The 72,089-nt window shown below is 38.9% G+C and overlaps 1 protein-coding gene across 1 annotated transcript; it reads right to left on the reverse strand.

The window, feature by feature from the left end:
* Positions 1 to 14,194: 14,194 nt before the first annotated feature.
* ISOC1 (isochorismatase domain containing 1) lies at positions 14,195 to 32,084 on the reverse strand. The gene is made up of 5 exons (XM_004420244.3): positions 31,717 to 32,084; positions 22,165 to 22,284; positions 21,847 to 22,050; positions 20,111 to 20,227; positions 14,195 to 15,341 (listed from the first exon to the last, which is right to left on the reverse strand). Exons 1-5 carry the CDS (start codon positions 32,023 to 32,025, stop codon positions 15,195 to 15,197), a joined length of 897 nt encoding a protein of 298 aa, XP_004420301.1. The 5' UTR covers positions 32,026 to 32,084; the 3' UTR covers positions 14,195 to 15,194.
* Between the last annotated feature and the right edge of the window lie 40,005 nt (positions 32,085 to 72,089).

Below are 72,089 nucleotides of genomic sequence, written 5' to 3' on the forward strand. Positions count from 1 at the left end.
TTAACCAGTTCTGTAATAGAAATAACATCAGTTTTTTTCTAAAAAATTTTACGTAAATTTTATCATCTCTTATACCTTTAAGCATAGTTATCATTAAGATTTTTATCAATAGGTCTTGGTCTTCTAATTTTGGACAAGGGAAGCATTCCCAGTCAGACATTTGAAAACACACTCAGGCAAAGTTGATGTAACCTCTTTATATAAAATTAGCTCAAACATTCCAACCTTTATGATCTTATCAACACTTACAGTTTTACATGTTCTCAATTCAATTGTAACCTGAGTCAAGGTCTTAAGGCTAGTTAAATTTTTCCCTTTCTTTTTCTGGCCTTTTTTTAGGTACCATTAAACAATTGTGTGAGAGCCCTCAAAACACTTTTTTCCCCCAATTTAGAAGTTTTTCCAATTGAAAGGATCCGTCGTCTGGCCATTGACGAGTAGGATCTTCATTTGTATATTTATTCCAATAGTGACTCGAACCAATAAGCCTTCTTAAGGAAAGACCCGGAGGTAACTTTCCACGCTTAGAATAAATCTTTACCGTGGATGCAAGAGGCGTCCCTGGTGAGGGCGCAGATGATGTAGCCCCCATGATCTACAGAATTCACTCCCAAAGATATTCAGAGAAAGTAAAGACCTTTGTTGCACAGGCGGTAAGGATGGTGTCTCTGGTCTCCCACAATAGTGTGGGACACCTCCAGTCACAGATCTGCTAATCTGTGACACCGGGCAGGCGATACTGGAATGGGATTTTTCCAGCACTAACAAGCAACAAAGGTTAAGACGACAAAAGCCCTTATGGACTGGGCCCTTTATGACAAACTCCCCTGAGAGCTTGGCACAGCCGGACAAAGAGACAGTTCGGAACCCCAGTCTACTCGACTGGCCACCAAGGTGCACTCCGGTAAATGCACCTTCCGTATGGTGGAGACCAAGGAGAAGATTCTCACTGGTCACAAAGCCAAGTTTTCTCAGGACACAGAACAAGACAGAGACTACTCTGGGAGGAAAAGGGATCAAGATCAAAACCAAGAGTACTCTACCAAATTTAAACCAAGAGTCACTAAAAGCACAAGAAACTAGTTTCCCAAATATTTTCTCCTGCCAATCTAAATTTAGAAAGAGAAAAAATTCTCACCACTTCCTTCCACTGGACTCCGCAGATAGAGATTCCGGGAGGCTGACGTGGTAAGAAGTCTTACCTTTTGCCGGCTTTCGTCAGGCGTTCCCGTATCTCATCATCTGCAGTAGTCCAGGGAGAAGGCAGGTCTTCCAGCCAGAGAAGGCAACTTGCCAGCCAGTGTAGCTCCTGGCGACTACGCCAAAACTGTGGGGAGAGAGAGAGAATCTCCCTCTGCCCTTTTCCTTAAGGTTCTTCTGGCTGGCCAAATAATTAACAAGACAGGTTAGCAGGAGAAAATAATACCAAGTTTAATAACATGTATACATGGGAGAAACTCAGAAATGAGCAACTCGTCCCTCTGTCTAAGCTGCTTGCTTAAGTATTGCAGCTAAAGGCGAGGAGCGTGTTGGGGGTTGGTAGTGGCCTGGGACTTCAGAGGGCAGGAAGACAATTCTTTTCAGGGTCGTCTATAGATATTGTGGTCTGGGAGAGACAGAGTTTTTGATAAAAGAGGCTTGGTGCCTTTCCTATTGTAATCTCTATTCTACATTATCTTTACAGCCATCATGATAGAAGATCTGTTCCAAGAAGGAGCCACCATGTCAATTCTTTAGGCAGTTAGTGGGGGAGGTCAAATGTCCCTCAGAGAAAACAATCAAGGTAAAGAGATATATTTCAGGGTGGCCAAATCTTGATCTCCCACAACTTGCAGTATTAAATAAATTATGGATAAATGAATAAAGTTCTGCCATAACTTCAAAATTATGAGAAATGTGTGAAAAAATAGTTGATCATGTAGTGAGTTAATACATTTGATGAAAGAAACACAAGTTATAGGCATGAATATTTAGAATACTTTCTTTACAATGTGGCCCTTGAATATCTAACATTTTATTATCATTCATTCTTCCTTAAGATTGAATAAGGTAGGCTTAGAAAATGACCATTCATCCTCTGGTCTTAGTGGTCATCTTTTCAAATTTACCTTGTTGAACAATATTCCCAGTCTCCTACTTCTGTCCTTCTGCCACTGTGGATAAACTTTAAATCTAAGCCCGGTCTATTTTGTCAATTAACTTCTGAGTGTGGTTCCTTGAGAGAACACAAACACTATATTTAGAGGCTATAAATATAAGCTATGTTTCCCTGAACTTACCAGCTCACCCCTGTCTGTCCTCATTTTAGAATTGACAGTAAAATCAGCTATCAGGAGAATGCAACTGAATTTAGTTAATTTATTTTTAAAAGGACAAAAGGAAACAGTGTCTTCTTGTTTTTAAGATGGCTTAGAAAGTAGGTCTAACTCAGGATGGTGAAAATTTGCTTTGGTTTTAATATTTAGCTAAAATAATACATACAAACTTTGTTATAAAATTTATAGAATTCTCTCAGAATATTACTTCTAAATTTTATATAAAGAGAGTTTCTGTTTCTTTAATAATCTGAGATCATAGAACTACACTAGAATTCACTGGAGAAAAAATGTCGTGTCATCTTATGTTTTTGCCAAAAGTCTTTATCTCATTAAATTTGTTTCCCAGCACTCCCTATGCTGATGCAGTCTGTAACTCCATTTAAGGAAAAAAAAAAATTGGTAACATATTTCTGAATGCCTAAAGCTAAAAAAAATTTGGTTTCACTAGTTTTTGAGTGAAATACTAAGTTTTTATTACATATGATATCATTGATTATTAGCAGGAATTATGAATGTTTCACTTTTGAGTTCTTAGATGGATTAGAATTTCCCTCGAGAGTAGATAAGCGCCTTCAGGTAAGACCATTCCTTATTATACCTTTGTAGCCTCAGAATTCATCTGACACGTAGAAAACACAAAAGCTGAGGTAAACTAGACTTATTTGATGATTATTTCCCAATGTATACAAATAGTGAATCATTTTGTACACCTGAAACTAATATGCCAATTACATCTCAATAAAAAAATTTAAAGATCGATGTTGAAAGAATGAATCTGCAGAGATAATGATGGTTGGAGACAGAACACAGCCAGTAGAAAGAAAATTGCTCTAATTTGATTTTAGTCAGATTTCTGACTAGTTATTTATAAGAAAGGGAAGTAAACCATCAGGTTGGTAAGCACCACCAAATACAGAATTAGGTCTGATTAGCAAAACTCTCAGCAGAGCAATGGAGTTTTATTGCAGTTGCTTGTTTACTGTAAGTTCCTTATTCAGGTTTCACTGCATTCACAGTGCAGAGGAGGCACTCAATACAAATGTCTAAATTTATGCGCTCATGAAGAACACAAATGAGTAGTTGACAATCCTCTCAGGAATTTGTATCCAATAGTGTATGTTTATTAGCTGAAAACAGTAGACACGCCAATTTAAAAATAACTTTCTGATTTATAATTCACATTTTTATAAGCCATAAGTAATGATTTCTCATTTTTCATATCTTGGTTCAGCTTTTCTATATTTGAGGTTGCCAGGCCTTAAAGCTCTAGTTACCAAATAAACAACAACACTCAAAGCTATGAGGGAATCTGAAAGGCCTTGATGGGGCCTGGTGAAGAAGACACTGAAGCCCACTGAACAGATCACTGGCTGAGAAGGTAAGTCTGCATTCTCACCACCTCATCCATAAAGGAAATTTGATGAGATAACTTCTAAGGTTGCATTTACTGGAAAATTCTTAGATTTCTAATTAAGCATTCACAATCTCTCAAGGTATTTTACCGTCTAGTTTATTACAATTAACACAAAAGATATATGCCTTTTCACAAACAGTAAAAGAACAAAAAAAAAATAGGGAAAAAAATTACAGAAGAACCTGTTATTAAAAGACTTCAAAAGGACTGTTGGAAATACCTCAGTGAGAGGAGATCCAGTATTTTCATTTTCTTCAAATGGTTTCTAAGTTACCTGATCCATTTTTATAAAATGAAAGCTGAGATACCACCAGAATGTAAGCTCCACAAAGGTAGGGACTTTCTTTACTTTTCCGTAAATAAAGACTTATGTGGAAGATAAATAATAATACACGAGCTGAGCTACTCTGGATGAAGCCGAGTTGAGAGCCTTATTCCCATAGTGTGCCCCAAGGGGGCGCCATAGAGCTTCAAGTGCAGGTGTTCTGTGACTAGAATACAAGTATCTTGTACTGAGATATGGATCTTTCCAGCCCTCTGAGCAGCCAGAGCATTTGAGCATGTTGCCTCTCTTGGACAAGCTTTATGTGTTTACCCAAAAGTGCCCTAGAGACATTAGCTTTTCTTTTTTACTTCTGCTATGATAGGAAGATTGAAAGCTACTATAGCACGACACAAATAAATTAGCCTGTTAAACTTGAGTAACAGGTGTGACCTGTTGTCCACTGTGACCAAGAAGCACTGTGACTAAGAACCGCAGTATGAATCTTAAAGTTATTTGATTGCAGGCTCATCCCCATGAATTAGCTTTCCAGCATGACCCACAAAGCTGAATAAACGGAATTGCTTAATTGAATTGCTTAGTTTGGGGGGGAAAAAAGAGAATTAAATTTTCACATTAATGAGGATCATTTGGCTTATTGGAGATATTTCTGGTTCTTTATGGTAAGCCATGCCATCTGCTTATGAAAAAGTAGTTGTTTTTCTGTCAGAAGACATGCCCTATTGGATTAGGCTTTGAGAAGTATCAAAAGTTGACATTGTGCAAAGTGCTTTATAAACATTATATGAAGTTTTCTCATAAGTAACACAAGAATGTTACCTTTTTTTTACAGCTGAAGAAACTGGAGTTCATAGGCATAAATGACAATATAATTTGATTTATTCCAGGCAATCTCTAAATCCCCTCAGGTAACACACCTAATTGATTCAGCCATACCTCTAGCTTATTATGGGCCTGTGTTTGGGGGACTGGAGTACTGATTCTGCCCTTCACCCCGTCAGAATTATCTCTTTGAGCTCTGTGAAAGCACAGTAAATATGGAAGCATCCAGGCATCCTAAGTTTTTGAAAAGGTCTCCAGATGATTTTGCTGTGTAGACAGATTGAAAACCAGAGTGAAGTGCTGCCTGTTTACAAACTAGGGTAGACTAACTCTTAAGTCCACATTCAAGAGCGGCAGCTGAAGAGTTAATTGGTATAAATAAAAACAGAAAACATTCAGATCTAGATATAACAGCTAACAGTTTTGGTAGCAGGCAACATTCTTCCAGTGCCTTTTCAATATGAAGTAATTATCAGATGACTAAAATAGAAAGATTTATTGAGTAAAGACAAGTTGATAGAACTACAAAATAACGAAAATTGAACTAAAGCAGTTAGTTGTTTTCAACCGTAGTGGCATATTAGACTCACTTTGGGACAGGTTTTTAAAATACTGATGCCTGGGACTCATCACAGATTAAATCAGAATCTCCCAAGACAGGCCTACATGTGGGTACATTTTTTAAACTCCTTGGTGATTTTAATGCATAGCCGTGGTTAAGAAGAACCACTATCCTAAGGCTTAAAAGTGAGGTTCAACCTGTCACTTGATAATTATTAGGCAATGCTTCTCAAACTTTAACCTACACAGGAATCACCTGGGAATTTTGTTAAACTACAGATCCTGTCTCAGTAGTATTGGAGTGGGCCTTGAGATTCTGCACTTGCCACAGGCATGATGGTGATGATTTGAAGGGTACATGGAACAGCAAGGTCTTAGAGCACTGGCTCTCCTAGTGGAATCACCCAGGGAGTTAAAAAACCCAACAATGTCCTGGTCTCACCATGGAGATGCTGGTTTCATTGGTGTGGGCATGCTCCGGACTTTTAAAGTATTGGACTTTTAAAAGCTCTCCAGGTGATTCTAACTGGTAACAAAATTTCAGACCACTGCCTTAGAGAGCTTATATAGAAATAGCAAAGACTAACCAGTAAACCACAAATGGGAAGGAATTAGAAAAGCACCAGTGCAGGTGATGAGCTGCCTCTACAGACAGGTCTCATGGTCTCCAGACCAAGATCTAAAAAGTCAGGCTTTGCATTTTCTCTAGAAGATTCAGAAGCTCTGCTGCCACTGGGTCCGCATTCTTCTGTGGTAGCAACCAGGTAGAACTAAGTAGGGTCTGCTCCTTTAGAAGGTACGTGCAGGGCCGGCCCCGTGGCTTAGCGGTTAAGTGTGCGCGCTCCGCTACTGGCGGCCCAGGTTCGGAGCCCGGGCGCACACCGACACACCGCTTCTCCGGCCATGCTGAGGCCGCGTCCCACATACAGCAGCTGGAAGGATGTGCAACTATGACATACAGCTATCTGCTGGGGCTTTGGGGAAGAAAAAAAGGAGGAGGATTGGCAATAGATATTAGCTCAGAGCCGGTCTTCTTCAGCAAAAAGAGGAGGATTAGCACGGATGTTAGCTCAGAGCTGATCTCCCTCACCAAAAAAAAAAAAAAAAAAAGGTACGTGCACTTTCCCAGGGCACATAGGTGTGCCAGGCCTACCTGTCACGTTTTGTTTATTCCTATTACTTAACTCGCCCCATGGGCAATCAAGTTGGAGAGTTCTGGGTTATGCAATGCCTACTGCACACTGACTCCAGGTCACTTGGCCAGACTAGCAACTCCCCAGCAGAGCTATGTTTAATCAAGAGTGACTGGACATAAAATGGATAATTGGCCTTCTCAATAGAATTTTTAGACATTGCCCTGGTATATGTACTAATGAGCTGTCCTTTCACATGGCTGATGTTTAGGAATATTCAAGGCCACACAGTTAGTGAGCGAGCCCATAAAACAGTTCACGCATTCCAACTCCCACCTCCAGGTACTCAACATCTGAGTGTGAGGATAATAGGAACAACCTGACAAGGTTATGAGACTTAGATAATAGACATAGAGCACCTATCAAAGTGCCTGGTTCATGGTAAGTACTCAACGTCAGGCTGCTATTACTACCCACTTTGTACCTCTGTCCCTCACCTGTGTTGGGTATGCCCAGTGCGGCTCTTTTTAGACAACAATACTGTGCAGCTCTTTTTAGACAATACTGTAAGCTCTTTCAAGAGACTATAACTTAAGGCCTATTAAAGAAAAGGCCAGGAAATGTTTTGTATATTAAACCAAACCAACCCAACCACCAGCCAAACAAATCCTACCAGAAAGAATTAAAATGAAGAGGCTCTGGACTTCAAAAGCCCTAACTCACCTGGGGAGAATTTGTCCTCCAGCATTCCCTAATGGTGTCCAGCACCTCGTCTTTGTACTAACTATCCTGTGTGGACTTCGTTCAGTCTCTCAGTAGACTGAGTTCCTTCAGAAACAATAGCTCTCTTCCCTAGACTCTCCCCAGTGGGGAGGCTTTCACAAGGTACATAGTCGATAAAGCAGTACTGAAAGAAGGAACAAATAAACCCATATATTCCAGAAAACTCTTGGTAGCTAAAGTTTGCTTCCATTACATTTCTTATGTGTTAAAGTACTTCAAAACCTATGCTGCCAGTCTATCAGTGACAGAATAGCTTTTGTTGGATATTAATAAATCCCTGTGCACCTATAATTAAATCTTTCCACGTTCCAATTAGCCAAAATAGAGTTTGTCTACAATCCAAACTTTAGCAATGATAGCAGGACTGATTTTTCCAGAACTGTGCTTTGTTATTTTGCAAGTTAGTGTGGACTGAAATCATTTAACACTTTCCCTTCCCAAGTATCTTTCATTTACATCTTTATTAGGTCTTTCAACAGACTAGACATCTTCAAGGAGTAAAGAGGAGATGCTAAACCTATTTTGAGAAGTTTTGACCAACCAAGCTGATCTAAACAGAGTACTACTTAAAATCTGTGTATTCTCAGGATTTATTCCAATATCTAAAAATCTATAAAATGTGTTTCAAAAGACTAAGCAATGAGCTTTCCTTCATTTGTTCTTGAAATATTTATCTCCAACAATGCAGTCAATCTAAAATATCTCTAAGCTAGTCCAGATAATCCATAGATGTTTATTTTTCAACTGTTCACAACAGCTCTCAGCCTTCAGCAATTATTGGATTTTTTTATGGTTATCAAAGATAATGAGGTAAACTTTCTTAGTCATGCATTTGTAATGGTGTTTGTATTTTCTAAGATATAGTTCTCCTAAGATTATAAAAGGCATCCTTGATTGAACAATTACAATGATTCATTTTCTCTTCTCAGAATCCATTTAACACTGAGGGCAGTCAGCCATATTGTGTTTGTGTTGCTTGGTTATGTGCAAATTCTCTAAGACTCAACTTTTAGCCTTAGGCAACCTGTAAGTCTTATTTTAAATAAAGATTTTCAGAAAAGTATAACACCTAGTATTTAGATGAAGGAGTAGATACTTGTGATCTCATCCAACTCTATTTCCTGTATGAAAGAACCCAGAAATCTCTAAGGAAGGCTTGTTGAAGGCTGCTATAGAGGGCTTGGACAAGAATCAGGAGCCTGCCAGACTCTGCCCTTTCCACTACAGTACACTGCACCTATCCATTGTGAGATACAGTCCTCTTTGGGCTTCTTGCCTTCCTCCATGTCTTGCTGAGTGTGCCGTGTTTTCGAGGCCCTGAACACTTCCATCTAGGCCATTATGCAGGTGGTAACCTTGAGAGATGCGGTATCAGCTCCTTTTGGACAAAGAGCAGGCTTGCTTACTGCTTGCTATAAAAGCTCAGTGTAAAGCCACTGAGTGCATGGCATCCATCTGGCACACATTGCATCACCGCTCTGGGACTTGAGGGCAAACAGAATCAATGCAAATATGCTACTACTCACCTGCTGTCAATAATAAGGTCCTTTGTCTCTGATCCAGGAATTTCATCTCTTCTGTCAGCATCCATGAAACAACAGGCTAATTTATTAGCTTGTAAGAAGAGTAAAACCAAATCCCAAGCTGACACCAATTTTAGCTTGAAATTCATGTTTACAGGTTATTGTAGCAACTGATTTTATTAGAACTACTCAGAACATATGAGATTGGTCAATATGCAAAGAAAGCAAGGGCTATAGTATATGTGTTTTCCATTACTCTTAATTCTAATAAGCTCTTAGGCTAATTTTGGTCCTAATCATTCAAGTCATTGAAGACTTGATATCTCACTGATCTTAAAGCTAACTAAAATATTCAGGTATTTAAAAGAGAGGTTTTTAGTTTTAGATAAGTATAGTTATTTTGTAATTAAAATATGCAGAAAGTGATTTGTCAAAGTCAACAAATATTCACCATAGTAAAATAAGCTTCTATTTATCTCTGAAAGATTTGAATACAGAGAGTGGGTGAGTTGACAAAATTTCTGACCAAGAAAATTGCATTTTTTAATGCAAATCTAAAGCAATTTAATGAAGGTTTAAAGAAAGCAAGATAGTTGGCATTTAGTGGAACTTGTATGTTTCTCAATGAGCTCTTTAAAAGAAATCAAGAAAAAAAACATAAAAGAAATCAAGGATTTAAAGTAAAATGTTAAGTCTTCAAAAAATCCAGCTATTTATAGCAAATCTGACTAAAGAGAAGGTTGTCTATATAAATAAAGAAAAAACTTGGGAATAAAGAATTCTCATTTGCCACTCAAGCTTCATGCATCGTTATGACTTGTTCCGTTTCCCTAGCATGGTGTCTGGCTCACAAGACGGCAAGAGAGAGTGCAACATAACAGTTACAGCACAGTTTCTAAACTCCAGGTTAAAACCTGCAGTTAAAATCTCAGCCTCTCCACTTCCAATCAGGTGGATGACCTTGAGCAAGTTACTTATTCACTCAGTTCTTCAGTTACATCATAGGGTTGTTATGAGAATTGAGTTAATAGACATAAGCACTTAGGTGCCTGGTACATTTCCTAATATGATGGGTATTCAAAAAAATGTTCAATTTAATTAGAAAATTGAAGCATAGCATTTAGACCTGCAATGAACCTTACACATGATGCAGTTCAGTCCAATCTCTTCACCATGCAGATGAAAAATCAGCTCCAGGTATCAAAGCTGTTAAGAATGAAGCCAGGTCTACCATTTTAATGCTTTCAATTATACAATGCATCTCATAACTAGTGGTTCTTTCTCCAGTATGAAAAGGATCCCCCCATTCTTCTCTTCCTTCCTGCCAACTCCCTTTACCAACAACTCCAACCATTGTTTTAATTCCAAAAGGTATGTAATAGACACACACACAATGTTATATCTAAATTATGCAGTCTACCTGCAGGAATAAATTGCTGAAAACCAATACTGACATCATAGGACACACAGTATTTAAGTTGTGCCAAATTCTCCAGAAGAATAAAATACTTATTGGCATGTAAATAACACAACCAAAAAGATGGTAACATTTGGGTAGTCGTTAACAATTTACACCTCCGTTCTTCATATGTCTCATGTTTTCTTTCTAGAGTCTTATTTCTTGGAAAAATCTCCACATTTCCAACATTTTAATCTACAAAGCATTCCACATTTTTAGTTGGGGCTGCCAAACAGACTATTTTGAAAGCACAATATGCATTTTCCAGAAGCCCAATTCAAAGCTGCATGTATTCAATGCATGTTGACAACGAGTACTTGTGTATTAACATAAGGTCTGAGACACATCACCTTCCGTTTCTTGCACTTACTGTCTGAAGTGGGAGGAACAATTTAACAAGGAAGCAGCTGCGAGAACAATGAATGAGTCTGGAAGCCAAGTGACTTTTAGAGTTGAATAGAAAAATATACTGTGCAACTAACAATTATATCAAGAAATAAAGCCTCATATATGACAGGTGTGCTCTAAGTTAACTATTTTCTGCAATGAAAAATACAAAAAGCTAACCTTACAATGAAAAACGCTGTATTATTAACATGATGGACTACAGGACATACATTTTCCTTCCCCGCCCCACTTTTCTGGAAACAAATCAATAATCGCTAATTGGAATGTAAAATACGAGACAAATTTTATTCTCTTGATGGCGCCCGCTTAGTTCCTTCCCCCTTTTCTTCATGTAAACATGATTGCAAATTAAAAAAACACAACCAAAAAAGCAAGTATATTAAGTTTTCTATTGCTGGATAACAAATTATCACAAACTTTGTGGCTTAAAACGAGAGAAATTTATTACTGCACAGTTCTGTAGGTCAGAAGTCTGGCCACAGCATAGCTGCGTTCTTTGCTCAGGGTCTCACAAGGAGGAAATGGAGTCAGCCAGATGGCTTTCTTTCCCAGGGGCTCTGGGAAATCTGCCTGCCCTCAGGTTGTTTGCTGAATTCAGTTGCTTATGGTTGCACAACTTAGGCCCCTGTTTCCTTGCGGGCCGCCCGCATTCTTAGCCTTGTAGTTTCCTCCATCTTCAAAGGCAGCAGGGGAGAACCTCTCTCCTGTGGAAGCCTTCTCACACTCTCAATCTCTTTTACCAGGAAGAACCCAGTCCCTTTTAACAGCTCATCTGATTAGATCGGGATCACAAAGGCATCTCCCTATCTTAAGGTGAACTGATTTGAGACCTTAATTACCTGAGCAAAACCCCACACTGAGATTAGTGTTTGATTGCCTAACTGGGAGAAGGTGTGTGTACACCACAGTGGGAACCTTGGGGGCCATTTCAGAATTGTGTTTTCTACAGTAAGAAAATCAGGATTAAAATCTCTCCAATAGGAACTAATACGTTATTTTACTTGACCACCATTTTGGATTTGAATCTCTTCTAAAAATAGACTTTGTTGATTAAATGGTCTGCTGTTTAGGCTTAAAAGATAAAGAAAAGCAACATGGAAATATATAAGACTTCTAAAAGTCAATTGGGGGCCAGCCCCGTGGCCTAGTGGTCAAGTTCAGCATACTCTGTTTTGGCAGCCCGGGTTCAGCTCCTGGGCACAGACATACACCTCTTGTCAGCAGCCATGCTGTGGCGGTGACCCACATACAAAATAGAGGAAAACTGGCACAGATGTTAGCTCAAGGCAAATCTTCCTCAAAAAACAAAAAATAAGGAAGATTGGCAACAGATGTTAGCTCAAGGCAAATCTTCCTCAGCAAGAAAAAAAATAAAAAAAAATAAAAGCCAACTGCAATTACTTAAAAAATCCATTTCAATCATATCTAAGTAATTGATATATTTCATTATGGTACCTTAGTGATTTTTAAAATCTTTCTAATCAAGGGTTAAACAGTGACAGTAATGCTCCATGGAGGATTAAGGAAGCATCAGTGATGTTGGAATATTGTTTTGTAGTTATTTGACATGAAAATGATAATTTTCATATTATCAGCCATTCTCCCAAATTAGTTAGGAAATGTGATTTTGAGAAAACGACCTGGAAAGAAATAAGACTAGATTGAAGACTGTGGCCCAGGGAAAGCTATCAGCACTGGAAGTATGTAATGGTAGCTTTGCTGATGTGAAACGGCTGTACTGTTTTATAAATTGTAAAATGTATCCTTTTATTGTTCTTCCTCCTGATATTTTTTAGCATTAACAACTAATGTAAGGAAGTACAGGACAATGTGTTAAGTAAGCTGGTTTTCATCCTGCTGTGCCTTTAACCACCTGTGCAACTTTAGAAAAGGCATTTCTCTTTGCCTCACAAGCTGCATTTGTAAAATAAAACCATTTTAGAATTTTAGAGTTGAAATGGACCTTTGAGATCATTATCTTTAAAGTTCCACCCAGCTCTAAAGTCATATTTACCCAAATATCAACTTTTAAAAAGGGGAAATATTCCACCTAATTAAAGAAATGTGGTATTTGAATGGATGTAACAGGGCCTTTGGTTTCCTGGTTGAAATAAGTTATCACTTTTATTACTTTAAATCTCAGATTAAATTTCTACAATGTTTTACCATTTCAATAAATGAAGCATCTTGATCCTGCTCCTAACTCCCTTGCAATTCAATACACTGGACTATTCTTTTGCTTATGTTCTAAGTTCTTTATTTACATCAGTTAAAAGAATTTTGTTATCCTACAAAATTATAAACACTTCCAAATTCAAAGCCTAATGTATTAAAATCAATTCAGTTTTCCTATAATAATAAGGCCTTTTCACCTTGACTGCATGATCTGCAAAAAAGAAGGGAGAAGGCAGAATTCACAATTATATTACTTTGAACTTAAGTGTTATATTGACATTCCCAAACCTTTGACATAACTTAATTCAATTCACATTTACTGAGAGGTTATGATCTATCTGATTTTGTACCAGAACCATAGGGGCATCGTTTTATCCCCAATACATAGCACGATGTTTAGAACTTAGTAGGTTCTCAAAATATGTTTACAGAATGAGTATAGAAAATGCACAGGTCCTGCTTTCAAGGGGCTTACAATCTAGTGGGAAAGACGGATTTTAGCCCAGGGAGACCCATTTCAGACTTCTAACCTACAGAACTGTAAGAATAAATTTGTGTTGTTTTAAGCCACTAAGTCTGGGGTAATTTATTATGGTAGCCATAGGAAACTAATTCAGGGTCACAGAATTGGTTTCGGCTGTGAAAATGCTTCACCGCAGTGGTATTTCCCGAGAAATGAAGGGCCTGGGTGCAGTGAGGGAAACAGGTGTTGTTAAATCCTTGCTACTCAAAGTGCAGTCCCTTCTGAGCAGCACTGGTGGAAACCGGCCTTTTTTGGGAAATGCAAAATGTCAGGCCCTACCCCAGACCTCCTGAACCAGAGTCAGCTTTTAACAAGATCCCCAGGTGATCTGCATTCATACTAAAATTTGAGAAGCACTAGGTTAAATTTATTAAAAACTATTTTAAATTGTGGAAGAATCTTTGCTTCTTTTTTGACACACAAGTTTGCTGGAAAAGAAAATATCTAAATGCACCCACAAGAAGAATGCTATGTTGTTGTTTGTTACCACTGACAAAAGAAACAAACATTTCTACTGCTCTTAAATAATGAAGGCGGCCCTTCAGTAAAATCCATTTGCCACCACCTGCAAAGGATTTCCCTTCTTTGAAAATTCCCATGAGTTGAAAGATTATTAATGTCAAAATCTGATACCTCTAAATAAATATCAGAATCCCTGGATTAGTATTCAGAGCCATGTTGTGGAGGACAGAATAATTTCATTCACATAACACATTTTCTTTAATTACTTTAATATAAAAGACAGCAATGTTCCATATTTCACATTAAAATAAAAGTTTTAAAACCCTCTAATAAGTGTTTAATGAAAATAAATTTATTGAAAGGTAGCAAAGACTACAAAATTAACACTACCAAATCATTACTGATGCCTTTTGCATTAACTATAATATTTGGAGGGTAGGTGGAGAAAATATCAAACAAGAATATGGACACTTTAAAACTACATTTTATCAGCCTTATCTTTTTGCTAAATCTTGTGCACATGAGAAGATGCATTCAAGATGACTGTAACGATATTCGGCTCAAGTCATACTTCAAAGATTTTAAAACAGCCCTCCACTAATCTTATGACATAGCAAATCATCCCATCTGTTTACAAAATTAAAACAAGCAATGACCCAATGAGTCTTTCTAGGCAAAGGATTCAGCTAAAAAAAAGAGAACATTAACAGAGAATTAGTGATGTTGACTAGAATAAGAAAATTAGCATAATCAAGAAAGATACATAACTATTTCACATAATTTCACCTGGTTAGATCAACACAACTTGCTCAACAAGTAAGCTGACTTTATTGTGAGGGAAAGGGGTAACATGATCCAGAATCCTGTTTTTAAATTCTCATATAATAATCCTATTTCAATCAACCTGAAAGTAAAAGCACTGAATCCACATTAACATTATAACACACATCTTACAATAATACAAAAGTCAAACCACTATCACTACATTTTTTTCTTTAAAGCGCACAATTTAAGAAAACTTCACAAGAGTGTGCACTTTTAAAAGTTACGATCAGCGTATATAGTATAGACAAAACAGGCACCTCCGTTATAATTTTTTTTAATAAATAAAAGCACATTAACAAAAAAAGAAGGTAAGCAGCACCTGAAGCCTTTGACATCTGTAACTAAACGCTGGTACCCAAATGTTCTAACTGTTAAGTTTTACTAAGAGGCGCAAAAAAGGAGCCAATTTTTGACTTAACATTTTAATTCTAGTAGAGACAAGAGCTTGTCTAGGCTTACAGTCCTGTCACCTGATGGTGAGCAGTATTCCAGTCCTTCAAATGTCCTATACTTTGGAGAGCAGACCCGACTCTGGAGCACTTGCCTTAATTAGATTCTGTATTTCCTTGAATTTTGGATGGTCTTTATCAGCCACCAGCTGTAGCAGAACAGCCTCACTCGTGGTCACTATAATCCCAGTTCGAGCAAGACGCTTTTTACAAGAAGATAAACACAAATAAGAAGTAAGCATGGGAATGGACACTACTTTAAAACAGCAACAAGTATACCGGGACACAAGAATTTAGTGTCTCCCACTAAAACCATGGTCCTTAGTCATACCATCAAATTCAATGACGGGGACAGATTCCAAACTGGCCACACTACAAACCCATTAGGATTCTTCTCAGTATTAATAATACGGACTAGAAACGAGTAAAAGAAAACAGGTAGCCAGTATTATGGTTTATATATGACAAGGACAGGAGGGAAATCAAGGCTAACGACTGTAAAACGTGAGAGACGAGAGAGAAGCGAATGGCATATGCTATATCCCCATCACTGAACCTTTGGACACTTGGAATTGCTGCTACTTCCTAAACACTATCTGCAAGTTTACATTTCATCTTTCACTCATTCACTAACTCAGCGAAAGGCTACTTCTGACTTACTCCTAAATGTATTAAACTCTTTTATTTCTATTTCTACTATCAAGATAAAAAGGGTGCCTTCATCCATATTTTCCACTCTACAGTTTAACTGAGATAATGTATTAGGTCATGATGTGTATGAATACTTATGCCTGGCATTCAGTAGCTATTTATTAAATAAAAAAAAGCATAGGAGTATACTTCTAAAGCTCCATTAGCTATGCTATGAATATAGTTGTAGCTGTCCAGAATACTTCTATTCATTCCTAATTTATTATCCAATTTCATATAACTACAGTTTTTAATCACATTATAACTACTGTAGGAATTAAAATGATGATTCTTAACTTCTTTTTTGTCTCCAATCATCTGACATATAGCATGTGAACTCTTCCCAGAAGTAAGAGTTCCTCTGTCTAGAAATGATCAGTGGTAGAAGAAAAGAGCCTCATGTAAGGTTTAAGAACGTGCCCCTGGATGATAATAGAACCAACACCACTGCCACCATCATAAACTTTTTAGAATCACTAAACAAGAGTATAAAATGTAAGCCTGTCTAAAGTTTCACTGAGAGGTCAAAAATGTCCTTGCCAAATTGCTCCAGGGGAATCATAACAAAGAACTAAGGACAGAAATCTCAAGGAAGGGGAGGAGAGAGAGGGTACACAGCAGGGAGGAAGAAAAAAGAGGAAGGGAGGGAGGAGGGCAAAGAAAAGAAACTGGAGACAAAGGGAGGAGGGGAGGAGCGGGACGAGAAGAGAATTCTAGGGCAGAGATTCTCTGGATGTATTTGTTATCAGAAACCCTAGGGGGAAAATGGGTCAACTGTTATCCCAAGAAACATCCACTGCAAGAACCATGGAAGATGAGGCGACTAGAAACAACTCGTAGGTAAAACAGAGGGAAAGACTCAGATCAGCCCCTCGTCATAAAGAAGGAATCACTTGAACAGCCAGGACATCCCAGTGGAGTGAAAGTAATCCTCCCTCAGATGGCTATAGATCCGCAGGCCCAACCTTCCCACTGGCAGACTCTTCCTTTTTGTCCCCAAAGACATAGAAGGGAGTATAAGCCGTAGTTTACTTATCAGAAAGCAAGCTTGGACCTCAACAACTTGTACAGAACAGGGTGCAGAGCAGCTGACCAGAACTCTCTAGAAATGAAAAATCAGCAGAGTTATGTAGGAAAGAGGGAAAAAAAACCAAGGCTGCCAGTGCTCTTATGTTGGGACAAATATCAGAGAGTGAGTTATCTCTGAGTGTTTTAAAGACTTCTGGAAACTATTTCCTCCTCCTTGCTTTTCAGTCAACTCCTGGCTATCATAGCAAAACCCTTAGAGATCCCAAAGGACTGTGTGCTTGCTTCCGACAGAAGGGCAGGGGATACGCATAAGACTAGTTGCAGCTGAGCTGTGTGACCGTCCAGTCATTCAGACCCAGCCCTCACCCTCACCAGCTGGCTGCCCTCCTGCCTTCCTTACGGCTCATTGTTGCATTAGTGGACTTGCAATGACAGTCTGAATCTGAATCACACACTTCCAGTGTCTGTGAAAGTGCTTTATATACTCTAATGTGCCAACGAAGGTCAGTTCTCACTAATCTTTCTAGTTCCTTAGTGAGGCAGGAAGGACAGAAAACTGGGCCCAGGTTAAGGAAGAAATCTGATGACCCACGAAGAAGCCCATCTAAAATATCTAGCTTTCCCTAGTGCTCTGGTAACCAGAGTCTGGTCCACTCTAGGCCAACAACCCTCACTGATGCTGCGAGTCAGGTCACCCTGGCTTAAAAAGAGGCAATTAAAACCCCAGCTGTTTAATACACATGGGTAGATGGCTTAATAGGCTTCTGAAGTTCTTCCCTTACACTTGCAAAACCAGTTCAACTAGGCCAAAGGAAAGGAAAGGATGCTCTGACCCACAAACCTAAAAATGCATGAGTACAAAGCCATGACAGCCTCAAAGAGGGCAGGGGAGAAAAAACAAGACTAAACCCACTAAATTTCCAAGCAACACTATCAACTCCCTAGAAGTACAAGGACATCAGTACAAGAAAGGGTTTTATTCTATTTTATTCTGCATTTACTCTACAATTATTAGTTGAAAGAAACAATGCCTGACAGACGGCAGGTGCTCAAAAAAAATTGTTGAATAAAGCATACACCCACAGACCCTGGAACAGAAGTTTCAATAATGCTATCTATCAATCTTATTTGTATAATGATCTTAACAGGCAATATGGACAGTCTCAGAATTATCCTAAGTAGTTGTGTTCTAAAGGAATAGAGGGGCCGGCCCCGTGGCTTAGCGGTTAGGTGCGCGCGCTCCGCTGCTGGCGGCCCGGATTCGGATCCCGGGCACGCACCAACGCACTGCTTGTCCGGCCATGCTGAGGTCGAGTCCCACATACAGCAACTAGAAGGATGTGCAGCTATGACACACAACTATCTACTGGGGCTTTGGGGGGAAAAATAAATAAATAAAATCTTAAAAAAAAATAAAATAAAAAAAAAATAAAGGAATAGAGAAGAAGGGGAGCTGGCCAGATTGCTGTTTAACTTTCATAGTCATAGACTAAAACAGAAAACTTAACATTTCTCCCAATAATGTAGGGACAAACTAAATCACCTCCATATCAAATTAAGACCAAGAGGAAAGGTCTGAAATGTGGCACATTTCCCCCATCACCTCCTGACCTGATTCTTGTTTCCCTTTCAACCTCAACACTCTAACCCGAGGCAACACTCTTTCCTTTCCTCCTCAGAACTTCTCAAGACTATTCCTTTCTGGTCTTGGAGGTATTACGCTTATATATTTCTGATAAGACTAACCTCACGAAGACAACAACAAATAATAATAAATATGGCAGCTAACATTTGAGGGTTTACTGCGTCAGGCACTGTACTAAGTGCTATCAATACATTATCTCACTTAATCATCACAAAAATCCTCCCATGTAGTGGCTATTATTATTTCTATCTCACTAATGAGAAATCCGAGGCATAGATATTAGATACTTGCCCAAAGACACAAATTTACAAAATGCCAGAACCTGCATTCAAACCCATATCATCCCCACCCTGTTTGGACTCCTAATCCCTGAGATTACAGACTACTTTTCAAAGAATGAGGTTCAGATGCTAAATAGCTGACTACATTTTCATTCTGATTCTGTGAGAAGACAGAATTTCCAAGAATCAAAATTTTCTGTAATAAATGCTGTAATAAAGACATGTCTAAAATAGTCCACAAGGACTTAAAAATAGATGAACAAAATAAATAAATTACTTTCACCTGTAATCCCAATATAGGACTCACTGCTTCTGGAATAACAGAGAAGGGAGAGCCAACCAGGGCCTTAAAACTACTGTTGCTGCCAGCAACCTCCCCCGCTTCTGCATCAGCCCTCCCCACTAAACCTTCTCCTTTCTTTTCTCGGACTACTCTTTCTCATTTGCCCTGCCTCACCACCCTAGATAAGACTAGGCTAAAGAGATGATTTAGCAATCCTACGGAAAAAGTAGTTCATGGGCCAGCTTGTGCATGGAATGCTGGAGGGTCTCAAAAAAGAACTATATTTCCCATTCTCAACAAAATATCAGTTAAAGAACTCAGAAACTCAACCACATGTATATTACTCTAAAATTATTACAGAATTAGAATTAAACATGAGAGAGAGAGAGAGATATCCACAATATGGAGTGAATGTTTCAAAGGATTATGTGGTAGTTTGCTTTTCAACAGTCTTGGAATAAGGAAATGCTTAGGTAAACTAATGTTATGCAACACTGAGAATGAATCATTGGCTCTCCAACTCGATGGTACGTCTTGACATGCAAACAGCTATGAAACACTGTGAGTGGTGTCCACAGTCAGAGGCATACCTCCTATTTCCAGAAATTCAAGTCTAAGGAAACCTAATATAAGGTTGAACCAGGTGTAGGCCCACTATGCCCGAGTCTTTGGATAGATCTTGGCTGAGTTAAACCCAGGTGAACTGTTTTTAATTTGCAAATCTCTAAATGGTTCAGATTAAGCTTCCTGAATAACGCTTAGTTCACATATAAAACTACAGCAAAAATGATAAAAGATATAAAGGAGCTTTTGGCATCACTAGAAATCTAGATCTAAGGAGACAGAAGATATAAAATAGGATATGGGAATGAGACCTCAAAGGTCAGTCAGTGCACAGTCAAGACGCTGGAAATCAATGAGTCTGATATTGTTAATTAAGTTCAAATTTAAGAGGTAAATCTTTCATTGCTGTTAAACATTCAATACTCTTCAAATTTATTTGGAAAATTTGATAAATGATTTATTTCAAAGCAGGACAATTACCTCAAGAGCAAACATCCTGTCCATCATGCTTCTCGATGAGGTGGCGTCGGCAACAATATGAACCTCAATACCTCGGCCCACGAGCTCCAGAGCAGTTTGCTGGATGCACACATGAGTCTAGTGGGAAAGTTAAAAATCGTATGTAATAACACGGCAAACTAAAAGTATTTTACAAATGTGCAACCTGATAGAGCAGAATGAGCACCACAGGTCTAACGACCTTGTCCTACATCTAGTTTTGCCTCTAGGTAGGTGATCTCGAGCATAAACAGCATCTCTGGCTTCAGTTTCCTCTTTGTAAAGCCAGAAATTGGATTACATCACTATCCCTCATACTAGGAACCTTGAACATATTCTTAGAGCTCTGTGAGAATCTTTTTAAAGACTTTCATCTATGTCATCTGGACAACCTTCCTACGGCTGACCACAACCACTCAGTGCTGATGCCACTGGCAGTTGGGTTTATTTCTGAATTCACACCAAGTGCCGAACACAAAGAATGAGTCTGCTGACTGAGAAAGGAGTGGGAAAACGGAGTCATTAGAAGTAAACGTAGGCCAAGTTAAAAATAACCTGTGACACAGGCAAAAAATACCTAGTATACAATCACCAGCAAATATATTGTGTAGATTCCATCTTTGTACGTACTAACTTGTAACAACTCATTAGCAGACAAATAGAGTAAAAACATGCTCCAACAATCACTGTATTATACAACCAATGAAAGCAGATTTCAATAACATCACAATGCCAACCTTATCTTCACATGACAAGAGAGCTCTGGAGAATTATCAACCCACACCTCATTAGAATTAGCTCTGGAGGACTGCTCAAAGACGATTTTGATTAGGCATGAGGTCTAATAATGACGAACCAGCAAAAAAAGTGCAAAAGTCAGCGACAGCATTTGGTATGACATATTTATACAAATAGGCTTCCTCTATATTGTCATTATTGAAGTCAAAATACAGAAATATTTAATGTACATCTAAACCCGAGGCATCTTTTTACTGCTAAAACTATTACTACAAAATCTACTATGAAAACATCATGGGTATATTAAATTAATATTATTATTTGAATTTCACCGTCTTTATAGTTTTTTTCATGATTTTTAAATTTTAGTTCAATAGTTGTTTAAAAGCTATGATTAAATACTTATATTCTGTTTGTACACATCCAAAAAACCCAAATCAAACAAAAAGCAATTTAAATCAGCATTGGGAATCCATGAGTATTTTTCTCATCCATGAGTATGTACATGATGCAAATGTGTGGGACAATGAACTCCAGACTTCCAAGGTTTTTCTAGCACAAAAATAAGACCAAGGTGAAATCTTACAATACATAAATAAAAATAATGCCTTTACTGAAAATGTGCTCCAAACGTAGTGTTTAAAATAAAAGCCCAAGAAATCAATCTAGATTCAAATCCAGCTCCATCCTTTAACTAGCTGTATGACCTTGGGCAAGTTATATGGCATCTCTCTGTTTTACTTCCCTCATCTATAATATGGGAAGACCAAGAGTACTTAGCTCTTAGGTTGCTGTGCGGGTTTAATGAATTAATAAAGTGTTTAGATCAGTGCCATACAAATAGTCAACACTTAATAAATGGTGGATATTTTTCATCATTATTACCACCTTCATGGTATTCTACATGCAAAATTGCATTCTGAAAATATCAAGTTTTCTACAAATAATATTGTGTCCAAAAGATAACAACAGGTACTTACTTCTACTCCAAATAACACAACACTCCTGACTCCAGGAATCTCTGCTAAGGCTGCTTCTACTTCTGGTAATACCATCGAAAACTTGGTCTTTGGAAGTACCAGTTTCACACCCGTTAAATCAATTTCTTGAACGGTGCTTCCAAGACCTTTAGGGTACTGTTCTGTTACGACAACTGGAATTCCTAAAATGCGGGCCCCTTGTAACTGAAAAAAAAGAACAACAAACAAAACAAAGACAATTAGCAATATATATATATGTGTATATATGAAGGTATATCATGCTTTAGCAAATTGAAATAAATAAATAAACAAGCATACCAGTCTTTGTCCAACGCTAATAATATCCCCAAAATACTTGATGGCTGGTCTGAACCTTTCCTGCATATCACAGCAGAAAAACACAGTGCTTGAAGGTGTAAGATTTCCCAGGGTAGTGAGCTGAGGAAAAAAAGGAAAAAAAATGACTTAGCACTTGTTATACAAGGACATTTATTTTCAGTGGAGGTCAATAAAGGAAGAAAAATGTTCCTGTTTGACTCAGTAAGTCAATTTCTACAACTATTATCCAAAAGAAATGATCTGAATTATAGAACCAAAAAGTTATTCATGAAGATGTTCACTGAATTGCTGTTAACAGTGAAAATTAGAAATAAACCAAACGCCAACAATACAGAAATGATTTCACAAATTTGAACACATACACATGACAAAACATTTTTTAGCCAATTAAAATACGTATATATGTTTTCAAAGAATTTGTACCATCTAAGAAAAAATGCTCATAATCTAATGTTAGTTTTAAAAATAAAGCACAATTCAATAGTATTTCAATAATGTAAATATATGAATAAAAGGTAGAAGCAAATATATGAAAATATTAACAAGCAGTTAGAGAGCTAGGGATGTTGGTAATATTTTTTCTTTATACCTTTCTTACATTTTCCAAATGCTATTTAAAAACATTTCTCGAATGTTATTTAAAAATATATATTACCTGAAAATCAGAAAAAATTTCACATTAGTAAAAAACTTAAACTTGATGATGGCATTGCTTACTGGAACAAAGAGTAAAATTTAAAATAGTCTGTAGCAGAGACTATGTAACATAAAACTAAAAAAACAGAAACAAATCCAGAGTTACCGCTATGAAGACAGAAATATTAATATTCTCAAGAATAACTTCCTAGAGTTCAAAAACTGCAATGATATGATGCCAAGCACATCACCAGTGTTAAAAAGACAGACACAGGGGCTGGCCAGGTGGCGTAGTGGTTAAGCTCGCGCACTCCGCTGCAACGGCCAGGGGTTCGCAGGTTCAGATCCCGGGTGCGGACCTACGCATTGCTTATCAGGCCATGCTGTGGTGGCGTCCCAGATATAAAGTAGAGGAAGATGGGCACAGATGTTAGCCCAGGGCCAATCTTCCTCAGCAAAAAAGAGGAGGATTGGCAACAGATGTTAGCTCAGGGCTAATCTTCCTCACCAAAACAAAACCAACAAACAAAAAAAAACAACCAGACATAAATTTGACATTTGCATTCTTAAACATATTTATCGCACTCAGGAAAGTCAAGGAGTTAAGATGAAAATTGGGTATTTGATTACCGAGCTTTACACTAATTGCTGCTAACTGCTGTAGTTGGTCTTCTCTAACAACTTGGGCCCAGTATGGATCTATCGAAAAGCGAAAATGACCGCTGAATACAAGAATTTAATCTCACTGGATTCTTAAAAGTCCATGGGGCTTTTCTCTCTACCTTCTCACATTACAGAAAGCTCTGTAGAGGATGCAGTCTGGTCATGAATGAACCCATATCACTACCCTCACTAGACACCCCTAAACCTCTCATTATCCCATTTTGCTCTCTCTAAAACCACCCATGGATAACCATTATTAACAATTTTCTAGAGGAACCTGTGTCCTGATTACATAGTGGTGGCTTCACCACTAGCCTGACCCTAGACTCTGCCTTAGTACCTCTGCACATGGCATACTCTCATGAAACAATTACTACAGGAATTAAGTGAATCATTAAAAGGAATCTTTTATCCTTAATAGTATGAGTGTTCTAATCAGTCTGCACTTTATTTATCTATGTCCTGGTCTGAGGAACTCTGGCACTTTAACCTCCCTCTGGTGTTCTCTCTACACATGTGCACTGATTAACCATGTGCAATCCAACACTAAGTTCATGTCAGATTGGGAGTGCCATCTCTAATTCTAGCACTACGTATGGGGTTTTCCTACTTTGCCAATAGAGCATGATTAAAATAAATATTCGGGCATCTTAATTACATATCCTATCTTCGGCTATTTCCTTACTTAAACTTTTAATCCAAGTATTATGCCTCCATTTTGGTCATTTTCAAAAACAGTGAGTATGATGTGTATGTAAGTACTTAGGGTACTATTTTAAAAACCAATCACTATTTATGACTATGTATTTTAAATTCTCAGTAAACATTAAATCTCGGCTCAAAAGGCTCAGAATCTGTATATTTTCTCTTTAGCAATCTGAACCGTGCGTCCCTGGTCATCCACAATGTGTTTAGGACACACTAGGAAAAGCAGTTTACCTGCAACTGGCCTGTTTCTAACGATAGTAATGCAACTTAGCCAAGCTCACATTCTACAACAAGAGAAAACCAGCAAGCAGGCAAAATAACACTCCCGGGCAGTTGAGTAATTACGTTGTACAGCCATGCACTAACGTGCACAGCTCTTACTCACTTAGATCTCCAGCTCTCCGCTCTCACCTCAGACTGTAGTGACTACCTCTGTATACGTTCCTAACACGTTTACTTGTCTGGATTCTAAATTCACAGAAGGTTATAAACGGCAAATCAGAAAGGAAACGGCTGGAGACAGGCAAACTGATAGCACCAAGAAATGAGAGCTTGAAACAGAGCAAAGTTTCAAGATAGAATAACAGCAGATCAAAACTCAACTAGTTCTACAGTCTAGACCTCTAGTGAAGGCGTAACAAGCTGTATATAACTTAAAAATCGGGACAACGTCATTTTAACCACTCATTAAGACAATGTTAAATTATATGATATTTCAGGGCTATAACATCAAATGGTCAAAATATTCAAAATTGGGATATTTCAAGGAATAAAACCTTACCTACCCAGAAATCCTAAAAATTCAGAGTTGTGGTGTCCTGGAGTTCCTGTTCCCCGGTGCTTCCCTGTACCTCATTTCAGCTGTGAGGTATCCTGTTCTGGGCAGGGGACCACATCAGATTTACGCCATATTAGATTCAGACTGAGGTCAGAAATCTTCACTACTTGAAATCTTCACTACTCTGCAAAACTTTTCTAGTACAGGAACTTATCTATAAACTTTCAGTAAACAAAGAAACCATAGAGATAAGGTGGCAAAGTATGTTTTTACAAAGAGATGACTGGTTATAATTTGGTGAATCAAAAATGCCTTGATACTCTCCTCTCAAGGAGTTTAACTCCTTACACGCCCTTGAATGTGGTCTGCACTTAATGATTTGCTTCCTCAGAGTAGAGTATAGAGTGGGGAGGGTAACTACACAGTGAAGAAACCTAGCAAACACTGCCTCAGCCAGGTGATCAAGATGAAGATAATCAATGATGTTCATAGTATGGAGCCCTGACGTAAGGTGATGAGAATGACCTTCATGATCTTCCTCTCAAAATCGCACCACCCCAGGGCTGGCCTGGTGGCATAGGGGTTAAGTTCTCACACTCCGCTTCGGCAGCCTGGGGTTCACAGGTTTGGATCCTGGGTGCGGACATACGCACCGCTTGTCAAGCCATGCTGTGGCAGGCATCCCATATAAAATAGAGGAAGATGTGCACGAATGTTAGCCCAGGGCCAATCTTCCTCAGTGAAAAGACGACTGGCAACAGATGTTAGCTCAGGGCTAATCCTCCTCACCAAAACAAAATAAACAAACAAAACAATAAAAGTGGACTTAACCAAATGCAATCACAAGCAAAAGTGTAGCAACTACAGATCAATGCATATTCAATAGGCATGAGGAAATCACATATAAAAAATGTATGTGTGTATATACACACTTCCATATATCTGTATATGTACATATATCCCCACACATACACACATACATAAAAAATACATATTTCAGTATACATATTTAAATACAAAAAGTTGATCGCAGCCAATGGCTTCCTCCACAAGCAAGAGCTTAACAGATCAATTTCAAGTACAAGTTTTTTGTCCACCTTCTTAAGAAATGTCAGAGATGGGATTTGACCTTAGAATTCATATTCAAAAGACTTTTCATCCACCAGTGCCATTATTACCATTATCATGACAGTATTTACCCTCCTTCACCACTAAATGTGCTCTGACCACTTTCTAACAAGGGCTGCTAGACTTGCAAGGAATGTGTCCCCCTCTTGCTTATCCCAGTTGCTCAGAACAGGCATACAGAGGGTGGCAGGTCTTGCTTAGTGATTCATTGTGCACCAGTTCTGTTCTTACCATAAAAGTAACCCATGGTGTTTACGTTAAATTGTGTCCCCCAAAATTCATATATTGAATTCCTAACCTCTAGTACCTCAGAAAGCGGCCTTATTTAGAAGTAGTCTCATTGAAAATATAGTGAGTTAAGATGAGGCCATACTGGAGTAGGGTGGGTGCCTAATCTAACATGACTGGCGTCCTCATAAAAAGGGGAAATCTGGACACAGAGAAGGCCTTGTAAGCATGAAGGCAGAGATCACAGTGATGTGTCTATCAGCCAAGAAATCCAAAGACTGCCAGCAAACCACCAAATGCCAGGAGAGAGGCATGGAACAGACTCTCCCTCACAGCCCTCATAAGGAACCAACTCTGATCTCTAGCCTCCAGAACTCTGAGAAAATAAATTTCTGTTGTATAAGCCACTCAGTTTGTGTTACTTTGTTACAGCAGACCCCTAGTGAATTACTACAGAGAGTAAACTGTATATCTTTATAGGAATGATTAAAGTTTGGAATTGTAAATGTGATGTTTTCAAAATTTTTGTGGTCTCTTACAGTCACAAAATAGGCATGATCTGCTTGGGAGAGAGTCCAGAAAGGAATACAGGGTATCATTATTTCACTGAGAAGTGTTTCCAAGGAAATCTGACTACTGATTACCACAGTTATAGTGGGCCTTCCTCCAATACTGACTCATTTAAAACAGAGGTCTGTAATGTGGCTCCCCTGGGTTACAAGCTCCCTACACAGCACAGCCCATGGGCATTAGAATCTGAGTCCAAATCTCCAGTTCACTAATTTCAGTTACATGAAATCAGGAAAATCATTAACATCTCCAAACAGCAGTTTCTTAATCTGTAACAAAGCAAGAAAAATAGTATCTATCTGATAGGGCTATTTCAAGGATTAAATGAGCTTCATGTAATCAATCAGTAACTACAGTGTGACATCCTTCATATAGGAAACACACACTACAGTCTAAAAGTACAGCACATGTTAAAAAACTTCTTCTGTAATAAAGCTAAAATACCATTTGCCACTAAGATCCTTTAAACTAATAAATATATATATATAGCAATACTAATATTGCCTAACTTGCTATGTTAACACAGTCTGCAGAATTAAGAAAATGATTCATAAAGTGGATTTCCAGATGTCACCAACAGACTTACCATTACATGATCTGTTCCTAGCAAAACAGGTTTTGGGCTTTTTAATTTAGGCTACAAAAGAATATTTATTTCTCTCTTATTTCTACATATATTCATCTATTGAGAACACTAATGTTACTGGCATTAATACTACAACTCTAGATTATCAAAGTATGGGCTTTCTAACTCCCCAAGGGACACCAGCTGTCTCCACCCACCTCGAACTGAGGACTGAGGGATTTCTTAAGGTTCTATCTCAGGTTGGGTGAAGGTGAAGCTGGCCGGATCCCAGGAACACAGTGACATCTGAATCTACACTGGATTCCTCTCGACTGACTAAATGAAAGAAAAAAATTTCCAAACAGAGATCATAGCTCCCACTCTCGAACACAGTTTATTTACAGGTAGCCTCTAATGTATCCACAAGGGACAAAAGGCATACAATACTTTGAGCAATAATCTGGAATGTTAAATTTTTAGAAGTGACACACACCCAACCCCATCAAACCAATGGGGTGGAGACAATAGCACACCCTCAGGACCCTTCCCCTCAGTGCCCCTGACACTGTCCACCTCCAAGACATATGTCCCTCCTGCTTCTCCACTCAGTTTCTGAGCATCAGCTCATCCACCTGCTCCTCCTACACGCTCCCACGGTAAAGCTTCCCTAATCAAAAATCACCACCTTGCACCAGCAAGCCCAAGGGGGAACAGATTCTTTTCCCTCTTCTTTCCAAACCCTGCCCTCTCTCCCTTCCCACCATGAACTCTGGGTCTCTTCTAGCTATAAAATGTCCATGCCCCTGTTTAAAATAATAAGAGTAGTAATAAACTTCCAAGAAGGTGAAAGCCGGAGGCGAATCCCTTTCCAATTCACCATCTCAGGAAAAGGTCAAAATAACCTTCCCAGGAAAGCCCTTATCTTCTGCCCGCACAAGCTGCCAGAGCCTTCCCTCCTACGTACAGAAGCAAAATCCTCTCACCGGCGTCCTTCTCACAATGTCCATTTCTTCTCTTCTATTTGGCTCTGCCTTCCCTGGTGACAAGCTGGAAAGTACACTGCTGGTGGTATGATATCCAACTTAGGTGAGTTTCCAGGGTTAAATGTTTCCATTAGTTAAAACTTGGAAATACCTTTTGAAAAATTAAAACTTGTAAGTCATAAAAATGACCCAAATTCCCACTGTATAATCCTCTCATTTACATTTCTTCCCCTGTGTCTCAATATTCTCAGACTTCAAGCATTCTGACAAAGCTGAAGACACATTAAGCATACTTGAAACATGAGCTGTCTTCAGCTACCTGAGCTGTCAACAGACACTCACAGTCACGTCGACAGAGTATTCAGAAAAGAAGACACTAAGAAGTTACCGCAGCCTAATACTGGCAATAGGGGGTCTTAAAGATCAGCCTCCACAGAACTGCTAACCAACCACGGGTGCACAAGCAACCACCGTGTTTTACAAGGTCACCAGCAATAGTAGTCAGAACAAGCATGAAAGCAAACTCAGACCCCTATGTAAATTAAGAATACATTCTAGAATATACAGGACGTGAGCCAGGGCCACAGAGGCTCTAAGGCCTAAGTTTGAAGAAATAACAAGTCACATTATTTAAGCAGTGGACGACATGTGGTCGAACTTATGCTCTTTGTCCCTGCCTCTGGGAGATGGGGCCTACCATCCCCAGCAGCACGGCCTCACTGATGGGCCATCTTCAGTTTTCCTAAGTTACAGGCATCTATTACAAAGAACAATGAACAGCACCAAAACAAATGATATTACAAGCTCAAGTTTGTGGCTTGTTTCCCATTCTGCTTGGTATTTTCATTAAGCATGAAAAGAAAACATAAATGCTATGGTCAGTTATAAGGGAGGAGCTTCTGATGCTTTGCTAGCTCCACCATTACCAGGGAACCTTGGGCAGTTTCCTGTGTGTTCTGCTCTTCTGCAAAACGAGAGACTTAGGTTCTTAGGTAAGGAACAAACATGGGTCTTATCCATGTTTGCGTCCACTGTGCCAGGCACTTAGAGCTGCCACTCAAATGTTTGTGAAACAAACTCTATGGTCTTGCCTAGCCATAAAATGTCCACGTCTCTACGATTATACAGCTGGGCTCCAAAAAAATACAGTAAAATGGTCATGAAGAGCTATCTTCCTTCTCTCTTCTCAGAGTATATACACACATATATACACATATATGTGTGTGCGTGTATATCTATAGATTTTCTCACATAGAAATAAAGATGTATCAGAATAGGTATATGGACATATATGCCGTGTATGTCTGTGTATCCCTTCACATTATCTAGTTTTAAGCTGGAGGAGGTACCAGCTAAAAGTCAAAATATTATGATTACTAAAATGAGATAATATAAAAGAAAAGCATTTAAAAATACTTCAAAAATCTATGAAGTGTTATATAACAGATGCCTAACAATTCTTGGACTACTTAGTGAGAAAAAAATAACATTTTTTAAAGGATGGAACAGAGTAGTGTTATTATTATATTATTTTAAACATCACCACAAAAAGTTAACTATATATTATCTCTTCTACCAAGCAAAATATTTCCAAAGCCACAAGCGATCTGAATTATATAATGTCTTTTGAAAATGTACGAGACATTCCAGGTTTTCACATATGCATTATTAAGTTCCAGAATGTTTAATTAAAAAGAGCTGTCAGACCCAGGCCTTGAGTTTTTCAAAATAAAAACATCCTATCTTGAGGGGAAAAAAAAACCCTTACAGATGTGGGGGCGCTCGCTTGGCATAACATCTTCTTAGGTAATAGCCCTCCCTCCCTCCCAGCCACCACAGGAAATCCATCAGGAAGAAATCTGCATCTCAGTATAGCTCCAGACCCCCTCAGCATTTGGATTCTTGCCTTTATTAATGGATTTGTCAAAGGTGCATCCACCTTCTGGGGTATTTTGGCAGCAATAATCTAAACAGACTGACAAGGCTGCAGGGAGGTGTCAGCCATGAAAACTCTTGAAGATATAAAAATGGGGGGTAGTAAACACCTATGAACCACAATTCTCCAAATTCTCCATATGGATAGCAGCGCAAATTCTCGGGTATGAGAGACCATCTGCCTCCCTCTAGGCTCTCCAGGGGCCGACGGTGGAATCTCACAGCCTTCATCCTCTGAACACAGGAACTTTGTCCAGGTTAAAGTACCTGCTTTGTACCATGCTTCTGGCATGGGTGCTGGGGTGATACGAAACAAGACCCGTTCCACAGCCGACTACAGCTGAAAAAAAAAAACTTGAGAATAATCCTCAGGAAATGACATTTGAATATTAAAATGCCTTCTAACCCCGAATCCCACATTTCAGTTTGGTCTTCCGAAGAAATGTCTTAACAGTTTCTCAAGTAAAGAAAAATGTTGATGGTGTAGTGTGTAAAATATACCGTCTGTTCTTTGTTTTCAAAAATATAAATCCGCCAGTGAATTCTGAGCAGAAAAAGAGGACAGGAGACTGACCCGCGTAGTACTACAGCAAGGCTTTTTAAAAAATATTAAAGAGCTATAAAATAATCCTCAGCAAAAACAACTTTCTCAGCCAGCAAGACCAGGAAATCATGGTCTAGCTAAAGTTGGGTATTTAAGAAGGTACTGCGATCCTGGAGTCAAATGACTTTTTCAATGTAAGCGACGCATTTGTAATCAACAGATTCAGCTGACAGTTACAAGAAAGAGGCTTATTTCTCTTAAGGCTAGGGGAGGCTTAAGCTCAAGGAAAAGCCAGGGAAGAGAAAGGGGAAAGGGTCTGACTCCTGAAGTTTGTGTTTCCGCAAGTGGTAAACACAACTCTGGGGAACAAACCCTAGGGCCATTACTTCCCACAATCTCTTTCCCCCTATTCTGCATCACCCCCCCAAGCAAAAACACAGCTACTACAGCACAGCCCTTTGGTTACGCAGGAGCCTGAGACTTGCTCCTGGCACACAAAGCGGATGCGGGCAGCTGGGGACCACACACGTGGGGGCGTTCGCGCACGCCGAAACCAGTTGGGAGGCCCACGCCCCCGCCTCGGCCGAGGACAGCTGGTGACCGTCACCTTTGGACAGGCACATTCGTTGCGCCGTCCCCGAGGCTTGCGATAGCGGCGCAGCCCTTCCGAGCCGGCGCGGCGCGCAGGGCCCGGCGCCCGGGCGGCGCGGGGCACCTGAGGAGCGCGGCGGGGACAGGGACGCACGGGGACCGGGAGCAGCGGCGGGGCGCGCGGCCCTCCCGGGGGACCCACCTGGATCTGCAACGGCACGAGGCGCACCTTGCAGCGCTCGCTCACCGCGAAGCCCTTGGGCAGGTCCACGTACTGGCCCCACTCCTCCGCGAAGAGCTGCACCACGAATTTGCGGTGCATGTCGATCTGGTCGCCGTACAGGCTGAGGAACTTCTGAATGAGCAGCTCGTAGCCCGCGCCGTGCGGCACGCACGAGGGCCGCGCGAAGACCGAGAAGCAGAAGAGCACGGGGACCGTGCCCGACGGCGCCCCCGCGCCCACGCCGCCGCTGTTGGGGAGCGCCGGGACAGCCGGCTCCGCCGCCGCCATGTTCCCCCGAGCGTCTGCGAGCTCCGAGGCCGCGGAGGCGCAGACACGGCCGGCCGCCGCGGCCCCGCCTCCCCGCACCGCCCTCCCGCTCGGCAAGGCGGAGGGGCGGGTCCTGGCGGCCGCGGCTCGCGCGCCCTCCTCCCCGCCCCGGCAGAGCGCGGACCGCCACGGAGAGCTGGGTGGTGGGGCCGGGGTGCGCGCGCCACCGAGCGCCTGCGCCCGCCTCCCGGACCGCCCCCTCCAACCTTCCCAGCGGCCGCGCGGCCGCGCCTCCCGGCGCGCGGCCCCTCCCGCCGCGGCTCCGACGGTGCCCAGAGACCGTGGTGTCCTCACCGCCCCTTGAGCTGCTTCGGCCGCCCGCGTGCTCTAGTCCACAGAGGAGGTCTGTGTTCTTGAGGACTTGACGAACGAGCGGTGTTCTCAGGGACTAGAAGGTTGTCCTTGGGGACACAGGGTTGCCGGGCTGAGTCTGCTGGGACGCGATACCTGTTGGCCTTGTGCAGAGGCATGCAGCCTCCTCGAGGATAGCAGCAGTAATCTTAAAACCAATAGGACAGGCTGATAGATACTCTTAAGAGTGGCAGCAGAATTCAATGCTTACTTAGGAGGGCCATCCAAGACTCAGTATTTCATGTTTTTTTCAGTCCCCTGGAACACAATATCTCTAGTAATGCATTTGAGATTTTGGCTTCCCTTTATCTCAAGTCAATTTCTGGGAAAACTTGGACTGGGAATTGCAAAATATAAAGAGATTTAAGAGTAAAAATCAAGACTTTCTATTCAAACTGTGGATTTCTGTTTTTAAGCAAATAAAAGCGATCACCTTCAAATAAAATAATCCTCTGCCTCATGAACACTGTAAGGCACTATAATTAACTGGAATTAGAAAAGCATATGTACACTATGAACAAAGTTTCCCTAATATCAGGTCCTGGGAAGATAGGCTCATGAGTCTAAACATAATATTAGATTTTAGATATTAGGGGTTTCCTCTTCTTAGAAAGTAGTAACTTTTAAGGTATGGTTTCTCAACTAGCATTGTGGACATTTGGAATGGATACTACTTTTTCATAGGGGGGCTATCTTGTGTATTTGTAGGATATTTAGCAGCATCCCTAGCCTCTACCCACTGGGTGCCAATAGCACCTTGCTCCTCCCTAGTCTTGACAATCAAAAATGTTTCCAGACATTGCCAACGATCCCCCAGGGGGTAAATTTGCCCCCAGTTGAGAACCATTGCTTTCAAGTAATGCTAAGACCATGCTCTGGCCTTTATGGCTTGCTTGGACCCAAGCTACTGAAAATAGTCTGTTTTCTGGCTTCTCATCAAACTTTGAGAGGTTCCATTTAAAACTCTGTTGTCTGAACCCATCAGACCCAAAATGATATCTTTGCAGATATCACTCCATTGCAAGGTCTTCATATACAGATGTGCAAATCTATGCTAATAAGAAAAAGGTGCTTCCTCGAGGTTGCCTGATTACAAACAGGGACCTCTTCTGAGTGGACTAATTATAAAAGTGTTCCTTCCACCTGCTAAGGCCTTCTGGGATAGGGTGGGTTGGAGATTGGAGATTGGTCTGGACTTCAGTCTCCCTTAACAAACACTTTTGCATCTGCACAATCTTCTCTGGTGGCCCTGAGTCAATATAGTTCATTCTACTTTCAGATTTGTTAATGGTTTTCTGAATTTCAGTTAAGAAACCAATTTCCATATCCACTGTGCTACCTGAGATTGGCCTTTGGCCACTTAATTTAATAGTGCAGTCTCTGTGGTAATAGTACATCAGATAGCATTAATAAAATAGATGTTTGATGGGCACATTCACGTTTATTGAGTACCAACTGTCTGTCAAGCAGTGCATCTATACTAGAAAAGGGCTGTGAGTGCACATTTCACTGATAATTTACTCTTCTCAGGAATCTAATTATTAGAGTAATAAGTTTTATAAATGTTATTGGAAAGAGTCAGTGAATAAGAACCTGTAAACAGATATTCTAATGACAAGTAGGAAATAACTATCCTAACTAACAAAATCATTATTATAGATAAAATGCCCGAAATGCTCTCATAAAGGACACTCAGGAGATTTACTAGTTAGTTAAATTTAATCACTTACTTTCACAACTTAAATTCCAAGCAATTCAAGAAGTTAGTTTATACAGTATTGATTAATATGTTAATGCACTGCAGAAACAAACCCCAAGATCTCAGTGGATTAATAAAACAAAGGCTTATTTCTTACTCTCCCTACTTCACAGCAACATTTGACAAGCTGATCACTCCCTCCATTTTGAACCATATTTTTCATATGAATGAATACCCCTCTCTTTTATTGCTCCTTCTACTTCATTTTCAGGCTCTTTTCCCATGTTCTCATTCCCCAGACCTCTAAACATTTGAGCACACCAGGGCCCAGTCCTCACACCTCTTCTCTAAGACCTGTGGCTTTAAATACTATCCATAGACCTTTGACTTCCAAATTTATGTCATGCAGGACCTCACACCTGAATGCCTAACTCATACAAGTGCCCATTTGACATCTTCACTTGGATATCTAATAGATTGCTCACATTTAATATGGTTTTGTGCCCTGCCTAAACATTTTCCCTCCTGTGTTAACATGTAAGCAAATGACAACTCCATTTTAGTCACTAAGTACAATAATTATGAGTTTTATCCTTTATTACTCTTTCTCTTCCCCTCCTATCTATCATCAAGACCTGATGGTCAGAATCCAAACTCTCTCTTCCACACCAGTGCTATCACCCAAGACCAAACCCCCATTATCCCTCATCTGACTATAACACTATCCTCATAAACGGTCCCATTCTTTGATTTTTGTACCCCTAAAGCCCATTTACCACATGGCAATCAGAGTAGTACTTTAAAAATGTAATTTCAGAGTATATCACTCCTGTTGAAAGTTTTCCAGTACATGGAAACAGACCTCAAGAAAATCCAAATGTTGGAATTAAGAGAAAAGACCTTTAAAGCAGTTATTGTCGGTAATTTAAGAATATAAAGGATGGTCATAAGAATGAACAGATAGGGAATATCAGCAGAGAAATGAAAATGACCAAAAATAAACAAATGTAAGTTTTAAACCTGAAAAGTACAATATCTGGAATGAAATGAAAAATTTACTGTATAGTCTAAACATTAGAGTATAGGTTACAGAAGAAATGATTAGTGAAATTGTAAACAGATTAATAGAAGTTATCCAATGTGAAGAACATAAAGAGATTAAAAAATATTAGGAGAGCCTTAGTGACTTGTAGGGCAGTCTCAAGTGGTCTAACATATGTGTAATTGGAGTCCGAGAAAGAGAGGCAAGACAGAGTGGGGCAGAAAGAATATCTGAAGAAATGTGTCCAAAATAGCACTTCATATTAAGTCTTCAGCCTGCTAATATTTACCTCAGAGTCCACTTCCAGGGAAACCAGCCTGTGACATTTGGTGCCAGGAATGATCCAAGAAAGTCAGTGTGGATGGGATTTGGGAACTGTATCATCCACTGTCAGGCTGGTAATGAATACCTCACCAATTCCAGGAAGTGGAGCACAGGGAACCCCTGGTGACTGTAAAACTTTCACCAGTGGTGCACTGGGATCATATACTAGTGGAAAAAAATGCCTTAACTCTATCAATCATTTAAAAAATATGGGGGAGATACTAGCTATAAAGATAAAGGAATTAGATGACAATTGCAAAGATTGATGCTCTAGAAAAAGATAATGAAAAAGTAATGCACAATTAAAAGCTAAGTGTGAAAGCCAGAAGGCCTTTTTGGTAGCGTTGGAAGAGGCTCTCAATTCCTGCAGTGAGAAGACAGAGAATGCTGAGGACCAGGACTAGGCCTTAATATCAGGAGTAGCAGAGCTCCAAAGAAGGTTAAACTCTTAAACAATGCATATTTTCTATGCCAAGGACAGGGCCCTGGTTGGGAAATGGAACCATGACACAGGGGATGGGGTTGATGATACTGAAAATCATAAGTCCTCAGATTCCTTAATGGCTAACGTTCCCCCATTTTTTGAAGACATTGCAGAGGCTTTTCCTCAGCAAGACATGAACTCTCCCAAGATTTTCTTCCCACCTTCCCTCCTGGTACCTAGGCCCATACATAGGCTTAAGTAACAGCAAAACCAGGCCATAGATGTACTAGGCCTGATAAGGAAAAAAGGGACTATATCCCAAAGGAATTGCAGAATCTAACCAGCAGGTACCAGGTTGTTGAGACATTATGCGTGCCCTGGATTATAAAGGGTGCATAATCAAGGATGTGGACCGTAAGTTTATCAATTAAGAAACATTCTACCAGCATACAGAATTTAACACCCTGGTAAAGCTTCTGAATGATGGACCAAACACAGTGCTTCTAGCGCAGCTCCTACATGGGCCATATATTTGCATTCTCACTCAAAAGCTGTGTTAACTCTCTTTCTCTCTGTCATAACATATTCTGAAGAGACATAAACTGGCTGGACATCCTGGAGAACATCACACTTGTCTACTGTATTGATAACATCATGCTAATTGGACAAGATGAGCAAGAAGTGACTATTCACAGAAACCATTGGTAAGACACAAGAGCTCCAGAGAGGAGAGAGGACCTCTAAGAAGTTTCCAGGGTCGACCACATTAGTAAAATTTTAGGGTCCAGTGTCCTAGGGCATTCCAGGACATCCCCTTCAAGGTACAGGACAAATTATTGCTTCTTGCATTTGGCACTTTCCACCATGAAGCAGGAAGCACAGTTCATAGGAGAACTCTTTGGATCGTAGAGACAACATATTCCACAACTGACAATCATGCTATGACTCATTCTGTGTGACATGAAATGCTGCCAGCTTTGACTGCCCTGAGGAGTAGAAATGGTTTTGCAGTAGATCCAGGTAGCAGTGTCAGCAGCCCTGCCTTTTGGGCCATACAACCTGACAGATCCTACAGTATTGGAAATGTTAGTGGTACAAAAAGATGCCATTAGATTTATGGCAAATCCTAAAGCAAGAATAACAGTGGAGACGCTGTCAGTTTTAGAACAAGACCATAACATCTGCAGCAGCAGAAATTTCTATTGTTCTGATAGGACTTCAAGTGACCATGCAGATGGAACAGCTCACCCTGAGCTGATTTTTATCAGACCCACCAAGACTTAAGGTTAAGAAGGCCCAGAAGAAATGCACAGAAAGTTGGAAGTGGTACATATGGGATCAAGAACAAGCAAGACTAGACAGAACAAATGACCTACATAAGCAGCTAGCATAGACACCAAAGTCATCTACTACTGTTCCACCAGTGCCTCTCCCTCAGGTCATATGGAGGACTCATTATCACCAGTTGATGGGGGATAAAATGTTTGAGTTTGGTTCACAAATGGATTGGCTTAATATGTTGGTGCAAGCCTTGGAAGACATGAATGAGGGGAAAATCCTCCCAGTGGGCAAAGCTTTGGGCAAGGACCTGGTCATCTACTTTGCATGGAAAGAAAAATTGCCAGAGCTGAGCTTAGAAAATATGCAGAATCATGGGCAATGGCAAATTGCTTGGCAAGCTAGTCAGGAACCTGGAAGAAGAAAGATTGGAAGAAAAGGAACAGGGAGATCTGGGATAGAGACATGAAAATGTTCATATGGGAATGAGCATCAAGTGTGACAATTTTCGTATTACATGGTAATGCTCAAATCCCAGAGGATCCACTATAGGAAAGACACTGTACCACCAGGTAGACATCTAGAATATATAAAGGACTCCTACTAATCAATAATAACAGGACAACCTGATTAAAATTGGAGAAAAGACTTGAACAGACACTTCATGAGAAAAGATAAACAGATGTCCAACAAGCACATGAGAAAGTAACATCACTAGCTGTCAGGAAAATGCAAATTAAATCAACAAAAAAACACTACTTCACACCAACTAAAATTAATAAGACTGACAACAATATGGAACTAGAACTTTTGTACATTGCAATGGATGTGTAAAATGGCACAACCATTTTGGAAAAACAGATACGGCAGCTTTTTACATAAACATGCACAGTCCTTTAACCACAAAATCTCAATCGTAAGTACTTATGCAAAAGACATGAAAACATATGTCCACAAAAAGGCTTATACATGAGTGTTCATGGCAGCTCCATTCACAGTATTCAGAAACTGGAAATAACCCAAATATCAATGAGATTTGATAAACAGATGATGATATATTCACAGAATGGAATACTACAGAGTAATAAAGAATGAATATCTGATACACATAACAACATGGATGAATCTGGAAAAACAAAAAACAAAACCATGAAGCCGGACACAGAAGAGTGCATGTTGTGTGATTTCATTCAAATGAAGTTCAAAAACAGAGAAAACTAATCTCAGGTGATAGAAATCAGAACAATGGTTGCCTATGGGAATATTGGAATGATTGGAAGGGGTCACAGAATTTTCTGGGGTGATGTAAATATTCTGTATTTCATTTGTGTACTTAGGATTTGTGCATTTTACTGTATGTAAATTTTTACCTTAAATAATTTAAAATAAAAAATATAATCCAATGTCTTATATTATTTCTCTGATCCTAATTTCTGCCACTCACTCTAGTCCAGCCCCACCGACCTCTTTTCATTCCTCAGCCTTTGTACTTGCTATTCTTTCTGCCTGGAAACTACTCTTCTCCCAGATAGCCCCAGTATCTGAGTTTTATGTGAGTCTATGTGAGTTTTTGCTCTCTCATTTAATTTAGGTCTGTGTTCAAATATGGACCTCAGATCAAAGAGGTCCACCCTTACTATCTTATATAAAATAGATCATTTACTGTGATCACAATCTGTACCCATTTCCTGCTTCATTTTTCTTCTCTTTCTTAATGGTTATCACCATTTGTATATATTGTGAGAGCAGAGACTTGTTTCTGTTTTCTGCTGTATCACAGCCCCTAGAACACTGCCTGGCACATAGTAAGCTCTCTACAAAGATTTGGTGAAGAGTTGTCACACTGAACATACCTTTAAGTTTACCATACTGAAAAATCAAAGGTATATTCAGTCAAAGGCAGTATTTTTTAGGTGAATGCTTTGTCTACGTTGTAAGTTAATCCTGGGATAGCTATTCTTAGAGGATTACTGGATGTCCTCAGAAAGCTCCAAACAAGATTATCTGACTCCCTTTGTGTTTTCTGGAAACTTTGTGATAAGGAAAGCAAAGAAAGTCAAGTTATCATAACAGCTTTTACACCCTTCATGAGGAATCTGACAATTTTCTGCAAAGGAATGGAAGGGTGTCAAGATATGACTTTATACATGATGGAATGTGGTACAATCAAATGATTTGAAGTGCTGCCAGATAAATTTTAGAACTAGAAGAGACCTTAGAGATAATCTAATAGAGACATCTAGTAGAAAATTATTGCTAGGATTTATTATTATTATTTTATTGTAACATCATCAAAGATCTTACAGTTGATTGCTGGCACATCCAGCTGTGACTATCACTCATAATGTTATTCAAAATCACATTAACATAAAATTGAATTGCTTGAATTTTTCATCTATTCGTTCAGTCAGCAAATAATATACACAAAACATTCTGTGGTAAACAAGAAAGAAAATGCTCTTATGGAGCTCCTTCCTCTTATAGAGCACACAGTCTACTGGGGGTAGTTAGACAATAAACATGTAAACAAATAAATGAATGCGATAATCCTAGTTAGTGAAAAGGCTAAGAAGCAAATGTCATGAGCGTAGCTAGGAGAGATAGGATGCAGGATATTTTAAATAAATTGTCTGTGATCTGCTTTCCTAGGAGGAAACATTGAAGCTGTGATCTGAGTGGTAAGAAAAAGTATTCCAGACAGAGGAGAGAACAAGTACAATGGCTCTTGGAGTGTAACAAGCCTACTGTGTTTGGGGAATGGTTTGGTTGGAACATGGTGAATGGTCAGAGATGTGAGCAATGGCTATAACCACAAGGATTTGGTTTTATTCCAAGTGAAATGTTTCAATTAGGGAAATGACATGATCTGAGTTATGATTTTAAAAAACTCTTCTTACTCGTATGTGGAGAATTGCATGTAGGGGTCAAAAGTAGAAGCAGGGAGACCTGATTGGTTGGCTGTTACAGTCATCCGGGTAAGAGGTGGTGGCAGATTGCTCTAGAGCAGTGGTTCTCAGCCAGGGGTGATTTTGCCCCAGGGCATATTTGGCAATGTCTGGAGACGTTTTTGGTTGTCATAACTGGGAACTGGGATGATACTGGCACCAATAAACAGAGGCCAGGGGTGGTGCTAAACGCCCAACAATGCACAGAATAGCCCCCACAATGAAAAATGGTTCAACCCAAAATGTCAGTAGTGCCAAGGTTGAGGAACCCTGCTCTAGGCTATTAGTGCTATAAATGGAAATGAGTGGATGAATGTGCTATTGTTTTAGAGGTAAAAGCAAGAGAACTTTCTTTAGATTAGATGTAGGAGATTAGAAAAAGAAAGAAACCCAGAATGACTCCCAGTCTTTGTGTTGAGTGTCTGGCAATGCCGTGGTGCCATTACTGAGAGGAAGACGACTAAGAGAGGAGCATGTCAGGGGTTAAAACCAAGAATTCTATTTTGGCCATGTTAAGTTTGATATGCTTATTAGGTTTCAAAAGTAGATGGTGAGTAGATAGTTGCATATATGTATAAATATATCTGGACCTCGTAGGAGAGGAAGCTCACGTTATATGTATAAGACATCAGCACAAAGAAGGCATTGAAACAATGGGAATAGATGAGATCTCCTGGAGGGAGACCATAGCTAGACTAGAAAATAGGCCTATGACAAAGAGTTAAGGTTGAGCAAAGGAGGTAAAGGTAGGAATGAGATTGATAAGGAATAGATATTGAGATAGGGAAAAGACCTTGGACACTGGAATTGTGGAAGTTAACAACAAAAAAAATATTACTATTATATTGAGCCAAATGAAATTGCCAAAATCACTTTAGACCTACAAAACCAGAAATTTCATATAGTTCAACCTAATAGAAAGAAAGAATGGCCAGCTATGTCAAATACTGCTGAGAGATTAAGTATGATGAGAATGAGCATAGAGGGTATGGTGACATAAAGGCTTATCCTGACTTTGACAAGGGCAGTTCCAGTGAAATGTAGGGGATAAAAGTCTGGTTTTACTGAGTTCAAAGAGAAAATTGGTAGTGAGAAATGAGTCCATCAGTGCTTTTTTTTTTTTTTTATTTTTGTGAGGAAGATCAGCCCTGAGCTAACATCCATGCCACTCCTCCTCTTTTTGCTGAGGAAGATCGGCTCTGAGCTAACATCTATTGCCCATCCTCTTCCTTCTTTTCCCTTTTTCTCCCCAAAGCCCCAGTAGATAGTTGTATGTCATAGTTGCACATCATTCTAGTTGCTGTATGTGGGACGCAGCCTCAGCATGGCCAGAGAAGCGGTGCATCAGTGCACACCCAGGATCCGAACCTGGGCCGCCAGTAGCGGAGCGCGCGCACTTAACCGCTAAGCCACAGGGCCGGCCCCATCAGTTCTTTAGATTAAGAGGGATAGGGGTTTAGAAGAATTTCTTTAAAGATAGGAAATGCTAGAAGCATTAGGTTATCCCTCTACACTAGCGAGAATTAACCATGAAAAAGGGAGAGATTTATGGTGCCGTGGGAGAGGATAATTGAAAGAGTAGTTTTTAAAAAGGATGGAATCCAGAACACAGACGGGGGTTTGGGCTTCTTGTAGGATCAGGGACGCTTGTTCTATTGAGAATGGAAAGCAGAGAATTTGGGTAAACATACAGGCAGGTTAATAACTTTGGAATAATAAAATGAGGGAATTGTCTAAGTATATTTTCTTTTTTGGTATGTATAACTTTGTACACTATTCCTAAATTTCTATTACCCTTATTTGTTGGTATAATTTAGATATATATTATTGTATTAAAGGCAGTCATAATTTTGGCCTGGTCTGGTATTCCTAACTCTCTTTTCTTATTTTCTTTTCACAGAACATAGTTTCAGAGCCACATTTCTATTTTAATACATTCACCTTGCCATGACCCTCTTTTGAAGATAAAAAGGTGTTTATAATTTATTATATTTTGTATTTCAGAATGTCCGTGTATCTCATCAGGAAGTTCCTGTCCAGTGCTGAGTCTGGTTCATTTTTCAACAATGGGACTCCTGGAGTGGAAAGGAAGAAGCAAAATTATAAACTCTTTCTCAAACCCAGAACTCCCGTTGTCTCCAAAATTTATCTTAAGAGCTTGTAATCACACAACCTAAGACAGTTTAGCAACATCTCACTACCCACAATTTGCCTGGCTTTGATTTCCCCAAGTTCAGTCATGGCTGGTCTGGAATCCTGAATCACATCCTTGGTTGTCATCACTGCTCTGCTGCAGGGGGGCACGTCATCCTTGGGAAATGCGGTTTTGTGATTTGCCATTCTTTGACAAAAGTTAATAGAGCTTTTCAGGTCAGCACAGCATTTAGCATCCACATCTTCCCTCCTGAAAAGTTGAAGGAAGCATCCTTGCTCCTACCAAAGGCTACACTTGGGCTCTGGATCCTCCATCCCTCAGCAACCTCTGTTCTGCTGTTATCCCCACTCCTATTCTACTTGAACAATTTCTCCCTCTTTAGTGGATCTTTCTCATCAGACATGATTTTTTTTAAGTGAGGAGATAATAAATTAACTCTTTTCCTCCTCTTCTCTCCCAAATATAAACCCATTTCTCTGCTCTCCATAGAAAAACTTCTTGGAAAAGGTGACTCCACTTCTCTTTCCATTTGCTCCCTAACTCACTGCACTATGGCTTCTGCCTTCCTCAGTCCACTAAAACTGCTCTTGTCAAGGTCACCAGTGATCTTATTGCCGAATCTCATGACCATGCCTATGGCTAAGGACCATGTCTGTGCTCTGAACTTACTAGACTTTTCAAACATATTCAACACATCTGATCACTCTTTGCTTTTTGAAATATTTTTAGGTTGTACCTGCCATTACTTTATATTCCCCTGATTTTCGTTCTGGCTTTCCTCAGCCTTTTGTTTTTTAAAACTTATTCTTCCATTGTCTGACTTTTAAATGTCAGCACACCCCAGGCCTCAGTTCTGAGTCTTCTTTTCCTCTTTCTGCACAGTTTCCCTAAATAATATGATCTAGTCCCATAATTTACATGCCATCTATGTGTTATAACAACCAAATTTATATCACCAGTGCTGACTCCTCCCTGAACTTCAGAATCCTATGTTAAACTGCCTACTTGACCCCTCACCTTATGTCTCCAGGACTTCTCGAACATAGCATGGTCAAAACAGAGCTCTTAATTTTCATCCTGTACACATTTTTCTTCAAATTCTTCCTCTGTCTTGGAAAGTGGCATTATCTTAGAAAGTGGGATCACCTACCAGTGATCAAGCTAGAAACCTGTAAATCATTCTTGACTTATGCCTCTCCAGCACCACAACATTCATTTAATCAGCAGAGTCCATTGCTTCTACCAACCAGTTATTCTCAAGCTGCAACCATCCTAGTTGAAGCACATCAGCTCTCACCTGTATTACTGCCAAGTGGTTTTCCTGATTCGACTCTTGCCCTTTAGTCTGTGCTCGACACAGCTGACAGAGTGAGCTGTTAAAAACATAAATGAGAATCTACTTCTCCGCTTAAAACTCCTCATTAGCTTCCAACTATATTTAAAATGAAATGAAACCCATTTCCTTACCTTGCTCTGCTAGTCCTTACATAGTCTGACTTCTGCTCGGCCTCTCTGCTCTCCTCTCCTATCTTTCTATCCTTAACTCACACTGCTCCAGCTACATTGAATTCTCTCAGAATTTTCCTGCCTCAATGCTTTGCACTTCCTCTGCTTGTAAGGTTATTTCCCAAGATTTTCCCATGCTGAGTTCTTTCTCAACCTTCGAGTCTGTCTATGGTAGATTCTTTCAATCCAACACCCTCACTCTTATCGTATTATTGTCTTTATTTTTTTCATAGCACTTACCATTCAGTATTCATCTTTTCCATAAGTTTATTTATGAAGTCTACACACTACATGAAGGCAGAGACGGTCAGCCTGTTTCATCATAGTATTCCCAGTAGCACAGTGCCTGTCAAATAATACAACCTCAATAAGTACTTGAACAAATCAATGAGTATCTAAATTTAACGAATTTGTCTTTCTCCTTATTCTTTTTATTTTCCAATTGAGTAGTTTGAAGTCATCTCCCACCCTGTCTCCAAAGATGTTGTAATATACTTACACGCTCCAAGGTCCCTTAACACAAATTATTGATAATCTGAATTTATTTCCACATATTGTATCAATTGCAAATATGTTTACTTGCAAGAAACAGAATACCTGACAAATAGTTTACATTTTGCATGTAACTAGAAGTCCAGAGGAGGGTGGTGGCTGCAGTGGGGTCAGCCGCTCAACAGTGTCATAGTTTAAGGTTGGCATCTCTCTAATTCTCTCACCCTTCTTCTCGTGGTCCCATGATAGGTGCTGCCGTTCCAAGCATCACAACTGTATTCAGTGGTTACAAGCAAGGGCAACACAAGGAGAGAAATTCTCTGCTTCCCTTGCCATTATTGAAGAAAAAAATATCTTTTCCAGAAATCCCTGAGCCAACTTCTTCTGACATGTCATTGGCCAGAAGTGAGTCACATGCCCACCCTTAGACTTAAAAGTAGGTATTTTGGTACTAAGGAAGGAGAAGGGAATGGCTTCCAGGTGGACAACAAAGAAGAAGGGCTGTAAACTGTCACAAGTTTGGCCTGATTCAGCCTTCCATCTTTGGCTTTGCTTAGTGAAGGCAGCCAATGGCAGTCACCGAGTTTCCACTCCATTACCCTACTCGCAATCTTGGGATGTTTTTCAACACGTGAGCATTGTGACTGAAGCAGATGGCGAGGCCTCGTGCTTTCTCCACTCAGGTAATACATTTCTGGCTTTTCTACGTGGCCTCTGTGGCCATTTTATATTGTCAATTCTGTCTCTTCCATTAAAATTTAAAATCTAGCTATGAAGAAGTTCAGAGATTTCTCATAACCTCCTTTCTGGAGCTAAAACTTGGCAAAAATAGGATTTCTATATTATTGCTTTGATGCCAAAATCTACTTTCATAGGCAGGATTTTTCCCCAATTTAAGTTTATTAAAAAATTGGACTATCTCCTCTTTCTTTTCTTTTCAGGAACAACCTCTCCAGTCCTAATTTGCTACCCCTAAACATTGTGCTACTGGACTTTTATGCTTTAGAAAATAAAGAAAACAATATTTGGGGCTAAAAACAAAAGAAAAACCTAATGGGACTTTTTGTGCACACTATTTTTACTTTCTCTTAGCCTTATCTAAATCAATTGTCTACTTAATCCTCCATGTTTCTGAACGAATTAGTGCTTTAGCCTCATGTTTTTTGGACACTCTTCATTGAATATTTACTACTCACCAGGTCCAAGACTAAGCACCTTACATGTATTGTTTAATTTGATTCATACAATAATCCAATGAGGCAATGTTGTCTCCCCATCACCGCGCCCCTCCTCTCCCCAATTTACAAAGAAAACTTAGGCCCAGAGAGGTGAAATGGCTACTTGGGGTCATGTAAGTTGTAAGTGCAGATTTGGGACTTAGTAGGGGTCAGTTTATCTGACTCCAAAGGCTCTTAATCACGATAGTAGACCACTTTCTCTTGTATGGGTTTCTTATCATTCTTTGGGAAGCAAATTTTAGCTCCAGATACTGTTCAGGGCCACTGTGTTCAAGGCTTTGACAAATACATCATGTACCCTCCCAGATGATTTTGCTGCCTGGACTATAAATAGGACATCTTAATTAAGCAGAAGGTAAAGGCTTTGGAGTGTGGCCACTGCCTCCTGCTGAGGAGGCACTGGTCCCCCTCCCTCGTTGCATCTGATTAAAAGGTCTGCTAGTGGAAGGTGGACTGCCAAATGGCATGTTCTTTTCACTTCCCTCATCAGAAGAAGCTTCTACCCGGAAACCCCTTCTGTACTCAAAGAGACAAATTCCTTGAAAATACACAGTTAATGGTCCTTGAGCTGTCCGGTTCTCAGTACTTCAGAGTGTGAACTTCTGGCCATTTTCATGGCATACTAATAGCAAACACTTTTATAGTGCTTAGTATGTTACAGCTTGGGTCTAAGTATTTGTATTAGTTTCCTGTGGCTGCTGTAAAAAATTACCACACTCTAGGTGACTGGAAACAACAGAAGTTTATTCTCTCACATTCTAGAGGCCAGAAGTCCGAGATTAGTATCACCAGGCCGAAATTAAGATGTCAGTAGGGCTGTGCTCCCTCTGGAGAGTCTAGAAGAGAATCTATTCCTTGCTTCTTCCAGCTTCTGGTGGCTGTTGGCATTCCTTGGTTGTGGTTATATCACTCCAATCTCTGCCTCCTTCCTCATATCACCTTCTTCTATGTCCGTCTGGGGTCAAATCTCCCTCTACCTCCTTCTTATATGGGTACATATAATTGCATTTAGGGTCCAAATGGATAATTTCCCCATCTCAAGGTCCTTAACTTAATCATGTCTGTAAAGACCCTTTTTACCATATACAGTAACATTTACGGATTCCAAGGATTAGGACCAGATATCTTCGAGAACCGTGATTCAGCCCACTACAGTATTTTACATGTATAACTCACTTAATCATACAGACATTGAGATAAGTATTGTGATTATCCCCATTTACTGGTGAGGAAATTGAGGCAGAGAGAGGTTATACAACTTATCCAAGATCAATTGGTCATTAAGTGGCAGTGTCTGGATTTGAACCCAGGAAGTTTGTAACCTTAAAAACTAGCTACACTGTAAGTAAATGAAAAAATAATTCCTACAGAAGAATTCTTCAGACTGAGTGTGCCAAGATAGGAGTCAAATGAAAAGAGGTTTCTCCTTTAAAGGCAGTACTCCTAGGTTATGGAATTTACCCTCTTTCTCATCTTTGGCAGGACTCCTTGTTCTATTGTGTACTTTATTATCTTATACATACACAATCACTTTAAGTGCAAGGCTTTTAGCGTAGTGTGAGAAAAGTGTGCTGTATAAACTGTATGCAGTTGAGGTATTTGCTGAACGAATGGACTTTTAACCAATCCATCAAAGAAACACCATGTTTGAGTTGGCAATAAGCAGTAAACAAGCTAGATACTCCTTATCTTTTTTAATTTTTAAGACAGATCCTTCTAGAACAGCTTGCTAGACTCCTGTATCCCTAATACCCAACCTAGTTAAAGCTGCTTCTGCAACCCCTAGATCCCAGGAAAGGGTTTTTGAGACTGAACATCCTACAGCATCAAACTTGTCAAACTCCTAGCAGACAATCCTGTAACCTTTGGGATAAAGAGCCCTAATGGCTCTGCCCCTTGAAATCTTTAACCTGTCCATCTCTGCTTCTTGCTCAGGTCCGATTGTTTTAACCAAGCAGCCCATTTCTGTATGCATGTTCTGGGGTCTCTTCTACCCCAGGTCTACACTCTTGATAGCATCCTTTTAACCAATTCATTCTCTATTTCTCTCCCCCTACACTCAGAGTTTCACCAAATAAGTTTTCATAGTTCTTCATATCACGACACTCATAGGGTCATGTCACTTGGCCTGTCACATCTTCCTTCCATATGAATCTCATTCTCCCTTGACCAAACTACCACAATAGCTCACATGCACCTCAGCTTACAGCCTTAAGCTGTGCCCCCCTCCCACCAGTGCTGGGACACCACAGGTATTGCTATTCTACAAAATACTACAAAGATGTATTCAAAGAATAATACCACATCAAAAATAAAAATATTTTTAAATATGTTGGTAGATGGAATAAGACAGTCCCTCATACATTTCTGGTGAGTATTTAAATTAATATAATCTTTTTAAAAAGCAACTTCACATCATGTAACAAGAACCTTGAAAATATTCATAATCTCTGATCTATGAATTCTATTGTGTAAGTCAGTGTAGGTTAAGGTGCTGTAACTGATAGTGCAAACACGTAAATTGGCTAAACACAATAGAAATTTATTTCTCACTCAAGTGACAACCTTAGTTGGGTGACTTTCCTCAACACAGTGATTTGGAGATGAGGCTTCTTCCTTCTAAAGCGTTGCCTTCCCCTGTGTCATCGTCATCTGCATCTGGCAAACAGAAAAGAAATGAGAGCAGGGGAAGATATATTCACTTAAAGCTTTAGTCCAGAAGTGACAGACATCACCTCCCCTCACATTCCACTGGTGAAAACTCATCATACACCAAACTAAGAGAGACTGGGAACCTAGTCTAGCTATGTGCTCAGAAACAAGAGGAACTATCTCTGCCACATCAATCTTTCAAAAGAAACAAGCCTGACTATAATACCAAAAACATCTTGTAGTGGGAATGTAGACCCAGTACTAAGATTGCACAAGGGTCAATGACAGATAGGTAGATTCAGGGTTGAATGCTGGCTCTGGCCCTCACAAGCTGGGGCTCTTAGCCAAGTTACAAATTGTCTCATTTTATAGTTGGGATAATCATCTCTTAAAGGGATAATCATCTCTTAAAGGGATTTGGTGAAGATTAAATGGGATACTGTATTTAAAGTACTTACTAAAGTACTTGTTACACAGTAAATCATTTAATAAATGGTTACTATTATTATTGTTATTTTAAAGTTTTATATACAAACGTAACTATCACAGTTATTGCACCAAAATAATCGAAATGTATCAGTAAGTTAATCATGGCACAGGTGTTCAGTAGAATAGACTATGGTTATTTAAAAGTGATGCAAAGTCTACACAATGCAATGGGAAAATCTATATAAAATGTAAAAATTTAAAGCAAGAGACATTCGTAAACAGTATGAATTTAATTAGCTTAAAATATTCTCAGCTATAGAAAAATGTAAAATACAATAAAATTTTAACCAATATTATCTATGATTTTTCACTTTGTTTTGACGATGTATTTTTGAATTTTTAGTGACTATTTTGCTGTTTTTCCCTTATTTTTTTGCTCTGTTTCTTAAAACTTTTCAGTAATAAAATATTACAGTTATAGTTGAAATCTCACTTATATCCCTCCTAATACCCCTTCCTCCATCCCAGATAAAACCTTTTCTTGGGCCGGCCCCGTGGCTTAGCGGTTAAGTGCGTGCGCTCCGCTGCCGGCGGCCCGGGTTCGGATCCCGGGTGCGCACTGAGGCACCGCTCCTCCAGCCATGCTGAGGCCGCGTCCCACATGCAGCAGCTAGAAGGATGTGCAGCTATGACGGGCAACTATGTACTGGGGCTTTGGGGGAAAAATAAATAAATAAAATCTTTAAAAAAAAAAAAAAAAAAAAAACCTTTTCTTGAGTTGGTGTATATCCTTTCTAATCAAGTGTTTTACTCTGGCTATGCAAATATATTTACATAAAAATACATGATTATTTGGAGTTGTTTAAATTACATGAGTGGTATCCATCTTTGATTTATTTTTTCATGAAACATTATGTGTCCAATATATATCCACATTTATTCTATAGATCTAGTTCATTTATATTAATAGTTCTATAGTGTTTCACTGAATGAATATAATATAATCCATTCATTCATTCCCCACAGGTAGATATTTAGAAGTTTCCATTTTTTTGCTATTCCAAAGAAATGTTGCAATGAATATTCTTTTATATGCTCTTTGTGAGGATATGTGGTAGATTCCCCAGAGTATACTATCAGAGGTGAAATGTATGGGTCATATGGTGGATCATACTGAGGTTTATTAAATATTGCCAAATTGGTCTCTTATTGAGTTTATGTTCTACTAGGAAAATATGAGGTTCAATTTTCCATATCTGTTTTGCCAATTCTTTCAGACTTTTTCATTTTTTTTTTGCCAGTCTTGTGGTATTTATTGATATCTCTCTGTGGTTTTAATTTTCCTTTCACTGATTAATTATAAGGTTAAACATTTTTCATTTTTTTGCTAGACATTTAGATTTCATCTTATCATGACTGTTTATTTTAGTTCTTTGCCATTTGTATTTATCTTTTACTTACTGATTTGCAGGGCTCCATATCTATATTCTCAAAACTCAACTCATTTTTAAAATATAAACATCCCAAATGTCATTGCCTATTTTGTGTCCTGATATATTACTTAACAAATAAACTTAAAAATCAAACTAATACTTGGTAACTCTGGTGGGAAATTATAATTATTTTCAAGTTGTTTTTATTGTGATTAATACATGTGGTTCACTAAAGGGATTTCTGCAAACAAATGTATATTCCACACAGATCAAAGAAAGACAAGCCACTGAACCTCTTGCAGTTCACCTTCCCTGCAGCTAAAGACAACAGAATCTAAACATGCTGCCAACTGTCAAGGATTTTCATACTGCTCATCCAGGCTTAAATATCTACTAATTTAGATAATGGCTGCAGTGCATCAGTTAATAGTATTTACAACAAAAACATATGGCCAGTACTTGGAAGGCCAGTCATTAGCTAATGTGAGTCATTTCCAGATGACATAGAGATAATTTACATTGTCAGTATGAATTCTGTTTGAGTATGGCATCTACCAGGGTTGACCTTAAGAGTAGACATTGGCGGCTACTTATGTGTTGACTATTGTGGGACTCTGAAAAAGGCTACTCGCCCATCACAAATTATGAGGTACAGACTGAAACAAGCACAGGAGGTTGAGGGAGTTAGGGGAGAGATGAGAGAAGAAAGAGTCAGATAAGACTAGGAGGACAGATCGAGCCAATTGAAGTCTACATTAGTCAGAGTAGATACATTAGGTTATGCTGCAATAACAAATAATCCCTAATAATAATGGCTTAACCCAATAAAATTTTTTTCTTGCTTACATTACATGTTCAGCATGGATCAGAGAGGGCTCTGCCCAATGTAGTTACTCAGAAGGTAGCAGCTTCTGTGATCATCAGAGCTTCTTCCCCAAACTGATATACATCATTTCTGATCATACTTGGTTGTCCATAGCAAATCCCGTGGCCACCTATAACTTCCACAGGAACTGATGTACCTTCTGTGATATGCCTGGAAAGAAGTAAACTGGAGATATTTGGTAAACAGCATAGTGACTACCAAAGACCACCATTCTGGTTATTAAATGTTGGTTCAGTTGGTTCACTCTCTGTCCCACAAACAGAATACATCTCCCCCTACTCCGAGAAAGACAACCCCCAAATCCCACTCAGTCATGGTATTAAGCTCAATATCTTGACCTCTGCATTATATTCATCAATTTCTACCTCCAGTTTGGATGTGGCTACTCTTGAAATGGAGACCTATCAACTAAAAAGACAAGTTAACAACTTCCAACACACACACACACACATACACACACCCCTATATGTTAGTGTGACAGAAACAAGTAGCCATGATAAGGCTGGAAGCAGTGGGAGGCCAGTTCAGGAAGTTAAGAACTGCTGAAACTGCTTGTTCAGTGATTTTTCTGGGAATCTTACCCACGAGCAGGATCTGGAGGCTATCTGGCATTTCATTCATCCTAAACTAGGCCTAGGGTGATACCTGGAAAAGAAAGACACAAGGAGCTTCTACTACTCAGTACTTTGCTAAATTAGTGTGATGAGGTTAAAACCCTATGTAGCATATATAAAGATAGATAGGCACCAGGATATGACAGTTAATTTTTACCCTAGGCATGTCTGCCAGCTTCTAGATCTGCAAAATTAAATTCCCTTGTGGGCTGGCTAAATTTAAACTCCAGGACTCCTTAGCAAATGCATTTCTCTTCTGTTTCCACCTCATTTTCTTCTCGCCTGTGTGGTCTGCAGCCCCTGAGCTCATTTGGACTGGAGTCTAATATCTGTGCTTCTAGCATCTAGTTTGTTTGATCCCAACTGAGTCTTTCCCTTACAGAATAGAGATCTATAAAAAGAAAGGGGATATTTTTTATAAGGATGGAAAACTTTCACATCACAACTGTTTTCAGTAACTGATGGCACAATTGGCTGAAAAAAATCAGTTATAAACAAGAGAGCATCAGGGTATCTTTTAATATGTAGATTATACTTCAAGAAGAATAAAACTAGGAAAAAGTGAATCAACCTGGGAAGAAGTACAGAATGCCACACACCAAAGGGAGTAAGAAATTGAAGAGAAAAAAGCCTGGGGAACTTTTAAACAGAAGTCAGGAAAGGAGGCTGACCCTTGCTGTCAAAGCATGATCCGTGCACTAGTAGCATGGGTGTCATCTGGGAATTTGTTATAGATGCAGAATCTTGGGTCCTGAACCTTATAGAATCAGAGTCTGCATTTTAACCACATCATCTGGTGATTTATGTGTGTGTTAATATTGGCACTCATCTAGACTGTATATTTTTTCTATTAAAAAATAGAAAAAATATAATTGTTCATATATTCTTGCCTTCAGAAAGCAGGACCTAACAAAGTATCTGATAAGTAGGTGGTTATCAGTAACCATTTATTATTAAAATCGAACTATACATTTTGTACTGGAAAAATTTTTTTTTTTTTTTGCTGTGTAGAATATTATTGCTGAAAAAAGAATATATTATTGCTGAGATAAAGTTTATGCGGATGGCAAAGCAATAAATATAAAATTTGAAAAAACAACTTTAGGTAGAGGAATGTCTTACCATTTATATATTTACATATTTCTGTACATGTACACGTACATAAATCATGTATATAAATATATAAAAAGTAATATAAATAAAAAGTGTAACCTTTGTCACATATGTCATTATAGTATAATAAAGGATACTTAGACACAGAGAAGTTAAGTGTATCCAAGGTCACAAAACTTGTAAGTGGCAGAATATGGAATAGAATCTACTTCCCCTGACCATAATCTTACATTGTATCTAATAACTTTGAGGCTTAAATATTTTTATTGAGATTAATTACAGTAGTATTCCATGATGAATTTCAAACAAGAATCAAGTTACAGCTTCAATGGTATGGGATTTATGTTCATGTTCTTCTGGAATTTTAAATTAACAAATGAAGTTTTAATCTTGCAGTTAAAAAATATTTTTCATTATGTGTATTCATATATTTTTAATGTTTATGTTATTTTATGATTATGGACTTACTCTTCTACTTTCTAAGATGGGGCAAATTTAATTTAAACATTAAGGCTTTAACTCAAATTTTAATATCACTAAAGATTATCACAAAGTTTTAAATCTGAAAATTTTTCTCTTGATTTGTTTTAATCTATTCAGTTTTTATAATGGAAACCATAAAATATATAAAATGGTGAAAACTAATTTATTAAATATTTTCCATGTGTTATTCATTTATGCCATACTTTTGCACCAGTAAAAGTTCCTTCTCTTTAAAACACTAATATACATTAGCTCTGGCTTTTGTTATGCATAAATAATACATTATTTATATCTATGAAGACTCTAAAAATAGAGAATGTAGAAAATTGAAACATATTTATGTTAAAATAATCCAAAATTGCATGTATCCCATAGTACAATGTAAAGATATTAATGCACATGGAGGGTGAAATACAAAAATGTTATTTTAATACAGATTTTTACTATTCTAGACACTTAATGTTACATATTCTTTTCAATAAAAAGTGAGTGCTCTGTGTGTACACATGCACAACAAATGTTTTCTCATACTTAGTGGTTTGAATTTTCATCTTCTTAGTGATGAATTTAGAGTAACATAAGGTCTTCATTACAATTGAATTAGAGATATTAGTCTTCTTCCTAGCTAGTGTTTTGGTTCTGTTTAAAATTTTTCATATCCTGAGTTCATATTCTCTCATCTTGTGAAAATGTTTTTACTTTCTCATTTAGATTTGCAATCGATTAGTAATTGATTTTTGTTTGGGGCATGATGTTGAAATACGTTTCATTATTTTCACATATGGACATCCAATTTTCACAACATTATATTTTGAAATCACCATAATTTCCCCACCACTCTCCAGTGCTACTTTTGTCATAAGTTGAATGTCCATATGCGCACAGGTATGTTTCTGGCTTCCCTATTCTCTTCCTTGTTTTATTTTTCTATCGTTGTGACACTATGATAGTATCTTAATTATTAACTATATAATAAATCTTTAATTATAGATTGAATTTACTTTTAATTAGAAGAATATCCAGATTTACCATTTCCTTTTGTATCAGTTTAAGTAAGTTGTATTTTTCTAGAATGTCTAAAATACCATTAACTAAAGTCTGAGAAGGAAAAAAAGAGAGAGAAAAAATGTGAAAGAAGGAATATTTGAAGAGGTAACAGCTAAGAATTTCCCGAAACTGATGAAAGACTTCAATTCATAAATTCAAGAAACTCAAACTCCAATCAAGACAAAATTTAAGTTAGAGGCAGATAAATGGGAAGATGGTTAAAGAAGTCACAAAAGTAGAAAAAGGAACAAGAAAGAGGCAGAATATATAGAAACCAAGTAGCAAGATTATAGGTTTCAACTCAAATACTATTGATACTAGCTATAAATTCAAATAGCAGTTACATTAAATATAAATGTACTAAGTGCTAGGATTTGGATTTTTCAGAATCTCTTAGCTGCCTTAAAGTTATTCTGCAGTCTCTGCAAAAGCTGATTCATTCCCAGATAACCCTAACTCCTAGAATGCAATCTTTTGAGCCCTAATCTAAAAGCATTGTGGGTTGGTAAGGGTCCCCACCATTGGTGGGCTCTGAAGTGTAACTTTTGTCCCATATCCCCAAAATTCTTTCAGTAGTGCTGCTCATCTTCCCTGCTACCACTTCTGGGTTGACCAAAGATCCCTGGGCCAAAGCAGCCCCAAGGGATGCTTCATTTCTGTCAAAATTCAATTGTCTGCATTTCTGTCTTCTCATCCAGTAATTCTTTACTACTTTGTTAGGATCCTGATCACTTCAAGTAAATTTAGTGCAACATATTTTATGCAGGTTTTCTAGTTGTTCTCTAGAACACTAGAACATACACTTTAGTGGGAAGAGTAGTCTTAATTACCTAGTTTGCCCCTATCAGTAAAGGTAATTACCCTCTTACTATTTTTTTTACATGCATAAAGGCTATCACTTCACCTCTTTCTAATCTAGTTAAAATGGTTTCTACATTTCTTAAACTTATTAAAAGTTAGAGTTTTAATAAAAACAGCATAAAAATCACATTAAAAAGCAGAGAATCTCTGAATTCAATCATTAATATTATATTTAATATTTATAAGCCAAGGGTTTAACAGATTCATCGTATACATTGCCCCAGTACCAAATTCTATCAATATTCAAACGGGCTTCAGTTTTATAGAAGCATGTTTAACATCAGCTTCCTTTAGCTTAGCTAACTTTAAGGAAAAACATAGTAACAGATATAATATTAGGGATATGGGGCAAGTGGACTCCAATTATTTATCACCTGGAAAACGCAAGCATGACAGTAGCACCATGAAACTGAAAGGAAGGAGAAATGAAAGTAGATGTGTGTAGAAGACAAATGCCACTTTTTCTCAGTTTTCCTAAGATCTACTGTGGCTCTCTGGAGCTATTCAAGAATAGCTGGCGGTTCTCCTAGTATGCAAATAATGTGGAATTGGGGGCTCCCGTGAATATTTCTCCCATTTCAGTTTCATGGCTGTTCTGCTTGGTTATTCTTGATAATGAAAACAAGGCCAGATGGTATGGCCAATTAACAAGCTTTCTGAGACAACTACCAGAACTTAAATGGGAATTAGTCTTAAAGAACTCAGAGGCTTTCAGTTGCTTTCCTAGTATGAATGAGAAATGTGCAGTCAGTTGGCAAGAGATGGACTCAGTTACTTTATTTTAATACTTCAGGCTTTGCTTAATGCACTTCTGTTCAGAAACAGCTTATAGAGTAGAAAAGATTTCCTGGTAAAGACCAAGTCCTGATTACTGTTGAAAAATGAGTATGAATTAGCAAGGTAGAGAAGATTGTAAGGGAAGAATAGTCAATGCAGGGAGATATTTAAGAGATATATTTTAAGATCTTATGTGAGAAGCAAAGGAGCAATCTAACTAATCAGACAAAAGCTTCTGATGTGAATAATTGGGCAGATGGATAATGGTGCAGTTTACTGTGATCAGAAATACAGTAGGTTGTGGGGGGGGAGTCAAGATGGCGGCGTAGGCAGACTCTGAACTCACCTCCTCCTGCAGACACAGCCAATTTACAACTACTCGTGGAAAAATTACCCCTGAGACAGAACTGAAAACTGGATGAGAGGAACTCCTGCAACAACGGACAATCCTAACTGAGGTAGAAGAGGCAGAAACTCCCTTCTGGAGAGAAAAACGCCGCCTTCACAAGCCGCGGCGCCTCACGGACACCTGGGAGCAGCCCACAGGTACGCACCCTCCCTGGAGGTGCAGGGCCCTGAACCAGGAGCGCCCCCGCTGTGGGCATTTTGTGGACCCAGCACAATTGAGATGAGTGGCATAATATCTGACTTTGCTTCTACTAAAACATTGAGGAGTACGCCCAGAAAAGCTGGTTCACAAAGACATTAAAACTGGCTCTTAAAGGGCCCGCGTGCAAACTCACCTGTGTCAGAAAGCAACCTAAAATCACCAGAAGGAAAGGTGCACAGTGCTTTGGTGAAAAGAGACTCACCTAATAGGCCCTGAGTGCATCTCGGTGAGAGGTGAGACCTCTCCAGGGACTGGAACATTGGCGGTGGCCATTGTTGTGGCCTGGTGTGAGCGTGCTGACACAGACGCCATTGGAATTCTCCCTGAGGCCTGCTAGCCCAGGTCTACCCCACCCGCTAGAGCACTGATTTAATCCAGCTCAGCCAGGGCAGGCAGCCCACCCTAGAGACTGGCGCCACCCAACAACAAGCCCTCAGGCAACTTGTGGGCCTGCATAGATTGGTGACTGGATTCTCTGCAGCCTGGCAACTGAGCCCACTTCAGTGGGGCAGCGTGTGCACAAGGAGCGGGTGGAGAGTGTGGGGCAGTGGTGGAGTGTGTGGGGCTCCCGCCATGGAGAGACTGGGTCTGTTTCGGGTGGTCGGGGCACGCACATGGGGCAGGACTGTGTTGACTGTGTATGTGGACCTGTGGGCGGCAGGGCTTGTTAGCTGCAGAAGACTTGTGCTTCTCAAAGACCCACATAGGGGGTTTGCCCCACTTTCCAAAGCCTGAAACAATTGGGTGCTCCCATGCCTGAGGCCAGCCCCACCCAGCTGTAATCCTCAGAGAGCTGACAAGAGACTTAAAGGCTAGAGGCTTATAGCAATTGTGAGGCCCTGAGCCTAACAACATGACACACTGAGGGCCTAATCACTTAAAAGAAATACTGCAACACAAATGTGGTATTAGAACTTGCAGCCAACTGTGCTGGGGTTCCCCACACCTGATAAAGAGACTGAAGGACCCACAACAACTACAAGCAGCTGAGCATTACAACAGCTGGCCAGGAGCATAACTCAGTCTCCCTGGGCGCCTACAGGGAGAGCAAACAGGCCACAACAGAAGGACACACATAGCCCACATAGGGGTCACCCCTGGAACATTGAGAACTGAGGGAAGCACACTGGAAGCCTCCTAAGGCCTACATAAGGTCACCTATCCAAGAGCAGGAGATGTAGTTGACCTACCTAATATGTAGTCACAAGCACAGGGAAAGAGGCAAAATGAGGAGGCAAAGGAGTACATTCCAAGTAAGGGACCAGGACAAAACCCCAGGAAAGGAACTAAGTGAAACAGAAATGAGCAACCTACCTGACAGAGAGTTCAAACAAAGAGTGTTAAGGATGCTCACTGATGTGGGGAGAAGAACAGATGAGCTCAGTGAGAATGTCAACAAAGAAATGAAAGATATAAAAAAGAACCAATCAGAAATGAAGAATACAATACTGGAAATGAAAAATTCACTAGAGGGACTCAAAAGCAGAGTAGAGGATACAGAAGAACGGATCTGTGAGCTGGACAAAAGACTAGAAGAAATTACCCAAGCTGAACAGGTAAAAGAGAAAAGAATTAAAAAGAGTGAGGACAGTCTAAGGGACCTCTGGGACAACATCAAGTGCACTAACATCCGTGTTATAGGTGTCCTGGAAGGAGAAGAGTGAGACAAAGGGGCAGAGAATCTATTTCAAGAAATAATAGATGAAAATTTCCCTAACCTAAGGAAGAAAACAGACATCCAGGTACAGGAAGCACAGAGAGCCCCAAACAAGATAAACCCAAAGAGGCCCACACCAAGACACAGCATAATCAAAATGTCCAGAATTAAAGATAAAGAGAGAATCATAAAAGCCACAAGAGAAAGTCAAGTTACATACAAAGGAAACCCCATAAGGCTATCAGCTGACTTCTCAGCAGAAACCTTACAGGCTAGAAGAGAATGGCATGATATATTTAAAGTACTAAAAGGAAAAAACTTAAGGCCAAGAATACTCTACGCAGCAAGGTTATCATTCAAAATGGAAGGAGAGATAAAAAATTTCCCAGACAAGCAAAAATTAAAGGAGTTTGTCACCAAGAAAGCAGTGCTACAAGAAATGTTAAAGGGACTGATTTAAAGGGAAAAGAGAAGACCACAAATAGGAAAAGTTATCTATTTCCATGATAAGAGGGTAATGGATACAAAAGCTCAAAAAAGAGGTTAGATATGATATCAAAAACATAAAAGGAGGGAGGAGGGGAGTTAAAGAGTAGAGCTTTCAGACAGAGGTCAAACTAAAGAGACCATCAATTCTGTACAGAAGAAGGAAGGAACAGAGAAGGACTACTAAAAAACTGAGGAAAAAAAAAGTGAAAAAATGGCAGTAAGTACATACTTATCAATAGCTACTTTAAATGTCAATGGACTAAATGCTCCAATTAAAAGGCATAGGGTGGCTGATTGGATAAAAAAACAAGACCCATATATATGCTGTGTACAAGAGACACACTTCAGACCTAAAGACACTCACAAACTGAAACTGAAGGGATGGAAAAAGATACTCCATGCAAATGGTAATGAAAAGAAAGCTGAGGTAGCAGTACTCATATCAGACAAAATAGACTTTAAAACAAAAACTGTAAAAAGAGACAAAGAAGGTGTCTACATAATGATCAAGGGAGCAATCCAACAAGAGGATATAACACTTGTAAATATCTATGCACCCAATGTAGGTGCACCTAAATATATAAAGCAATTATTAACAGACATAAAAACAGAAATAGACAGTAACACAATAATAGTAGGGGACTTTAACTCTCCACTTACACCAACGGATAGATCATCCAAACAGAAGATCAATAAGGAAAGATTGGCCTTAAACAATACACTAGAACAGATGGACCTAGTAGATATATACAGAGCATTCCATCCAAAAACCGAAGAATACACGTTCTTTTTAAATGCACATGGAACATTCTCCAGGATTGATCACATATTAGGCCACAAAACAAGTCTCCATATATTTAAGAATCTTGAAATAATACCAAGCATCTTTTTTGACCACAACGGTATGAAACTAGAAATCAACTACAGGAAGAAAATCAGAAAAGCCACAAATACATGGAGATTAAACAAAATGCTACTGAACAACGACTGGGTCGATGAAGAAATCAAAGAAGAAATCAAAAAATACCTGGAGACAAATGAAAATGAAAATACGACATGCCGGAATTTATGGGATACAGCAAAAGAGGTTCTAAGAGGGAAGTTTATAGCAATACAGGCCTATCTCAACAAACAAGAAAAATCTCAAATAAACAATCTAACAATGCACCTAAAGGAACTGGGAAAAGAAGAACAAACAAAGCCAAAAATCAGTAGAAGAAGGGAAATAATAAAAATCAGAGCAGAAATAAATGAAATAGAGACCAAAAAATCAAAAGAAAAAATTAATAAAACCAAGAGCTGGTTCTTTGAAAAGATCAACAAAATTGACAAACCTTTAGCTAGACTCACCAAGAAAAAAACAGAGAAGGCACAAATAAGTAAAATCAGAAATGAAAGAGGAGAAATTACAACAGACACCTCAGAAATACAAAAGATTATAAGAGAATACTATGAAAAGCTATATGCCAACCAATTCGACATCTGGAAGAAATGGATAAATTCTTAGAATCATACAACCTTCCAAAATTGGATCAAGAAGAAGTAGAGAATTTGAATAGACCAATCACCAGTAAGGAGATTGAAACAGTAATCACCAACCTCCCCAAAAATAAAAGTCCAGGACCAGACCGCTTCCCTGGTGAATTCTACCAAACATTCAAAGAAGACTTAATACCTATCCTTCTCAAACTCTTCCAAAAAATTGAGGAGGGGGGGAAGCTCCCTAACTCATTCTACAAAGGCGACATTACCCTGATACCAAAACCAGACAAGGACAACACAAAAAAAGAAAATTACAGGCCAATATCACTGATGAACATCGATGCAAAAATCCTCAACAAAATACTAGCAAATCGCATACAACAATACGCTAAAAAGATTATACACCATGATCAAGTGGGATTTATTCCAGGTATGCAGGGATGGTTCAACATTCGCAAATCAATCAACGTAATACACCACATTAATAAAATGAAGAACAAAAATCACATGATCATCTCAATAGATGCAGAGAAAGCATTTGACAAGATACAGCATGCGTTTATGATAAAAACTCTGAATAAAATGGGTATAGAAGGAAAGTACCTCAACATAATAAAGGCCATATATGAGAAACCCACAGCTAATATCATCCTCAATGGTGAAAAACTGAAAGCTATCCCTCTAAGAACAGGAACCAGATAAGGATGCCCACTGTCACCACTCCTATTTAACATAGTACTGGAAGTCCTAGCCAGAGCAACCAGGCAAGAAAGAAATAAAAGGGATCCAAATTGGAAAGGAAGAAGTGAAACTCTCACTATTTGTAGATGACATGATTTTATATATAGAAAACCCTAAAGAATCCACCAAAAAACTTTTTGAAGTAATCAACGAATATGGTAAAGTTGCAGGATACAAAATCAACATACAAAAATCAGTTGCATTTCTATACACTAACAACGAAGTAGCAGAAAGAGAAATTAAGAATACCATTCCATTTACAATTGCAACAAAAAGAATAAAATACCTAGGAATAAACTTAACCAAAGAGGTGAAAGATCTGTACACTGAAAACTATAAAACATTGCTGAAAGAAATTGAAGAAGATACAAAGAAATGGAAAGATATTCCGTGCTCTTGGATTGGAAGAATTAACATAGTTAAGATGTCCATACTTCCTAAAGCAATCTATAGATTCAATGCAATCCCTATCAAAGTTCCAACAACATTTTTCACAGAAATAGAACAAAGAATCCTAAAACTTATATGGAACAACAAAAGACCCTGAATAGCTAAAGAAATCCTGAGAAAAAAGAACAAAGCTGGAGGTATCACACTCCCTGATTTCAAAATATACTACAAAGCTATAGTAACCAAAACAGCATGGTACTGGCACAAAAACAGACACACAGATTAATGGAATAGAATCGAAAGCCCAGAAATAACCCCACACATCTATGGACAGCTAATCTTTGACAAAGGAGCCAAGAACATACAATGGAGAAAAGAAAGTCTCTTCAACAAATGGTGTTGTGAAAACTGGGCAGCCACATGCAAAAAAGTGAAAGTAGACCCTTACCTTACACCATACACAAAAATTAACTCCAAATGGATTAAAGACTTGAATGTAAGACCTGAAACTATGAAACTTCTAGAAGAAAACATAGGCAGTACGCTCTTTGACATCGGTCTTAGCAACATCTTTTCAAGCACCATGTCTGACCAGGCAAGAGAAACAATAGAAAAAATAAACAAATGGGACTACATCAAACTAAAAAGCTTCTGCACAGCAAAGGAAACCATCAACAAAACGAAAAGACAACCTAACAATTGGGAGAAGATATTTGCAAACCATACATCTAATAAGGGCTTAATCTCCAAATATATAAAGAACTCATGCATCTCAACAACAAAAAAAACTACCAACCCAATTAAAAAATGGGCAAACTACCCGAACAGACATTTTTGCAAAGAAGATATACAGATGGCCAACAGACACATGAAAAGATGTTCCAAATCATTAACTATCAGGGAAGCGCAAATCAAAACTACAATGAGATATCACCTCATGCCCGTCAGAATGGCTATAATTAACAAGACAGGAAACAACATGTTTTGGAGAGGACGTGGAGAGAAGGGAACTCTCATACACTGCTGGTGGGAGTGCAAACTGGTGCAGCCACTATGGAAAACAGTATGGAGATTCCTCAAAAAATCAAGGATAGAACTACCATATGATCCAGCTATTCCACTGCTGGGTATTTATCCAAAGAACTTGAAAACACCAATGCATAAAGCTACATGCACCCCTGTGCTCATTGTGGCGTTATTCACAACAGCCAAGACTTGGAAGCAACCTAAGTGCCCATCAAGGGACGAATGAATAAAGAAGATGTGGTATATATACACAATGGAATACTACTCAGCCATAAGAAACGATGAAATCCAGCCATTTGTGACAACGTGGATTCACATTGAGGGTATTATGCAAAGTGAAATAAGTCAGAGGGAGAAGGTCAAATACCGTATGATTTCCTTCATTAAGTAGTAGATAACAACAACAATAAACAAACACATAGAGACAGAGATTGGATTGGTGGTTACCAGAGGGGAAGGGGGGAGGGAGGAGGGTGAAAGGGATAATTCTGCACATGTGTGTGGTGATGGGTTGTAATTAGTATTTGGGTGGTGAACATGATGTAATCTATGCAGAAATAGAAGTATAATGATGTTCACCTGAAATTTATACAATGTTATAAACCAATGTTACTGCAATAAACAAAAAATTTTAAAAAATAAAAAAAAAAGAAATACAGTAGGTTGAAATCCTGAGATGCATCAAAATTTAAGAAATGCGTTGAAAAAGAGAGGCAAAGTGAGATGAAATAGAGAACTCAGAGAAAGTAATATCCTAGAAGTCAAGAAATTCAAGTTTCAAGAAGAAAGAAGTGCTCAAAGATGTCAAATAAAGCCTGCAGATCTAAACAGAAAATACTGAAAAGCCATTGGATTTAACAATATGTTGGCCATTAAGGAGCCATTGTCAGAGAGCAATTTTGACATCATTATGGTACCAAAAACAAGATTTCAGTGAGTTAAGATGCAAAGTAAGTAAGAAAGTGGAAATAATAATGGCAGAGTAGACTTGCAAGAATCTTGGCTATAGGGAGCTGGGATGGTAGATATAAAGGGATGCAAGACTGAGAGAGCATCTCCCTTTTTTGTTTTTTTTTTCCCCCCGGAAGGAGTAAACTTAGCAACTGAGAAAGACCCAGGGGACTGGTTGGATAAATATAGGAGAAAAAGTACATAATTTATGGAGAAAATGCAAAGTGAGAAGGAGTCTTGATGGAAAGTAATGGGAAGTGTTGGCCATTAAACAAAGGGAGGGTAGGCAAAAGTTGCTTAGTGAAGGTATAGATATGAATATATTTGTAGAAGGTTAGCTGTGTAGATGATGCTCGATCAGACCCTAAACCATGCAAGATACATTGATTAAACTGCACTGTGAAAACTCAGTTGAAGTTGATTTTTAATATAAATGTTATAATTAAGAGAAATAAGACAATTTGTAATAGTCATCTACATAATGAAGACTCTAAATAAGATAAATTATATTGTGAACAAATCCAACAAGAAAATTTTAATAAAGGAATCTTGCATGCAAGACTGATCTTGAACGACAATTATGGAATGGAAGGGAGCTGCTGAAAAGGCTATATTTTCATCAGTAAGGCTGCCCTTAGACTTCAAGGACTTCCAGCCCATCAACCAAAGAACACGCCAGTGGTCAGGATAGGCGGAATATTTGAGATGGCAAAAGTCAAAGAGGGGGACGTGCCTAAAAATATGATATAGGAGCTTGAGAAAAGGGTTTTGAAACATTCACCAGAATTTGTTACACCTGGTAATCTTCTATTTCTGTTGGCCTGTGGTATTTAGATAGGAATCACACATCCTTGTTTGCCTGGTTTACATCTGTTGTCACAACATCCTTTCCTGTTTAGCGTTTATCATATGGTGATCCTAGATTTAGGCACACCTGCTTGAGCATTAAAACTAAGAAAGGTCAGGCCGGCCCCATGGCCTGGCGGTTAAGTTTGGTGTGCTCCACTTTGGTGGCCTGGGTTCATGGGTTCGGATCCTGGGCATGGACCTACACCACTCATCAGCCATGCTGTGGTGGTGACCTACACACAAAGTAGAGGAAGATTGGCACAGATGTTAGCTTAGGGTGAATCTTCCTCACCAAAAAAAAAAAAAAAAAAAAACAACTAAGAAAGGTCATGCTAGAGGTGAGTGAATATGGCAAATTAAAATAGGTAAGAAATTTTAAAATCAGATTACTGTGTCCATTGTTGTTTGCCATAAGACACTCCCACCCAATGCATTTTGCTTTAATCTGGTTTAACCTTGATGTGCTTGATATTGTAAGCTTAGCTGTTCAGACTACAGGAAATTAGCTAAGGCTGAACTATTCCCCTATGAGAAAAATCTAATCAAGAGAAAATGCCTAAGAGGCTCATAAACCCCTGAAAGCTTTCTCAGAGTCTCCTAGGTTAAGAGCCAGTGCCCCAGAAAGAAATAGTTATTTGCAGTATTTTTTTCCAAAAGAGAAAAGAAAAATTGTCTCCTTTTCTGTTAATTTACTTTGCCTTGTTTTCCCTCCCTATCTTCCTCTCCCTCTTGGAAAACTGACATAATTTAAATATTGTTTCTTGAATACAGAATCAATGCAAAATACTCTATAGGCAGATAAGGGATTTTATACTTTAGCTCAATGGTTCTCAAACTTTGGCATTAGAAACACCTGCAGCCCTTGTGAAAACACAGATTGCTGGGCCCTGCCGCCAGAGTTTGATTCAGTAGGTCTGGAGGGGAGGCAGAGAATTGCATTTCTAACAAGTTCCCAGGTGATGCTGATGCTGCTCGTTCAGCACCACACCTGGGAACTGCTGCGTAGCTTTGGGTAACTGCTCAAAATACACTCTTCCTTGTGTAGTACTTGAGGAAGCCCAATATATTCTTCTCCCACTATACTGCTTCCTAGATTCAATGAAAATTCAGGCCTGCATTGAAATCCCAGATCACTCCTGATTAGTCACATGTGACAGGAGACTGTAACCCTCAGGGGGCTCCTGTAGAATTAAGCAAGAACATATTAAGGTAAAAGGCTACCAAGGTACCTGATCACAAATCCAGAAGTCCACTGGTTACCAACACGATGCCTGTAGGTGCTAGACAAAAAGCATAGATGAGAGCATGCCCCTTTGTTAAGTGCACTCAACTCGGACACCTGAACAGGCCAGAAAGGACTCATCTGCAGTCATTGAAACATCAGCTTCTTTCATATCCTCATATAATTGCAATATTAATGATTATTGGCAATTTTACAGATTTCTTAACAAAATTAAACAAACAGTACACCATTGTTCTAATTTAGCGGTTCTTAAATTTTTGAGGTCCTGGACTTACTTGGAGAAAACTGAGGAAAGCTATGGACACTTTCTTCAGGTAAATGTGTACAACTTGTCAGGGGAACAGTTTAGAGGTCTCCTGAGGGATCTGTGTTCTCCAAATTCAGAACCTCCTGCTCTAAGTGCTTCAGCTGATCCCCTCCTGATGAATGCGCAGTCTCGCCGTCCTATGATATGAAGGGCTGCTGCTGAGAGGATTTCAGAATCAGGATGGGACAGGCTCCTATCGACCTGACATAGTCTCTGTCTTGACCTCCATCTTCTTTTGTCTTAGAACTTGGCATCTATATTAATTTTAGCTGTTATGACAAGTTACCATAAACTTGGTGGCTTAAAACAACACAGACTTATTATCAGAGTTCTGGAAGTCTGAAGTCCTAAAATCAGAGTGTCAGCAGAGCTGCATTCCTTCTGGAGGCTCTAGGAGAGAATCTGTTTTCTTGCCTTTTCCAGCTTCTAGAGGCCACTTGCGTTCTTTGGTCTCTGGCAGCTGCCTCCATCCTCAAAGCCAACAGCCTAACTTTCTCAAATCTCTCTGCTTTCATCTTCCTGTCTCTGGCTTTCATTCTGCCTCTTCTGCTGTCCTCTTTCCCTTTATAAAGGCTCCTGCAAGGTGGATGTCGGGTCCACCTGGATGAGCTAGGATAATCTTCCCGTCTCAATATATTTAACTTAATCATGTCTGCAAAGTCTCTTTTGTATTTAAGGTAACATACTCACAGGTCCTGAGAATCAGGACAAAGACATCTTACGGTGTGGTGTGTGGGGGGGAACATTATTCTGTCTACACAGCATCCATTTTATTGCCATCTCTCTAACACACACTAGCTCTTGGTTGATTATCATTACTTTTGACATCAGTCAAATAAAATTATTAATTGTGGATGTCAGTTAAGCATTTTAAACTTACTTCTAACATTTGGTAGGACTCCAATAGCCACTCCATGAGTTATAAAAAACTTCTAAAATTAGGTATTTATACCCACAAGTTAATAATGATGTTTCCAGTCCTCTAATGTAAAACTTGCATACTATGGAAACATGGTCAAATGAGCCTCTATTTTGAGATCAACTGAAAAAAGATAGAAAAAGAATAAGTTAGCTTACCTTAAAAGTACATGAAGTAATCCATCAAAAGTTCTTGCACTAAAACACCATGAACATGCAATGAGAAAGACAGAATTTCACAGATATATTGTCAAAAATAAAATCTTGCAGGTTTTTACTTGATTCCACATGCAATATGAGTTTTTAAGATAATGCAATTTTAAGCTGCATTAATACTAATATAATATTTAGAAAAGGAGATCTTCATTCATTCAAAAAAGATTGTTTTTAAAGCATCTGTGTGCTAGGTACTGTACTAGACAATGGAGATACTCTCCTTTTTGTGTTGTTACCTCTTTTTTTTTTCAATTTTAGGTTCATATAGCTTGCATAAAAAATCCCGTTAGAGTGATCTGTCCCCGTGACCTACTGGTTAAGTTTGGTTCGCTCTGCTTCAGCAGCCTGGGTTCGGTTCCTGGGCATGGACCTACACCACTCATCAGCGGCCATGCTGTGGTGGTGACCCACATACAAAATAGATGAAGATTGGCACAGATGTTAGCTCAGGGTAACTGTTCCTCAGAAAAAAAAAAAATCCCATTAAAGTTATAGTAAAAGGCTTAAACTTTCAACTCAGTAAAATCTTTGTACAATAGTTTTTCTGAGTTATTACATGTGATTATGCAGATTTATTAGCCAAAAATGCATTTGAAATTGTTTATTATCATGTAGGTCATGCATATTAAGGTTTTGAACCATCTGCTTTTCAAAATGTTCAAACATCACCATCAGCGACGTTTGAAAATTATTTCTTTTAATTTTGCTTATATTCCTCCCAAATATCTCTCACTATGAACTATAATCATGTATAGAATTTATATTCTATTATTATTTTTCACTAAACTTTTAATATATTGCAATTTTAAACAGCAATAAAACTAGTAAAGGAGGTATTATAAAAAATAATTTTAAGCAAATAATTATGCACTCTAAATTGTCTCAAACTTTTCCAGAAACAGACTCAAATCCCTGTTTTGTTATTATATTTCAGATACATACATATTCTTGAAATGCAGAATGATATATAAGTAGGCAGATGCTATTTGTGTTAAAAGTTTTATAACAGAGAAGTAATTAGTTGCTTTTCTTCAGCAAAGTAAACATGGAAGAAGATGGAAAAACATGGGCAGTGACTGGTGAATGTATCAGGCCACAAACTCAGATGCACAGGAAATAAAACCAGTCCTTGGTGACTTTGGTCACTTCATGATGGCATCTACTGAGTTGTGCATCATCTCATTAGCCCATCTGGTCTGCACATCAGACCAGTGGCACATCAGTGGCAGCTGAGTCTTCCTCCTCTCCAACTTCGAAGCTTTTTGTTCCAATTCTTTCATTACTACCATGCCCCTCTGAAAGGCTTGGAAAAATATTTGGCTGTGCTCCCAAGCCATGCTGGCACAAGAAGAATTCTCTCAGGCTATCTCAGATCCTTTTCGCATAAACATTCAACAGGCAATTCCTACCCGTACCACACCACGTTGGATAAAGAGGGCCCCGAGGTCTTGCTGCCTCCCAGGGCTTTACTTGAACTGGGGTTCAGAACCCCCCACCACCCCTGCTCTAATTAAGGTTTCTAATGTTCTTCTCTTCCCTGGTATTGGGCCTTAGACACAGAGCCCATTCTCAGGGAATCATACCAGTATCTAACCCTTTTGTATCTGCCCCCCTTCCAGACTGGAAATCTTGAGTATTATCCCCAGAGACAGGAAACAGTGGCTCTGACTGACTTTGAAGCTTAAAATTCTGAAGCTCAGAAGCAAAGGACTGATTTCTGTGCTCTGTGTTCTGCTATAATTAACAGGCCAACTTTGAGGTAATGGCTGCCTCTTGCCCTAGCTGGTTAAGTGGGGGTAGTGAAGAGGGAAGGGAGAGGGCTGAAAGGATGGTTCTTGGGATAACTAGGAAGTGGATACAAGAGCAGAGTCTTAGTCTCAAACTCATATAGACAAGGAAAAGGGCAAATATGAGTGAATATTTAGAGGGGAAGCTCTTAAATTATGTGGAATTCTTGAAATTAGATGAACTGTGAAATGAAAATGGCTCTACTTGAGAGGGAATAGGATTAGAGAGTTAAATCCAGGCTAGAATAGAAACTTATCTACCCAAGTGAGAGTGAGAAAAGTGCTAGTTAATTAACCAGTTTTTTAATGAATGTATAATTTTATTTATTGTAATTTTTCTTGATATAAGTTAAATTTTAGGGTTTTTTTTAATGCTTTGAGGAATGAAATGTGCTGGGGTTGAAAAGAGTTCACTCACATTTTTACAGCCTGTTCTCTTCACGTCACATGGTGGTTGCAAAATTTTATCTCAGGAAAAAGTGAAACAAACTACAGAGAACTCATCCTCATAATCCTCTCCCCTTCTTATTGAAGAATTTTTTTTTTTATGTGGAAGATTCACCCTGAGCTAACATCCATTGGTAGTCTTCCTCTTTTTTTTTGCTTGAGGAAGATTAGCCCTGAGTGAACATCTGTGCCAGTCTCCCTCTGTTTTGTATGTGGGATGCCTCCACAGCGTGGCTGATGAGTGGAGCAGGTCTGAGCCCGGGATCTGAACCCATGAACCACAGGCCACCAGAGCAGAGCAAGTGGAACTTTAACCACTCTGCCATCGGTCCAGCCCCAAAGACTTTTAATTCTAAACCTCAGATGCTGCCAAATATTATGAGAGGGAGTTCTCTTTCTCTCTCTTTTTCTTAAATTTATATTTTTGTATTGTTGCTAAAGTAATACTTGTGTTTTGGCTAGACAGTTCTATTTTTCAAAGAACAATATGGATTTTATTCTACACAGTAACAGGAAAAGAATCCAGGCACCAGCTCATAAGGCATTATAGTCTCCTGGTATAAGGAAATAATCTGCTTATTCATATGGAGAATAAAATGCTCTGATTCTATAAGGGGAGCAATCTGAAATTGACAACCTGGGCATGCTTGCCTGGGCCAGGCTGACCCCAGCAGATACTGGGCACTTGGGAACTAGGCAGCCAGCTACTGATACCCAGAGAGCAGCAAAGCAGTATAGAGATATCCTTACCCATGTAGTCTATTTTGGCATTTCAAAGTTTGTTTAATCCATCTTTTGAAGCACCATTTACATAAGGTAAAGTGTGGCAAAATTTGTTCTTATAAATGATTTCTTCACAATAGTGGCCACTTCTAAATTTATTCTCCTTTCCTGCTTCTGGTTATGGCTTAGTACTGCTGATACTGTTAGGCTTTGTGCTTGACTTACCTATGAACCTGATTGAGCTGCTCTTCTGGAAGTCTCTGATGTGTTCCCTAGTATATAGTAAGCATATCAGGATAATTTCAATGACAGGTAACAGGAACCCTACTCAAACTAGAGACTTTATTGTCTCCCATAATTAAAAGTCCAGATGAAGAACAGATTGCTGGAGCGGTCCAGTTAGAGATTTTGCTCCATTTCTATGCAATGCTCAACTCTGTGCTTCTGTATGTCAGTTTTTTCCTTAACTTGATCCCCTCATAATTGTAGCACAGCTGCCATCAACAATTAGGTCAACCTGCTTCCTCCTTCACATCTGGTGGGAGAGTCCTGCTTTCCATTGTTCTCCATTAAAACTAAGGAAGGGCCTTCCCAGAACCCCCTAGAAAACTTGCCCTTATGTCTCATTAACTAGTACAGAAGGTTCATTTCCATTCTTAACAAGTCGTTGGTAAAGGGAATTCCAAGACCAGCCAGTTCTGCACCATGAGCTGAAGTCAATTACACAAACCTTACTGTTCCTTATAAATGGAAGAAGGAGAAAATCATCACCATCACCACCACCATTATCATCACCATTTCAGATAAGTTTAGGAAATTAAACATATTGGCCTTCATTTACGGACATTTTTTCCCTGTTAGAGACTGCCAGCATTGCATCTTGCCAGTTACACTCCAGTGACCTATTCCCTCATCATGGAGCTTCAAGTAGTCTTCTTCTGAACTCCTAATGTCCAGCCCTTTCCTTCTCATGCCCCTTGTGCAAGCCTGCTGAATCAAGCACATTCCCTCATCTTGGGGTATGCTAAATAAGAGTAAATAAATATACTGTATGCTATTCATTCCTGTATTAACTTGCTGATTGATTGATATGCACTTTAGATAGCTTTGTGATGAATAATATGAAGGAATATCATTTATTAATTATGATAATTGTTGTCATGTTTAGATTAATAAAGTTTGAGAATCCATCTAACCAGGATTGTAACTATCTACTAAGGCCATGTTTCCATGGAAAAATGAATTTATCTTTCATCATTTCCACTGCCATAAATTCATTTTTATTTGAATTAGTAAATTGTTCTAAATTTAAATACCAGTTTTTCTAAATTAATGCATCCATTCATTCATTCAATAGAAGTGGTATTGCACAGTATAATCCTGAAGTTAGGAAATGGGCATCTCTGTTTTGCAAAATGAAAGCTACACACCATTTTGTATATTCTGTAGATAGTTGCAACAAACATTTTTTTTTTTTCTTATTGCATGTACTCAGGACCTTCACATTTGTTATTCATTTTATCTTCGTAACATTTTTGTGAGGTAGATTTATAACTTCTATTTTACAGATGAGGAAAATAAGACTTAGAGAGGTGACTTGCCAAAGGTTACCCAGTTAGTTAAATGGCAAAGCTGTGATAGAACTGAACACAGTGATCCTGACTCCAATTTCACTTTACTTATGAGTTTAAATAGGAAGTTATAATGGCTAACACCAGACAGAGCAAAGTCAAGGTGGTAGTGAATTTAATTTCCAGAAATCATTTATTAAGAGAATATTTTGCCACATGTTAAACTTACTCATCTGCAGTGTGGGCCAGTAGACAGATACTACTGTTTGACCAGAAAAATTTTAAAGAAGTAAAAAATCACCACAGGTTAATAATCAAGAGGTATTGCTATTCTCTATTCTATAGTTTATATAATATATTGACCTGATATCTTTCCTACACAAAAATAATAATTTTCCCCAAATTTCCAAATATATAAGCAGCAGAAATTTAAAATTCCAATTCTAGACGCAAATGTCAACCCACAAAAACAGAAACCAGGTTAAGAGGCAAAGCATTTATTTGGGATCAAAGAATTGCAATTCAGGGAGCACAAATTTAGGTAGAAACCCAAATAGTGCCCTGATTACAGGAGAGAGGCTTAGGGTTTTTAGGGGAAAAAGGGAGGACGAGGTGAGTTGTATTAAAGAAGAGTTCATTGGTACTAGATAAGGTAAGGCTAGGTTCGTACTTCATAGATTGGCTTGAGGTTCGATCATTAGACAAAAGGCTAGACTTGTACTTCATTATTGATTAGCGATCCAGTCATCAGCAAAGTCCAGTTCCATCAATTCCTACAGACAGGACATTCTTGTCCTACTGACTTCTTGAAATGTTGGTGGTTTGGTCCAGTTTGGAAGATAAAGAAAACAAAACATGCAAGGCAATTC

Source organism: Ceratotherium simum, chromosome 4 (assembly GCF_057802395.1).
Source record: "Ceratotherium simum simum isolate JZ-2026a chromosome 4, ASM5780239v1, whole genome shotgun sequence".
Lineage (NCBI taxonomy): Eukaryota > Metazoa > Chordata > Mammalia > Perissodactyla > Rhinocerotidae > Ceratotherium > Ceratotherium simum.

Coding starts and splice junctions, on each gene's coding strand:
- ISOC1 (XM_004420244.3), bottom strand. CDS start 32,025: ATGGCGGCGGCGGAGCCGGCTGTCCCGGCGCTCCCCAACAGCGGCGGC. Junction 22,285..31,716: donor TCGTGCCGTTGCAGATCCAG/GTGGGTCCCCCG, acceptor TTTTTTCCTCAG/CTCACTACCCTGGGAAATCT. Junction 15,342..20,110: donor ACAGGATGTTTGCTCTTGAG/GTAATTGTCCTG, acceptor TCTTGTAAAAAG/CGTCTTGCTCGAACTGGGAT.